The sequence below is a fragment of the Oncorhynchus tshawytscha genome, linkage group LG11 (assembly GCF_018296145.1).
Source record: "Oncorhynchus tshawytscha isolate Ot180627B linkage group LG11, Otsh_v2.0, whole genome shotgun sequence".
NCBI lineage: Eukaryota > Metazoa > Chordata > Actinopteri > Salmoniformes > Salmonidae > Oncorhynchus > Oncorhynchus tshawytscha.
This window is the reverse complement of record NC_056439.1, coordinates 29,116,493-29,186,455: the sequence shown is the minus strand read 5'-3', so window position 1 is coordinate 29,186,455 and position 69,963 is coordinate 29,116,493. Positions and strand designations below refer to the sequence as shown.

Genomic DNA, 69,963 nt, shown 5'->3' with positions numbered 1-69,963 from the left:
TTGTATCCAAATCTGGCTTTAAACTTCTTCACAACAGTATCTCGGACCTGCCTGGTGTGTTCCTTGTTCTTCATGATGCTCTCTGCGCTTTTAACGGACCTCTGAGACTATCACAGTGCAGGTGCATTTAAACGGAGACTTGATTACACACAGGTGGATTGTATTTATCATCATTAGTCATTTAGGTCGTTTGAAATATCCAATAAATGTCGTTCCACTTCATGATTGTGTCCCACTTGTTGTTGATTCTTCACAAAAAAATACAGTTTTATATCTTTATGTTTGAAGCCTGAAATGTGGCAAAAGGTTGCAAAGTTCAAGGGGGCCGAATACTTTCGCAAGGTACTGTACTTACAGTGCATTTGGAAAGTATTCAGACTACTGAATAAAAACAATCCTCATCAATCTACATACAATACCCCAACATGACAAAGCAAAAACAGGTTTTTAGGCATTTTTGCAAATGTATTAGAAATAAAAACGGAAATATCACATTTGCATAAGTATTCAGACCCTTTACTCAGTACTTTGTTGAAGCTATTTTGACAGCGATTATAGCCTTGAGTCTTCTTGGGTATGACGCTACAAGCTTGGCACACCTGTATTTATGGAGTTTCTCCCATTCTTCTGTGCAGATCCTCTCAAGCCCTGTCAGGTGGATGGGGAGTGCCGCTGCACTGGTATATTCAGGTTTCTCCAGAGATGTTAGATCGGGTTCACGTCTGAGCTCTGGCTGGGCCACTTAAGGACATTCAGAGACATGTCCCAAAGCCACTCCTGCATTGTCTTGACTGTGTGCTTGAGGTCATTGTCTTGTTGGAAGGTGAACATTTTCCCCAGTCTGAGGTCCTGAGCGCTCTGGAGAAATTTTTCATTAAGGATCTCTTTGTACTTTGCTCCGTTAATTTTCCTCGATCCTGACTAGTGTTCCAGTCGCTGCCGCTGAAAATCTTCCACACAGCATGTTGCTGCCACCACCATGCTTCACCGTAGGGATGGTGTCAGGTTTCCTTCAGAAGTGACTCTTGGCATTCAGACCAAAGAGTTCAATCTCGATTTCATCAGACCAGAGGATCTTGTTTCTCTTGGTCTGAGAGTCCTTTAGGTGCCTTTTGGAAAACTACAAGTGGGCTGTCATGTGCCTTTTACTGAGGAGTGGCTTCCGTCTGGCCACTCTACCATAAAGGCCTGATTGGTGGAGTGTTGCAGATATGGTTGTCCTCCTGGAAGGTTCTCCCATCTCCACAGAGGAACTCTGGAGCTCTGTCAGAGTGACCATCGGGTTCTTGGTCACCTCCTTGACCAAGGCCCTTCTCCCCCGATTGCTCAGTTTAGCTGGGCGACCAGATCTAGGTGGTTCCAAACTTCTTCCATTTAAAAATGATGGAGGCCTCTGTGTTCTTGGGGACTTTTAATGCTGCAGAAATGTTTTGGTACCCTTCCCCAGATCTGTGCCTCGACACAATCTTGTCTCAGAGCTCTACAGACAATTCCTTAGACCTCATGGCTTGGATTTTTCTCTGACATGCACTGTCAACTTTGGGACCTTATATAGACAGGTGTGTGCCTTTCCAAGTCATGTCCAATCAATGAGCTCAACTTCGAGTCTCATAGCAAAGGGGCTGAATACTTATGTAAATAAGGTATTTCTGTATTTATTTTTAATACATTTGCAAACATTTCTAAAAACCTCTTTTCGCTTTGTCATTATGGTATATTGTGTGTAGATTGATGAGGGAAGAACATGTATTTAATCAATTTCATAATAAGGCTGTAACATTACAAAATGTGGAAAAGGGGAAGGGGTCTGAATACTTTCCAAATGCACCGTACATAGCGAGAACAGAGATTAAACATAACTGTTCATTTACAATCCAGACCACTGATTTATTAGCCCATCTTTAAGTGCAGTCAACACTAAGTGATGTTTTACCGCAGAGTGAGCAGTGCATTAGACATGATGTTTTGGCCCAGGGCATTAGATCAATACTACACAAATGCAAGGCAGTATACTTTAAATGCAGGGCAATAATGTACATGTACAATATAGGGGACATCCAAGGGCTAGGTTCACTGTCCATAAGCCTTTCCTGCAATCTAGAGACATAATCATTATGCTTAATTCTATTTTTAAAATATATCTATTTTTCTGTATATCTAAGCGTACATTTTGAGTTGTGTGTATTAAATAAACTAAATATGCTTCTCTGCATCTCTGCTAAAAATCTGTGTAAAAGATTGAAAGGAATGTGAGTCTTAATCAGGACATTTAGTTATTGCTTGCTTTTCTAAAGTGTACCAATCTTGCCAGCAGGCGTACCAGATACACTATATACAGGGTTGGGGAGTAACGGGTTACAAAAAATGGTAACTGTAATCTGTTACATTACCAGCAAAAATATTGTAATCAGATTACAGACACCTTTGAAAAAGTAAATGATTACTTCAAGGTTTACTTTTCAATTAGGAAAGGATGTTTGCGGAAAAAATATTGGACACTTCTTTGTTTTCTCACCGACATTCAAATCAGCATTGAAAAAAGGCACAAGTTTAAGTTTGTTCCACGTGAGCGAGTCTGAACACAAGTCAGAGGCCACTATGATGACACACCAAATATGTTTGATGGATCACGAGAAAAGAGCAGGAATAGGCTTTTGTAGGCTACAGTCCAAGTTATATATTCAAATGGTGCGACTGCTGTGCCGATTTTATACACCAGTCAGCAACGGTTGTGGCTAAAATAGCCAAATTCACTAATGTGAAGGGGTGTCCACATATTTTTGTTTATATAGTCATTGTTGTACAAGTTACTTTTTAAATGTAATATGTTAAGTTACTAGTTACCGGTCCAAAATTGTAATCAGTAAAGTAATTTAAGGATTAACCCAAACTCATGAGTTTAGCTCAATCTAATTCATGCTGATAAAAGACAAAATCCATAGGTCTAATGGACAGGTGCTCAAACTTGCACACTTTTGATAGACTTAAAGGGACAATCTGTAGTTGCTACATCCCTTTTTGGACTTATACATTATATACTGTATACCAGAGGTGGGACCAAGTCACTGTTTTACAAGTCACAAGTAAGTCTCAAGTCTTAGCACTCAAGTCCCAAGTCAAGACAGGCAAGTCCGAGTCAAGCCTCAAGTCCTAAACTTTGAGTTTAGAGTCCTAAAACAAGTCATAATGTGCTCTTCACCAAATGTATTTGTAATGGGTCCTAGGTGTAGCTGGTGTAGAGAGTCAGGCGCAGGACAGTAGACATGAGTAATCAAACGTACTTTACTCAAAAATGAAAATATACAAAGTAACAAATACATGCACACCATGACAGACTGAAAATACAATAAACAATCACTCACAAAAAAACATGGGGGAACAGAGGGTTAAATAATGAACAAGTGATTGTGGGATTGAAAACAGATGTGTGAAACAAAGACAAAACAAATGGAAAATGAAAAGTGGATCAGCGGTAGCTAGAAAGCCGGTGACGTCGACCGCTGAACACCGCCCGAACAAGGAGAGGGACCGACTTCGGCGGAAGTCGTGATATATTACCATTTCATATTTTTAACAAGAGTAGTAGTTAGTATATTACATTTACGCAAATCATGAATGATTTTTAAAATATCTATATATTTATTACTTTCCTATAAATGTTATATTTCCATGGAAATACATGGGTAGCCATGAGAAAGACCCCCCCAAAAAGTGATCGACTATCGAGGATGGCTATGAGGCGCAATCGGCCGATGTAGGCTTGTACACAATCGCCCAACCTTAACATACACACACACACTCTCTCTGTGTGGTTACAGTAGGATAACATATGTCAATGGTTTTAGGAACAGCAGTAACATCAGGCAGGATTTAAGCTACCAAATGCCTAGCCAATTGTAGCTCAATCTTGGGTGCAATGATCACGTTCCAACACTGACTGACTGTGTGGAGGCTCATTGATTTAACGTTACGTTAGCCTACATGATACACTAGTAAAGTAATAAAATATATAGCTGTTGGCTATATTAACCCCGACTTACCGTTCTTTGTGCAGTTTCAAATGTCGAACAAAGTTGGAAATTGTTGCACCTCCGTCTGTAATTTTCTTCCCGCATGTTTTGCAAGTTGCAATCCATTTTGTGATGATACAGCGTCGTCTTTATGTCCGAAAATAATAATTTTGGTTATCATCCTTCCAAGGGCTCCATCTGAATTCACCTGCCGATGTTCATCTGCACTGCCACGCACAACTTTTTCTCAGTTGGCACAATTTGATTGGCTGCTGCAAAAATCTAACTGTAATCCGTTAAATGAAGAGTTGATGAACAGCACACTTGTTTTAATAGCATCATATTTTATATTTGGGCTTGGGGAGGGTATCAAGTCAGGCCGAGTCATAAGGCTCAAGTCCAAGTCAAGTCAGGAGTCATTGGTATTAAAGTCAAAGTCAAGTTGAAAGTCATCATATTTGTGACTCGAGTCTGACTCGAGTCCAAGTCATGTGACTCGAGTCCACACCTCTGCTGTATTCATATATACAGTTGAAGTCCAAAGTTTACATAAACCTTAGCCAAATACATTTAAACTCAGTTTTTCACAATTCCTGACGTTAAATCCTAATAAACATTCCCTGATTAGGTCAGTTAGGATCATCACTGTATTATAAGAATGTGAAATGTCAGAATAAGAGTAGAGAGAATTATTTATTTTAGCTTTTATTTCATTCATCACATTCCCAGTGGGTCAGAAGTTTACATACACTCAATTAGTATATGGTAGCATTGCCTTTAAATTGTTTAACTTGGGTCAAACATTTCGGGTAGCCTTCCACAAGCTTTCCACAATAAGTTGGGTGAATTTTGGCCCATTCCTCCTGACAGAGCTGGTGTAACAGAATCATGTTTGTAGGCCTCCTTGCTTGCACACACTTTTTCAGTTCTGCCCGCAAATGTTCTAGGATTGAGGTCAGGGCTTTGTGATGGCCACTCCAATACCTTGACTTTGTTGTCCTTAAGCCATTTTGCCACAACTTTGGAAGTATGCTTGGGGTCATTGTCCATTTGGACGACTCATTTGCGACCAAGCTTTAACTTCCTGACTGATGTCTTGAGATGTTGCTTCAATATATCCACATACTTTTCCTACCTCACGATGACATCTGTTTTGTGAAGTGCACCAGTCCCTTCTGCAGCAAAGCACCTCCACAACATGATGCTGCCACCCCCGTGCTTCACGGTTGGGATGGTGTTCTTTGGCTTGCAAGCCTCCCCATTTTTCCTCCAAACATAACGATGGTCAAACAGTTCTATTTTTGTTTCATCAGACCAGAGGACATTTCTCCTAAAGGTACGATCTTTGTCCCTATGTGCAGTTGCAAACTGTAGTCTGGCTTTTTTATGGCAGTTTTGGACCAGTGGCTTCTTCCTTGCTGAGCAGCCCTTCAAGTTATGTTGATATAGGACTCGTTTTACTGTGGATATAGATACTTTGTACCGGTTTCCACCAGCATCTTCACAAGGTCCTTTGCTGTTGTTCTGGGATTGATTTGCACTTTTTGCAAAAGTAAGTTAATCTCTAGGAGACAGAACACGTCTCCTTCCTGAGCGGTATGACGGCTGCATGGTCCCATGGTGTTTATACTTGCGTACTATTATTACCATTATTTGTACAGATTAACGTGGAGTTTGGAAATTGCTCCCAAGGATGAACTAGACTTGTGGAGGTCTTTGTCACATTCTGACCTTTATTTCCACTGGAATTGTGATACAGTGAATTATAAGTGACATAATCTGTCTGTAAACAATTGTTGGAAAAATTACTTGTGTCATGCACAAAGTAGATGTCCTGACCGACTTGCCAAAAATATAGTTTGCTAACAAGAAATTTGTGGAGTGGTTGAAAAACGAGTTTTAATGACTCCAACCTAAGTGTATGTAAACTTCTGACTTTGTATATATATATATTGATTCTTGAAGAATATAACTTATTAATGCCTCATGAGCTTAGTTCAACTGTCACACCATGAGAACCCAAATAATAAGCTATTTTTTCCCCCCAATGTTTGTAAACATTGTAAATGTAAACAAACACTGTATAGCCTCAGCACATGGTTAAAACAATCATTTTGATATCATGGATGGTCAGTCCTTGCATCTATAGTTCTGTCTATTAATCTGAAATTGGTTACATTTCTCCAGGCCATCCCTCAGCTTTTTACCAGAATAGAGGCTGGGTGAACGCTTTGTTATTGTTTCATCTGTGGATTTTCCCTTTAAACAGCTGCTTAATATCAAGATCTCAAAGTGTCACAAACAAAAGGGTAAACAATAGGCCTATAGCAAATGCAGCATATAGCATTCATTTTTCACATGTTAATAGCACTTTTCGGGAGTTCTCAAAGCATGCCATTCCATGAGCACAGCATTTATTTTTCAACTCAAATCAATGAGCCCAATTTGTCCTCCGAGCCCGACTTCATCAAATGTGGTTTTAGGTAGGGTGCATTTGTAAATTCGCTCTGGCTATCTACTCAGATTTCAGAGCACTCTCGTCTGAATGAGCATTAGTGCAAATGCAGCAGATGTGGCAAACCATGCCATTCTAATGGTCTATGTCCGACACCAACTCTGCAGAGCCTGTCTTTACTTGGGCTCCGTGGGACTGGCCTGGGTCGACTGGCAGCTGCCATTAAGGGAAAGCACTGTAGGTAACAGTTTAACTTTTGTCCGTCCCTCGCCGGGCTCGTACTATATATATATATATATACACACAAGAGTTACCCATCGGGGAACAACTACTTCAGGTCTCAGATCGAGTGACGTCACCGGTTGAAACGCTATTAGCGCGCAACACCGCTAACTAGCTAGCCATTTCACATCGGTTACAGTATTAAAGCGGATCCTTGGACAGAGCACCATTAGCAGCGAAGGACATGGTGCCTGAGCTCCACGCCACACTCCAGGATGTAATCAAGCGTGTCAACTATATAAAACATTTGTTGTTTCAGGCCTTACGGGGAGCGTGCACCAGCATGTGCTTTATCATGCAGAGGTCCGCTGCCCGAAAATGTCATTTTTTAATATATTTTTAACCTTTATTTAACCAGGCAAATCAGTTAAAAGAACTGCCTGTTCAGGGGCAGAAGGACAGATTTGTAACTTGTCAGCTCGGGGGTTTGAACTCGCAACCTTCCGGTTATTAGTCCAACGCTCTAACCACTAGGCTACGCTGCCGCCCCAATTGAGAGGAATGGTTCACGCAAATTGCCTACCTGGCGGATATTTTTGATCTGAATTCTCTCAATGTGTCAATGCAAGGGATGTGGCACAATCGATTTGAACAGAGGGACAATGTGGATGCCTTCAAGATGAAGCTTACCGTTTTGACAAATCATGTTTCTAACGGGAGGATTGACATGTTTCCTAATGCTGATTTCAAGATTGAGAACCTGATCTACAAAGCGCACAGCGACACACTGAAAAAAAAAAACGTTAAATAGCATCTTGTCAAGCTGCAGGGAAAGTTTTGCGACTACTTCCCGGAGCAGAACAGGAGGCAAGACGACTGGAAACGCAACCCCTTTCAAGTGGAGATGGGGAGCGTCACGTTGCCAAACAACGAAGAGACTCTAACGCTATCGTTAGATCGCGGACTGAGCATGCGCTTCCCGGAAATGGCACTGACAAAGTTCTGAAGCAGCGTAATGTGAGAGTATCCTACTCTCTATTATGAACACTACAAACAAGAGTACATAAACCTAACAGTATTACATATCGAGATACATTTTCAATTTGTCAAAAAGTTTTATGGTGCGTATTGCATTTTTGTTTTTACATTTACTGATCATTTCAAAATAATATTTAAATGATATCTTAAATAATGTGAAGAGGGGTTTGTTCTCTGCCCACTTCATTTTATGGATAAAGAATCTTCCATGAAAAATAAACAAATTAACAATGAAAGTTAAATCAGGGTACATATAATTTGGATCAAAATAAAACATAATATCAGAGTCTCTCAGATTAACATTAATAGTAATTTATTTTAAAATCAAATCTTCAAGTCACTCCAAAATATTCTGACATAAGAACAGTCGAGTATCCTGCTCTCGTCTGTCATGCAATCAAAATCATGCTACCGTTCAGAACTACAGATCTGTGTGAAAGTGTCTTCTCTGCTATAGCCGTGCTATAAAACTAAAAGCAGAAACAAACTGGGCAGCCAGCATGACCTTCGAGTTGCCCTGTCAACCAAACTTCAATAAACTTATCAAACTCAAGAAACACCCCCAGCTTTCCCACTGATATGCCACACACACACACTAAATAAATAAATAAACAGGTTAATGAGCTGTTGTTCCCTATGTTAATTATTATTGTTCACTCATTCTGACATTCATATTACACTTTTTTGAATGGGTTAAAATTGTACACCTTTAAAAACACTTTTCAAGGTTGTGAAACTATTGACATGATAATTGATGATTAAGAATTCCTAATGATTTGTTTTTTCAATTTTAAACAGGTATGTGTTACTGTTCATTAACATTATTGGACTTGTATGTGGTACTGTTCATTAACATATTGGACTGGGTTTGATGTCATGTTCTGAGTCTGATAATTTATTACACTCCTGAACTGGTCGTCTAATTAAATGGCTTATTCTCTGGAATTATTAATAAATCTTTTCAGTTAATATGGCTGTAATGACTTTCTTTAATACCCTAATCGAGACAGAGTCTACTTTGCAAGGGAACATAAAATGTAATCATTAACAGTCAATAATATTGGGTCGCGACTCAACTGTCATTGTCAAATTTGGGTCCCCAGGCAAAACCAGTTGAGAACCGTTGTTATAGGTGATTCTGTGTTTCCAACTTTATGACAACAGTTTCCTATTTCAGCATGACATTGCCATTGCCAACTCCATATTAATTCCCATGATTTTGGAATGATGTTCGATGAGCAGGTGTCCACATACTTTTGGTCATGTAGTATAGGTAGACAAGCTAGCTACTCTAACTTGATTGATAGCTGGAAATGGCTTCTTAGTAGGTTCCCAACTCCCAACCACACAAAGAGCTATCTGGGCTAGCTAAAGCCAACTAGTGGCTAGCAGTATTACATAGAAGAAAAAATCTGAGGGCGCACGTGCCCCTGTGCCCTCTATGAAGGGGTATGAAGCCTCTGGGGTATGGGGTATGAAGCCTCTGGGGGACATTATCCAATATCCTTATTGTGATGCACAGTAATGTGCTTTTTTTCCCACATACATACATTGCATATGTGTTCAATTAGATCAAGCCTCACAAATGCATCTGAATTAAATTGTGAGCTGCAAGATGATACTACGTTAGCTTTTGGCACAGGATCAAGCAACAACTCCAAACCAGAATCAATGCTAGTTCAAGAGAAACAAGAAAATGTTCTTCCCCCATCCTGTGCTCATCCAAAATATTCAGGCTATACCTCTTCTTTATGAATTTCATCCTTCTGAAAAGCACAGGAAGGAAAACATAAACTCATCTTGATCTAACAATAATTTATAATATCATAACCCATTTAATGTAAACCCAGTTTAAATTCCATAAAGCCATTGTCACTATGTAGTATGTGGAGAAAAAATACTGTGTGCAGCTATGCAAAGTGTATGTCTTTAGCTCCATAGAGCAGCATATGATGTTACCCAGATCAGTTCCAGAAAACCTGTAAAAAGGTTGAAGTGTGTGGGATCTTGTAAGAAGATGCTCATGGCTCAGAGAAAGGTCACACAGGAGGGTGAGGGGTTATATTTAGGCACACAGTAAACAAACCTGAGGTTCCCAGACATACTGGCATCACATTACATTTGTAGCCTACAAAACACTGAAAACACCACTTATGTACACAGATCGATACTGTACCTATACACTTGTACAAACAATTTCCATCCATGACTACCTCATTGGAATCTGGGCATCATGAGATCCTAAATCATGCATATTTCTGCTTTTTCCACCGGTATCATAGAGGACACCCTTTTGTCTGCTATTTAAGTATAAAAGCAATGCTATGCATCCCTTTCTGCATCTCTCTAGTCTCAACCTAACACACTGAAGAATCAGAAAGTCCTTCATGGACCATCATAACAATAATGCCCTCGGTCCACATAATACCCACATGAAAAAACACTACAGTTTACTATAGAATAATACAGTGCTTACTATAGAATTCTTCAGTAAGCTGTTGTATACTGTAATAAATACTATAATACTGTAACGAGTGCGCTGAGAGTCGGGAGGCAAGTTCAGGGAGTGAGTGTTTTAATAAAATAAATGAAACATAACACAAAACAAGAAACACTAACAGCACACAAACATGGAACAGACACAATAAAGCCTGGGGAATGAACAAACAACTATTAAAACATTCCCAAACCAGAAACCGTGGATCGATGGCAGCATTCACGTGAAACTGAAAGCACGAACCACTGCTTTTAACCAGGGCAAGGTGACCGGAAACATGACCAAATACAAACAGTGTAGCTATTCCCTCCGCAAGGCAATCAAACAAGCTAAGCGTCAGTATAGAGACAAAGTAGAGTCGCAATTCAATGGTTCAGACACGAGGTATGTGGCAGGGTCTACAGTCAATCACGGATTACAAAAAGAAAACCAGCCCCATCGCGGACCAGGATGTCTTGCTCCCAGACAGACTAAACAACTTCTTTGCTCACTTTGAGGACAATACAGTGCCACTGACACTGCCTGCTACCAAAACCTGCGGACTCTCCTTCACTACAGCCGACTTGAGTAAAACATTTAAACACATTTAAACGTGTTAACCCTCGCAAGGCTGCAGGCCAAGACGGCATCCCCAGCCGCTTCCTCAGAGCATGCGCAGACCAGCTGGCTGGTGTGTTTACGGACATATTCAATCAATCCTTATCCCAGTCTGCTGTTCCCACATGCTTCAAGAGGGCCACCATTGTTCCTGTTCCCAAGAAAGCTAAGATAACTGAGCTAAACGACTACCGCCCCGTAGCACTCACTTCCGTCATCATGAAGTGCTTTGAGAGACTAGTCAAGGACCATATCACCTCCAGCCTACCTGACACCCTAGACCAACTCCAATTTGCTTACCGCCCCAATAGGTCCACAGACGATGCAATCGCAACCACACTGCACACTGCCCTAACCCATCTGGACAAGAGGAAGACCTATGTGAGAATGCTGTTCATCGACTACAGCTCAGCATTTAACACTATAGTACCCTCCAAACTCGTCATCAAGCTCGAGACCCTGGGTCTCGACCCCGCCCTGTGCAACTGGGTCCTGGACTTCCAGACGGGCCGCCACCAGATGGTGAGGGTAGGTAACAACATCTCCACCACGCTGATCCTCAACACTGGGGCCCCACAAGGGTGCGTTCTGAGCCCTCTCCTGTACTCCCTGTTCACCCACGACTGCGTGGCCATGCACGCCTCCAACTCAATCATCAAGTTTGCGGACGACACTACAGTGGTAGGCTTGATTACCAACAACGACGAGACGGCCTACAGGGAGGAGGTGAGGGCCCTCGGAGTGTGGTGTCAGGAAAATAACCTCACACTCAACGTCACAAACAAAGAAGATGATCGTGGACTTCAGGAAACAGCAGAGGGATCACCCCCCTATCCACATCGACGGGACAGTAGTAGAGAAGGTGGAAAGTTTTAAGTTCCTCGACGTACACATCACGGACAAACTGTATTGGTCCACCCACACAAACAGCGTGGTGAAGAAGGCGCAGCAGCGCCTCTTCAACCTCAGGAGGCTGAAAAAATTTGGCTTATCACCAAACACACTCACAAACTTTCACAGATGCACAATCAAGAGCATCCTGTCGGGCTGTATCACCGCCTGGTACGGCAACTGCTCCGCCCACAACCATAAGGCTCTCCAAAGGGTAGTGAGGTCTGCACAACACATCACCGGGGGCAAACTACCTGCCCTCCAGGACACCTACACCACCCGAAGTCACAGGAAGGCCATAAAGATCATCAAGGACAACAACCATCCGAGCCACTGCCTGTTCACCTCGCTATCATCCAGAAGGCGAGGTCAGTACAGGTGCATCAAAGCGGAGACCAAGAGACTGAAAAACAGCTTCTATCTCAAGGCCATCAGACTGTTAAACAGCCACCACTAACATTGAGTGGCTGCTGCCAACATACAGTGCCTTGCGAAAGTATTCGGCCCCCTTGAACTTTGCGACCTTTTGCAACATTTCAGGCTTCAAACATAAAGATATAAAACTGTATTTTTTTGTGAAGAATCAACAACAAGTGGGACACAATCATGAAGTGGAATGACATTTATTGGATATTTCAAACTTTTTTAACAAATCAAAAACTGAAAAATTGGGCGTGCAAAATTATTCAGCCCCCTTAAGTTAATACTTTGTAGCGCCACCTTTTGCTGCGATTACAGCTGTAAGTCGCTTGGGGTATGTCTCTATCAGTTTTGCACATCGAGAGACTGAAATTTTTTCCCATTCCTCCTTGCAAAACAGCTCAAGCTCAGTGAGGTTGGATGGAGAGCATTTGTGAACAGCAGTTTTCAGTTCTTTCCACAGATTCTCGATTGGATTCAGGTCTGGACTTTGACTTGGCCATTCTAACACCTGGATATGTTTATTTTTGAACCATTCCATTGTAGATTTTGCTTTATGTTTTGGATCATTGTCTTGTTGGAAGACAATTCTCGGTCCCAGTCTCAGGTCTTTTGCAGACTCCATCAGGTTTTCTTCCAGAATGGTCCTGTATTTGACTCCATCCATCTTCCCATCAATTTTAACCATCTTCCCTGTCCCTGCTGAAGAAAAGCAGGCCCAAACCATGATGCTGCCACCACCATGTTTGACAGTTGGGATGGTGTGTTCAGGGTGATGAGCTGTGTTGCTTTTACGCCAAACATAACGTTTTGCATTGTTGCCAAAAAGTTCAATTTTGGTTTCATCTGACCAGAGCACCTTCTTCCACATGTTTGGTGTGTCTCCCAGGTGGCTTGTGGCAAACTTTAAACAACACTTTTTATGGATATCTTTAAGAAATGGCTTTCTTCTTGCCACTCTTCCATAAAGGCCAGATTTGTGCAATATACGACTGATTGTTGTCCTATGGACAGAGTCTCCCACCTCAGCTGTAGATCTCTGCAGTTCATCCAGAGTGATCATGGGCCTCTTGGCTGCATCTCTGATCAGTCTTCTCCTTGTATGAGCTGAAAGTTTAGAGGGACGGCCAGGTCTTGGTAGATTTGCAGTGGTCTGATACTCCTTCCATTTCAATATTATCGCTTGCACAGTGCTCCTTGGGATGTTTAAAGCTTGGGAAATCTTTTTGTATCCAAATCTGGCTTTAAACTTCTTCACAACAGTATCTCGGACCTGCCTGGTGTGTTCCTTGTTCTTCATGATGCTCTCTGCGCTTTTAACGGACCTCTGAGACTATCACAGTGCAGATGAATTTATACGGAGACTTGATTACACACAGGTGGATTGTATTTATCATCATTAGACATTTAGGTCAACATTGGATCATTCAGAGATCCTCACTGAACTTCTGGAGAGAGTTTGCTGCACTGAAAGTAAAGGGGCTGAATAATTTTGCACGCCCAATTTTTCCGTTTTTGATCTGTTAAAAAAGTTTGAAATATCCAATAAATGTCGTTCCACTTCATGATTGTGTCCAACTTGTTGTTGATTCTTCACAAAAAAATACAGTTTTATATCTTTATGTTTGAAGCCTGAAATGTGGCAAAAGGTCGCAAAGTTCAAGGGGGCCGAATACTTTCGCAAGGCACTGTATTGATACTGACTCTTTAGTAATGGAAAATTGATGTAAAAAAAATATCACTAGCCACTTTAAACAATGCCGCTTAATGAATGTTTATATACCCTACATTACTCATCTCATATGTATATACTGTACTCTATACCATCTAGTGCATCTTGCCATCTTTATGTAGTACATGTATCACCAGCCACTTTAAACAATGCCACTTTTATGTTTACATACCCTACATTTCTCATATGTATATACTGTACTCGATACCATCTACTGCATCTTGCCTATGCCGTTCTGTACCATCACTCATTCATATATCTTTATATACATATACAGTGGGGCAAAAAAGTATTTAGTCAGCCACCAATTGTGCAAGTTCTCCCACTTAAAAAGATGAGAGAGGCCTGTAATTTTCATCATAGGTACACTTCAACCATGACAGACAAAATGAGGAAAACAAATCCAGAAAATCACTTTGTAGGATTTTTTATTTATTTATTTTCAAATTATGGTGGTAAATAAGTATTTGGTCAATAACAAAAGTTTATCTCAATACATTGTTATATACCCTTTGTTGGCAATGACAGAGGTCAAATGTTTTCTGTAAGTCTTCACAAGGTTTTCACACACTGTTGCTGGTATTTTGGCCCATTTTGGCCAACCAAAATGACAATCCTGTGGACCAGGAGCGGACCGGTCACCTCTGCTGAGGCGCGTGAAATCTGTCAATGGCGACCTAGAGCGCCGGAGGAGAGAGCATACATGACAAATACTACACACTGAGGTATCCCTTGTGTCGTACTTACTGTAGAATGTTGTAGTATACTGTAAATACTACAGTTTTATCTGCAAAAAAACACTAGTAAATACTATAGTAATGCCCGCAAAAACACTAGTCTGCAAAAACACTACAGTAAATACTATATTATATACTACTGTTTTTTTTACTACAGAATTTAAACTACAGTAAACTATAAATAATACAGTTTACTACAGTCGTGTCAGCAAAAACCTGAACGTACAGTAAAGTTCGCAAAAACACTACTGTGAGGACTGGTTTTTCATGTGGGAAGACAGAGCTGCACAAAACGGTGTTACTCTAGGAAATTAGCTTTAATGGAACACCAGAAATACTGCATGCAATCCACATCGGAATCCTTGTCAATATAGAAAATCAACGACGTGGTTCTGTTTACTTTACTCAGGGTACATATGGTATAACTGTCCATGTCCTCGTCCTCACGGGAAATTATATATATCTGATGGTGCAGTAGTTGGATATTGTACATATGAGAAAGCTGAGGCAGAGAAAGGTCAAATGAATTCTATCTCATTCCTCCATTTCCATGCTTTGTCTCCACATCAAACTGATACAAATCTGAGATTTGCTCCCTCACTGACAACAAGTAACCCCTGTCCTGGGATATACAACAGAATTGCAAAAGGGATAAAGTGAAAACATGAATAAATCCACCATAGTATTTTTTTCTCTGCATTGAACTTTGGAAGGGCAAGGTTCCATTACATGGCCATGCCAAGTACTTTAAATTAAAGAGCGATAAAGCATTGTTTGTTGGTTTAGTGTAATGAAAAACATCTTAATCTTGTAATGCATCCAACTTTATATCAGTGAGTGAAGACCTATAATGGTAAAAGAGGTTGAAAAAACATTGTTTCACCTTAATTTGTCAATGTGGAATCTACGTGGAAAATGCATAGGATTTGAAAAAAGTAATCGAAGTAAACAGTTTTGAGTGACATTTCAACCACAGGATTATGTCATGGTAACCCGAATTTCAACATATTTTATACAAGGTTTGTCTATGTTGAATTTGTACCTTTTTAAAAACATCAGATCTTCAACGTTACATCCACTATCAGAAAATAAACTATAGACTGGGCAATTGATCTATCTACAGCTACCCTTCGGTCTCTCATCCAGAGTTTCACCAAGCCCAGCCCTGCTTAGCTTTATTTACTATTCCAATTACTGCTCTGAGTTCACATGGCATGCCTTACATAAGCTGGGGTCGAGGAATGCAAAAATATTGTTCTTCATACTGTCTATCAACAAAACCTGAAAAAAAAGCCTAATCATATCAGTCTTGTCAGCCTGTCTGTGAGCAACTGTGTGTACTGTTACTACTAATTGACCGTAGGGTTTTGATTTTAACCATGTGGATGGATATACATATTTCCTCCCAAGTAATTGTTCTCATTATGTCAAACCATAAGAGTAGAGTCAGGCTGTGTATTTCTTTCCCAATGTCTCAGGGCAAACGGAATTAAATGAAATAAAATATGTTTACTCACAGTAAATGTCCTTGATTGCTTTACCAACTTGAGGCCAACACATTAATCATCACCATTCATTTTAAATAATATACAGTATCTCCCTATAGAGGGTCAAATGTTAATGTTGTGCCTGTCTAGTCATGTCTTGACAATCAATTCTTACTTTGTCAAGTAGGCCAGTTACACAACTGTGGCTAAAACACACATCTTAGAATTTAGGGCGCCCTCTGTCGGTTTCAGTTGCGTCTAGATTTACGCTAGCAATGCACCTGCGTCAGGTAAGGTTAGCTCTGGGCTCCTACGCAATCTCTCCGTCATCGGGGCGGATCCAAAACAGTGGGAAGTAGTGCCGCGTTCAAAAGAACTGGGAACTCGGGAAAAAATACGATGTTAAATCATGACGTCATTGATCTTCAGGTCGGAAAAGTCGGAGTTGTATAGGCCGGAGTTCCATAGTTGGAATTTGGTTTGATGACCGTTCAAATCGTTTTTTTTCCAGTCGAGCTCGTTTTTTTTTCAGAGTTCCCAGTTGTTTGAAACCCACTGAAGTCGGAAGTCGAAGATTTCCGAGTTCCGAGCTCACAGTTCTTTTGAACGCGGCATAGACTATTGTTTATTATCACCTTCCGGATTCTTAGAAACTTCCCCTGTTACAGACGCGCCATCGGTAAGGAATATTTACCCTGTTTAGAGGTCTCTCAGCTAAAGACTTCGTAGGATCTAACGGTGTAGACCTCTCCGATACACTGTATCATGAGTGTAATGTAATCATAATGTACGTAATATGGTTATTTCAAATGAGTTCAGTCTAACAACGGGTTAGCATTTTGTGTAGGTTGTGTTTATTGTTTTATTAATCAGGTTTGTATAGTTCTCGTTTTAATTTGTACACATGTTTTTGTGGCTATCATTACACTAATTCACTTCATGTCGTGGTTCTATCCTCTTATTACATGTTGCACCGTATTATTTAAGTGTATGGGCTGCACAGGAAATCATAACAATAGAGAGAGGGAAGTCACTGATGGCCTACTTATCATCACAGCATTGCATGATCAGACCAGAAGTTGGGGGCGTCTGTGGATGTGGACGGACAGATAAATTGTAATTTCTTCCATTATCTGATCCTTGTCCTAAAACAGACTTATCAGTTCAATGGAGGAACCATTATTTTCTGTTTACGGGGATTTCGTCGACTGGTCTCTCCAAACTGCTTGGGAACAGAATGACGCCGAGGTGGACAGTGCGTTTGGAGACTGGAGTTCTGCCTGTAATGGCAACAAGTCGGATGCAGTTGAAAGATCTTCATCTCTGTCTTCACCCATGGACATGGACATCTCTAAACTCTCAACAAAGGTGAGAGTGCACCGATCTTTTTGATCATTCCAAGTTTACTTTACTTAAGAGGAAATTATTACCTGTGAATTGTGATCTATATAGGAGCTGTCTTAATTGCCATTTTCCTAATGTAGGCAAATAAATAAACAATGTACAAATATGATATATGTGATATATTTTTCTATACAGCTGGAGAATGGCAATGTGAAGAAATCATGTGTAGTTTTCCAGGAGTGCTTCCAGGTCTTGGGTGAATCTAAAGAGACCAACTGTACTGTACGATCTCTGTCCCAGCTGCTAGAAAACACACAGCCTTTTCAACCAACAGCTACAATATGGTGTCTAATTTATCCTTCTTTTTTTACTGTAACTAAAAACATGCCTTTGTATATGTATGAAGCTTCACTTCTGTCTTCCATGAGGTTGTATCTGACTCCTCTTCTCTCTTGCTTAGTGACTGTGGCAGCTTGTGGAGCCATCTGGTGGCTGAGCCCAGCAGGCTGAGGCTGTCAGAGCCAAAGCCCAGCTTACACTGCCACAGCCACAGCAGAATGGTTTCTGCCCTCAGAATCACACCCTCAAATTGCATCTCTGACCAGGTGAGATGGGTAGGTGGGGAATGGGGTCCTTTTAAAATGAATACACCCAGCCTAGTTGGATGAATGTTTTTACGTTTTGTGAAACATTTTGGGTTATTAATTGGAAATACAATAGTTAGGTCCAAAATAATTGGCACTGTTGATAAAAATTAGCAAACAAATCTGAGCTATATTGTATCTGTCCCAAAAATAGAAAATTATAGTATTTTATACGAATACAATTGCTGGGAGGAAGAGATTTTCTTTCCTTCTTTGCCTAAAATTACATACCCAAATCTAACTGCCTGTAGATCTGGGCCTGAAGCAAGGATATGCATATTCTTGGTACCATTTCAAAGGAAACACTTTGAAGTTTGTGGAAAAGTGAAAGGTATGTAGAAGAATATAACACATTAGATCTGGTAAAAGATAATACAATCTTTGAAATGCAAGAGAACGGCCATAATGTATTATTCCAGCCAAGGTGCGATTTAGATTTGTGTGTGTGCAAAGTTTCAGACTGATCCAATGAACATTTTAATTTCTGTAAAAATTATGTATCAACTGTGCCTAATTTGTCATTAATAACTTTTCATGTTCAAAACTTTGCACTCTCCTCAAACAATGGCATGGTATTATTTCACTGTAATAGCTACTGTGAATTGGACAGTGCAGTGAGATTAACAAGAATTTTAGTTTTCTGCCAATATCAGATATGTCTATGTCCTGGGAAATGTTCTTGTTACTTACAACCTCATGCTAATCGCATTAGTTTAGATCAACCGTCCCGCAGGGGACCCACTAATCCTGAAGAAGTTTTAACAAGTAATAAAAATAAAAACTCTCAAAGATAGGGGTAAATATTATTGGCATCCATGTTTTCAATACTCCAGGACCCTCCCCTTGTAAACTTAAATGGTAATCTCTATTCTATTATCTATATTTATATGATTTCAATTGGTTTCCTATGGAGGAGTGACTTAAAACAACAGATATTTCCATTCAAGTCAATATTATCTGAAGTGTGGGCCTCCAACCATCTTTGTGGTACCATTTGAAAGTTGAAATTTCAATTTCATTCCCATTTTATCAGCCAAACATTACACCCACCCTGTATTCAAGAGCATGTTGTTTCAACTGATGGCGGTATGTTCCCCAATGCTGGAAGGGAGGGGGGGCCTGAGTAATAAAGTTTGGAAACCCCTGCTCTAGATGATGCTCCAAGATTCCACACTGGAGGAAATATATTTGCCAAGTCGTCTGCCTTGTGTTCTGCATAGACAATGCAGTGCCTTCAGAAAGTAGTTCTACCCCTTGAGTTAGTCCACATTTTGTTGTATTACTGCCTGAATTCAAAATGTATTCAATGTATTTTTTTCTCTCACCCATCTACACACAATACCCCATAATGACAAAATGAAATGCAGAAACATGTCATTTACATAACTATTCACACCCCTGAGTCAATACATGTTAGAATCACATTTGGCAGCGATTACAGCTGTGAGTCTTTCTGGGTTTGTCTCTTGGAGCTTTGCACAATATTTGCAAAATATACATTTTTTTAATTCTTCAAGCTCTTTCAAGTTGGTTGTTGAACATTGCTAGACAGCCATTTTCAAGTCTTGCCATGGATTTTCAAGTTGATTTGAAGTCACAACTGTAACTAGGCCACTCAGGAACATTCAATGTCATCTTGGTAAGCAACTCCAGTGTATATTTGACCTTGTGTTTTAGGTTATTGTCCTGCTGAAAGGTGAATTTGTCTCCCAGTGTCTGTTGGAAAGCAGAGTGAACCAGGTTTTCCTCTAGGATTTTGACTGTGCTTAGCTCTATTCCATATATTTTTATCCTAAAAAAATCTCCATAGTTCTTGCCGATAACAAGCATACCCATAACATGATGCAGCCACCACCATGCTTGAAAATATGAACACTGGTACTCAGTGATATGTGTTTTTGGATTTAGCCCAAACATAATGCGTTGTATTTAGGACATAAAGTTAATTTCTTTGCCACATTTTTTGCAGTATTACTTTAGTGCCTTATTGCAAACAGGATGCATGTTTTTTAATATTTGTATTCTTTACAGGCTTTTTTCTTTTCACTATGTCATTTAGGTTAGTATTGTGGAGTAACTGCAATGTTGTTGATCCATCCTCAGTTTTCTCCTATCACAGCCATTAAACTGTAACTGTTTTAAAGTCACCATTGACCTCATGGTGAAATCCCTGAGCTGTTTCCTTCCTTTGTAGTGACTGATTGTATTGATACACCATCCAAAGTGTAATTAATAACTTCACCATGCTCAAAGGGATACCCTTCTTTGTGAGGCATTGGAAAACCTCCCTGGTCTTTGGTTGAATCTGTGTTAGAAATTCACTGCTTGACTGAGGTGCCTTAAAATTATATGTATGTGTGGAGTACAGAAATGACGTAGTCATTAAAACATCATGTTAAACACTATTGCACACAGAGTGAGCCCATGTAACTTTATTATGTGACTTGTTAAGCAAATCGTTACTCCTAAACTATTTTAAGCTTGTCATAGCAAAGGGGTTGAATAATTATTGACTCAAGACATTTCAGCTTTTATATTGTAATTCATTTGTAAACGTTTCTAAAAACATAATTCCGCTTTTACATTATGGGATATTGTTTGTACTACAGTGACACAATCTACATTTAATCCATTTTAAATTCCGGCTGTAACACAACAAAAATTGGAAAAAGTGAAGGAGTGTTAATACTTTCTGAAGACACTGGGTTCTATATCTGTGGTCTTTCCCTTCCATAGTGGGAGTCTGTCTTTTTGGAAGATCATGAAGAAACTACAGAGACCTCTTGCCCCCCTGCTGCTGCTCTCATCAAAACCAAGGTGTGTGCATCCATGTGTGTGTGTTGGGGGGGGGGCTTCTCCTTTTTAGGAAGTGGGCATCACTGGGCGTCTTTCTACTCTTATTGGCAGGGAGCACACCTGTAACCTTTGGCCTTACTCTCATCTCCACTCAGCTGCTGGCCCCCTCCTCCTGCCATGGTGACACCCCAGCTTTCCTCTACCAAATCTCCCAGCAGTGGCTGACTCAATGCAGCATCCAGCTGCAGCCTCAGCACCACAAGAAGCCTCCTGCACTGAACTATGGAGAAGGATAAGATGAAGATGCTGCTTAGCATAGCCCTACTGTACTGTTGTAGATGGATGAAACGGGTTGGGTTGATACCCGGGTGAGAACAAAGTATACACTTTTCGCAACATTTTATTTATACAGATTGTAAAGAAAGTACATTCTATGATATTGTGTATTTAGTTTGCAGGCGTTTTCCTGGTTTTATATATAATATTTTGATACGGAGTGCAGTTACAGTGATACTATAAAATGTTCTATAAATGTATTGAGTTATTTATTCAGTGTAACACCTGTTTTATACCACTATTGTCAAGAGCAGAGGGAACAATGCAAATCTTTGGAAGTCACAGCACTCCACTAGAGGGCATACTGGCTTCCTCATAAGTCCCAACCCCCATTTTGCAAACATACAGTGCATTCAGAAAGTATTCAGACCCCTTGACTTTTTCCACATCTTGTTACGTTACAGCCTTATTCTAGAATTGATTACACATTTTGTTTCTCATCAATCTACACACACTACCCCATAATGACAAAGCGGAAACAGGTTTTTAGAATTGTTGGCAAAGGTATTAAAAACAGAAATACCTTATTTACTTGTGCCGAATACAACATGTGTAAACCTTCAGACCATGCACCTCAACAATGAACACCTCAAGAAACAAGCTTTGTCCATATATTTTGTTTTGTAGAATACCCAACTCCAAGTCTCACTGTAGAAACCTGGCTTGCGATCTAGGGCAGTGCATGGACCCAGAAAAAAAGTAATTGGGTGTGTCTTCCCACTGTGGATACATTTTTATGGAAATTTGGATTGCTTGTGCTTTAACTATTTATGGCATCACATTATTGGTGTCCTCCACTTCTTAATATTTCCTTAGATTGGTCCTCTGTTTTTCTTAACCTGCCTTAATACTCAAAACCATAGACATGTGTCATGTCATTGGCCATTTTGTAAGTAAGACTGCAGGGCATCATGGAGCTAATCAGCACAAACCAGTATAACAGAGAGGTTATTACATGTGTACAACTGCATCTCAGACAGTTCTCTTACATTTCAACCACCAGGATTTGCTTTTCCAGACAGAGAAAACAAGAGGTTAGTGAAGGTGCACACTCCTCCCAAATGTCACTTGTTTGGCTGGCGGGTTGAGTCTGTGAATAGAATTGAAATACTGAGAGAAAAACCGTCACCTTTTTACAAGTAGGCCCCTCCTACATGACAAGTGATGTAGGCCCTACACTCCCCCCCCCCCTCTCTCTCTCTACTATCTCCTCTCAGCTAGTGCACTAGCGGGATGTCAGAGTGAATTTAGATTACATCTCGTTGCAGTGCAGTTGCGGGAAAAAGGCAAAGGGACGGAAGGAAGGATGATCTTGGGTTGTATTGTGCCTTATATGTCACACACACAGAGGAAGGCATTGGTGCATTGGACCATCTTTTTTTGGGGTGGGATGGTCAAAATAAATGAATAATAATACAAATAATTGACTTTTTTAAGGGAGATGGCCCTTGGGCCTGTTAAGATGATGATTTTTGTGCAATTTCTCTATTGTCATATTAATATATTTGAGCATTTGCCTGATCAGTGGACAACGTCCAGTCCCCCCTACCAAGATAGGCCTGCCCGGTTTTCTGATTGGCTGATGTGGCGCAAAATTCACGTTCAAAGTCAAACACACATCAGCAAAGAGACCTTGCTCTGACTCTCTTGTCATTAGTCAGACCAGATCACGGCTCGTAAAAAAAAAACAGAATGGTAGTACCGAAAAAAGTTAAGAGACCAAAATAAGGCTTGAGGCTACAGCTGCTTAATGTATGAAATTAACCAACTCATTTTCTAAAAGATCTGGTTCGGCTGGTCCAAGTGTTGTGACAGATGCTGCTACAGAAGACAGTGCAGTCGAGGTATGGAGAAAACCTACCTACTGTGTTACTCTTTCTCAGTCTTCATCCAAATTCCGACAGGTTTTAATGCGAATATTCAAAAATCAGCATAACAACTCCAAGGGGTTTCCATCAAATGGACTTGTTGCGGATAAAAGGCTGTGCGTGATGATGTAGTGCACAAAAATATACCTTTTCCATTTCATTTTCAATTTAACTGATGATTTTCTCACAAAAAAAGTAAATTATACAGCGAGTGTGCCCACTGGTATTGGCTCGTGCGCACTAACCAACAGCTTGCAGACACTGTGCAAGTAGGCCAATAGCCTATGGATGAGATTATTATGGACAAGATTATTTCTATTTGTCAAATGGCATCGATTATCATGTCACCAGAATAAGACCCTTTATGTTTATTGGAAAGGAGCACATCACCTTGCACTTTTCACCATCCTGTGAAGTTCATAATTTATACTGAACAAAAATATAAACCCAACATGTAAAGTGTTGGTCCCATGTTTCATGAGCTGAAATAAAAGATACCCGAAATGTTCCATTCACACTAAAAGTTTCTCTTATCTTTTGTGCACAAATTTGTTTACATCTGTTAGTGAGCATTTCTCCTTCTCATTCTCTCCAAGATAATCCATCTACTTGACAGGTGTGGCATATCAAGAAACTGATTAAACATAAAAGGCCACTATTATGTGCAGTTTTGCAACACAACACAATGCCACAGATGTCTCAAGTTTTGAGGGAGCGTTCAATTGGCATGCTGACTGCAGGAATATCCACCAGAACTGTTGCCAGAAAATGTAATGTTAATTTCTCTACCATACGGCGTTTTAGAGAATTTGGCAGTACGTCCAACCGACCTCACAACCACAGAACACGTGTATGGCATCATGTGGGTGAGCGGTTTGCTGATGTCAACATTGTGAACAGAGTGCCCCATGGTGGCGGTGGGGTTATGCTATGGGCAGGCATATGCTACAGACAACAAACACAATTGCACTTTATCGATAGCAATTTGAATGCACAGAGATACCGTGATGAAAATCTGAGGCCCATTTTTTTCAGTAATCTGTGACCAACATATCTGTATTCCCAGTCATGTGAAATCTATAGATTAGGGCCATATGCATTTATTTAAATTGTCTATGTTCCTTATGAACTGTAACTCAGTAAAATCATTGAAATTGTTGCATGTTGCATTTATATTTTTGTTCAGCATAATAGCTATTAATACTTTAGGAGTGACAGGCAGACAGACAGGCAGACAGAGTGATAGAGGAGAACAAGAAGAAGCACAGACAGACAGAGTGAGAGCAGAGATGATGCAGAGGAAAATTGCACAACAGGGAGGCAAAAAAGGCACTGCATATATGGTGTCAGCGGTGATGTGGGCTGTTGAGTCTCAAATGCCAGGGCCTAATTTTTGTCCCAGTCCGCCACTGGAGGAAGCCTCTCACTGCTCAGCTGGATAGATATATTTGCTAACTTTCCTTATTGTAACTCAAATTCTACAGAACTATTTTAAGTCTTTAAGGCATTATTTTTTAAAGGGAAAAGTGGTTGATATGAGAACAAGGAACTTCCTTTGATTATACAGAATAACTCAATATTATCACGTCTCAGGATAAGACCCAGATGCAGACAGTTCAAATAAGACATTTATTATAAAACGGGGCAGGCAAACGACAGGTCTTGGGCAGGCAGAGGTCGGTAGTCCAAGGCAGAGTCCGTAAGATACAGAGTGGCAGACAGGGTCAGGGCAGGCAGAGGTCGGTAGTCCAAGGCAGAGTCCGTAAGATACAGAGTGGCAGACAGGGTCAGGGCAGACAGAGGTCAGTAATCCAGGGCAGGCGGAGGGCAGGCAGAATGATCAAAACCAGCATAACTAGAAAACGGGCTCAAGAAAACAGGAGTACAAAATACACACTGGTAGGCTTGACAAGACAAGACGAACTGGCAACAGGGAAACAGAGAACACAGATATAAATGCACAGGGGATAATGGGGAATATGGGCAACACCTGGAGGAGGGTGGAGACAAGCACAAAGACAGGTGACAGATCAGGGTGCGACAGACTTTACAAGTACAGTGCTGATCAAGAGAAGTAGAATTGGAATAATTAGATTAAATGAAAAGATAATGTACAATTTCAAGAAGAGGTATTATATAACAAGACAAGCTCTACAAGTAGTGCATATTTTTCTTGCATTCTACTAACTGCCTCACAAAGGGAATATTCTGTTCACAGTAGATACACAAGTCTCCGTCACCTGAATAAAACCATTGTAGTATGACAAAAATACTATCCACATTGTAAAAAATATATATTGTCATTTACAATTCTTAACCGGACCAAGCCAGGTTATCCTGATGATGTTCAGATCCTTAACAAGCAGGTCATGACCCCTGATGTGACCCCCATGAATCACGACCTGACCAGGATCTCCATAATGTGGTCCAGATCATTGAGGTCGGTCAGACACGGCTGTAATGTGCTGACCGAGATAACTGGAGCACATCTTTAGTCCCTCGTTCCCCCAGGAGGCCATCCCACTGGCCCATCAGGACAGGTAGCCGGCCCAGGCAGAGGGGAGATCAGAGGAGTAATACATGCAGGTGTCCTTGTCCTCAAAGATGCCATCCGGGGAAAGGTCTGTGGGGCAGCACAGGGAGTTTGGTGTTTGGCTCTTAGAAGAGCAAAGGGGTGCCAAGGGGCTTTGGATCTGGGGTGTCCAGAAGAGCTGTCCTGAGAGGGAGATGTAGGCAATATGGTGCGGCGAGGAGACACCCAGGCCGTTTCCTTCAGCACACCCTGGGTAGGTGAGTGGCCCGTCCTCCTCCCAAATACTGTCACAGAGCAGGGAATCATGGTGGACATCATTAAAAGGCAGAGAGGCCAGGTATGTGGGCAGGTGCATCAGGGGAGAGTGACTGGGTGACTGGGACTACCTACAGACTACCTGGCCTTCCCTCTGCATGTCCTGTTGAATCTGCCTCAAGGTATTCACCAGCAGCACTGAGTGGTGCAGGCTGAGTTCCACTCCTGTTTAACTGCACTGTGGCTTGTCCAGGCACAGGCTGAGCACTAGCTGGCACTGCTGCAGGTGAGGCAGGTAAGAAGACCCACCCTGAACCTGGACCTCAGCCTTCTCTGGCCCATAGACCGTAAGCCCATCTGCCTCATTACAGCTCTGCTTCCACCTCACGCCACGACCCAACATGAATCTAGACAGGAAGGATATCTATCACTTTCATTGATCAACATTTAAGTATGAAATGTACATCTATACATAATTTGAGTCCTGTCTTCATACAGTTTTAAATATAGTTTGTGATAGAAGGCTCTTTCTTGTTCAGTGAGTTGATATACTATATTAGCACTCGCTGTTTACAGTGATCTACTTAACCACTGTATTTATGGATTTGTTCATGTGTAAGAACTACTAAATATGAGCTTGAGTTTAGATTGAATGATGCATCTAGATTTTTTTTTTCATCATTTACAAAGACAATTTATTCAGTGTTGACACTACCCTGGTAAGCAAGTTAGGCCGCAAAAACGAATTTCACCAAGTCAAATGAATTTATTTTGTTAGAGGTTTCATGATGCTTGTATCGAAAGGAAAGAGATCATTTTAAGATTGGTCTATACATAAGTTGGGCTTCAATATGAGGTCCTAAACCTAGCATGAAAGTGCATCCTTGTAGCTGTGTCTTCGGATATGTTTAGCCAATGGCCATTGGGTAAGTTGAGCCAGTGGCAAGTTGAGCAAATTGAAGTGTTTTCTTTCCAGGCGTAATGCAAAGCATTATTACTCAGATATGAGGTAACAACAGTGCCTATGTTAAAAGTAAAAAATTACAAAGTGTTTGTTAGGTGTTAAACCTCTGTAAGAAGATGCTTACAATTATTAAAATACAAAAATGCGATTTTGATTGTGTTGAATTGTGTTTGGGAAGTAAAGATATGGTAGTGGGGCAGTGGTAATATTTAATTCAGTACAGAAATTTGTAGGCTGCTTAACCTGTTCCGCAGCTCAACTTACCCCATACCCGGTAAGTTGTGCCAAGAGACCACTTTTTGTTGGACAACCTATGTTTTCAAAACTGAAACGTTTAAATTAATTCTGATTATTTCCAAGAATACACAACATCCTGAAATATATGTAGATATCTTTGTTAGAAAGAATACTATACTTCCCTTGACAGAGTGATGCTGAATGTAAAAACAATGGCTCAACTTACCCCACTCTCCCCTAGGCTACTGGACCTGTATTATGGAGCTACTGCATTTGATAGCACGGTGCACTTAATCGAACTCCCTCAATATTATAATCGTCAGTGGGCGGTCTTAACCACTCACAGGGCTGGGAAATGTGCAACACATTCTCTAAGGTTGGAACTTTTTACATGCGTTGAAATACACTGTATCTAGTCTACTACGTAGTGGTTCTCTGAGTGCAAACCAGACTTGTGCTACTGTTATAACGGTGGTTGGATCAGGAAGCAAGGTAAGACCCAGATGCAGAAACGCCAAATTGACAATGGTTTAATATTCCAATAGGGGCAGGCAATAAGACAAGTCAAGGCAGGAAGAGGTCAGTTAACCAGAGGTGGGGCAAAGGTACCTGACGGCAGGCAGGCTCAGAGTAGGCAGAGGTCAACAATCCAGAGGTGGGGCAAAGGTACAGGTTAGCAGGCAGGCTCAAGGTCAGGGGAAGGCAGAGTGGTCAGTCAGGCAAGAGTTAAAAACCAGGAGGGTGAGAAAAAGAGAGACTGGAAAAAGCTGGAGCTGAGAACAAAAATGCTGGTTGACCTGACAAACTGGCAACAGAGATCACAGGTATAAATACACAGGGGATAATGGGGAAGATGGGCAACACCTGGAGGGGGTTGGCGACAATCACAAGGACAGGTGAAATAGATCAGGGTGTGACAGGTTGTAACAACCATCCAAACACGGTTACTGAAAGTATTCACACCCCTTGACTTGTTCCACATTTTGTTGTGTTACAACCTGAATTAAAAATGTATTAAAATTAGATTTAGTTTCACTGGCCTAAACAGAATACCCCATAATGTCAAAGTGAAATTTTAGTTTTTAGTATTCAACACCTTTGTTACGGCGATCCTAAATAATTACAGGAGTAGAAATTTGCTTAACAAGTCACATAAATTGCATGCACTCACTATTGTGTGCAATAATAGTGGTGAACATGATTTTTGAATGACTACCGTGTTACTGTCCCACACACATTCTGTAAGGTCCCTCAGTCGAGAAGTGAAATTCAAGCACAGATTCAACCACAAAGACCAGGGACATTTTACAATGCCTCGCAAAGAAGGGCACCTATTGGTGGATAAGTTTTAAAAAATGACACTGAATATCCGTTTGAGCATGGTGAAGTTATCAATTACATTTTGGATGGTGTATCAATACACCCAGTCACACCACAGAAACAGATGTCCTTCCTAACTCAATTGCTGGAGAGGAAGGAAATCGCTTAGGGATTTCACTATGAGACCAATGGTGATTTTAAAATAGTTACCTGGCTGTGATAGGAGAAAACTGGATCAACATTGTAGTTCCTCCGCAATACTAACCTAAATGACAGAATGAAAAGAAAGAAGCTTGTACAGAATAAAAAATGTTCAAAAACATGCATCCTGTTTGCAATAAGGCACTATAGTAATACTACAAAAAATGTGGCAAAGAAATTAACATTTTGTCCTAAATACAAAGCATTACGTTTGGGGAACATCCAACATAACAAATCACTGAGTAGTACCACTTCATATTTTCACGCATGCTAAGCACAGACAAAATCCAAGAGGAAAAACTGGTTCAGTCTGCTTTCCAACAGACGCAGGCGGACAAATTCACCTTTCAGCAGGACAACAAGGTAAAACACAAGGCCAAATATACACTGGAGTTGCTTACCAAGATGACATTGAATGTTCCTGAGTGGTCTGGTTACAGTTGTGACTTAAATTGGCTTGAATATCTATGGCAAAACTTGAAAATGTCTGTCTAGCAATTATCATCAACCAACTTGACAGAGCTTGAAGAATAATGGGCAAATATTGTACAATCCAGGTATGCAAAGCTCTTAAGAGACTTATCCAAAAACACTCACAGCTGACAAAGTTAATTCTAACATGTATTGACTCGGGGATTGAATACTTAACGAATCAAGATATATTAGTGTTCTATTTTTCATAAAAATGTTAAATAAATCATCAATTTTCTTACACTTTGACATTTAAAAAAAAACTTTATTTAACTAGGCATGTTAGTTAAGAACAAATTCTTATTTTCAATGATGGCCTAGGAACAGTGGGTTAACTGCCTTGTTCAGGGGCAGAATGAGAGATTTTTACCTTGTCAGCTCGGGGATTCGATCTTGCAAACTTTCGGTTACTAGTCCAACACATTAACCAGTAGGCTACCTGCCACCCCAATTACAGAGTATTGTGTGTGGATCGTTGACAAAAAAAGGACAATTAAATACATTTTTCTCCCACTTGAACATAACAAAATGTGTAAAAGTCAAGGGGTGGAAATACTTTCTGAAGGCACTCATACAATGTAACATAAATGTTGCTTATGAGCAATGAGCAAATAACTATTGTGGTCGAAGGGACCATGAACAGCCATGTAAGGACAAAGGCCTATTGTAATTGTGAAGGTGAAATGTACATGATAACCGTGAAGGAGAGGAATTAATAGGAACATACTTTGAGATCAATGTGTTTTTGTATATTTCATGTATATGATTTAGTCATTTCAATGACTTTTTGTAAGAATATGCCATCATTAACTAAAATCTAAGGAGGACCCAGTGTTGATATTTTTATCGTCATTAATTTACTGTAGAAATTATGTAGTTTCACATAATTTGTAAAGAAGTGTAATGTTGTTCTCATGAAAAATAATTTCTTGAGCACTACAGATACGGTGCATTCACAAAGTATTCAGACCCCTTCCCTTTTTCCACAATTTATTATGTTACAGCCTTATTCTAAAATTGATTGAATAAAATAAAAACACTATGACACAGCAAAAACAGGTTTAGACATTTCAAAAAACAGAAATACCACATTTACATAAGTATTCAGAACCTTTGCTATGAGACTCAAAATTGAGCTCAGGTGCATCTGTTTCCATTGATCATCCTTGAGATGTTTCTACAGCTTGATTAAAGTCCACCTGTGGTAAATTCAATTCATTGGACATGATTGGAAAGGCACACACCTGTCTATATAAGGTCCCACAATTGACAGTGCATGTCAGAGCAAAAACAAAGCCAGGTCGAAGGAATTGTCTGTAGAGCTCCGAGACAGGATAGTGTCGAGGCACAAATCTGGGGAAGGGTACCAAATAATGTCTGCAGCAATGAAGGTCCCCAAGAACACAGTGGCCTCCATCATTCTTAAATGGAAGAAGTTTGGAACTACCAAGACACTTCCTAGAGCTGGCCACCTGGCCAAACTGAGCAATCGGGGGAGAAAGGCCTTGGTCAGGGAGGGCAACAAGAACCCGATGGCACTGACAGGGCTCCAGAGTTCCTCTGTGGAGATGGGAGATCCTTCCAGAAGGACAACCATCTCCGCTGCACTCCACCAATCAGGCCTTTATGGTAGTGGCCAGACGAAAGCCACTCCTCAGTAAAAGGCACGACAGCCCGCTTGGAGTTTGTTAATAGGCAACTAAAGGACTCAGACCATGAGAAACAAGATTCTCTGGTCTGATAAAACCAATTTAGAACTCTTTGGCCTGAAGGCCAAGTGTCATGTCTGGAGGAAACCTGGCACCATCCCTAAGGTGAAGCATGGTGGTGGCAGCATCATGCTGTGGGGATGTTTTTAAGCAGCAGGGACTGGGATTTAGGGCAGATGAATAGAGGGAAAGATGAACGGAGCAGAGTAAAGAGAGATCCTTGATGAAGATCTGCTCCAGAGCACTCTGGACCTGACTGGGGCAAAGGTTCCCCTTCCAACAGGGCAACAACCATAAGCACACAAACAAGACAACGCAGGAGTGGCTTCGGGACAAGTCTCTGAATGTCCTCAAGTGGCCCAGCCAGAGCCCAGACTTGAACCCGATCGAACATCTCTGGAGACCTGAAAATAGCTGTACAGCAACACTCCCCATCCAACCTGACAGCGCTTTAGAGGGTCTGCAGAGAAGAATGGGAGAAGCTCCCCAAATACAGGTGTGCCAAGCTTGTAGCGTCATACCCAATAAGACTCCAGGCTGTAATCGCTGCCAAATGTGCTTTAACAAAGTACCGAGTAAAGGTTCTGAATATTTATGTCAATGTGATATTTCCACAGTTTTTACAAACATTTCTAAAAACCTGTTTTTGCTTTGTCATTATGGGGTATTGTGTGTAGATTTAATCCATTTTAGAATAAGGCTGTAAGGTAACAACATGTAGAAAAAGTCAAGGGGTCTGAATACTTTCCGAAAGCACTGTATGCCATAGAAATCAAGTGGTATTTGCATGTGAAAATATTATGGTGTGCATTTTCTCTATTGTTTACATTTTGTTGTTTGTCCACTGATTGGTATACACATTGGACATCTTAGTGTCTTTCACCAACTTCACATCAAACACAATACCTTGAACTTAGTTTACCTTTAATAACCTCTATGGGATTGGTGTCCCCCCATGGGAAGGTTGAGCTAACATAGGCTAATGTGATTAGCATGAGGTTGTAAGTAACAAACAAAAAAATCCCAGGACATAGCTTTCTGCCCATATCAGATAAACAAGAATTTTAGACATAACTACACTGTCCAATTTACAGTAGCTATTACAGTGAAAGAATACCATGCTATTGTTTGAGCGCGCACAATTATGAACTTGAAAATGTATCAATAAACCAATTAGGCACATTTGGGCTGTCTTGATACAACATTTTGAACATGTTCATTGGATCAGTCTAAAACTTTGCTCATACACTACTGCCTTCTAGTGGCCAAATTCTATATTGCGCATGTGCTGCAATAATACATTATGACCTTTCTCTTCCATTTCAAAGATGGTACAAAAAAATAAAAACGCATGTTATATTCTCCTACATTCATTTCATATTTCCACAAACTTCAAAGTGTTTCCTTTCAAATGGTATCAAGAAAATGCATATCCTTACTTCAGGTCCTGAGCTACAGGCAGTTAGATATGGGCATGTCATTTTAGGCAAAAATTGAAGAAAAAAAGGGTTGATCCTTAAACTAACAGATACATTTTATCTAGTTAAAAAATAAAAGTGACAATTAACTTTGCACCTTTTATTATAAAAAATATTTACAAAGATGCTACATTTTTTATTAATATAAAAATGCATATACTTTACAATTGTTGAAATTCTAGCTCCTGTTTGAAGCAGAGTGACATCATTCAGAGGAGTGTTGTGGTAGTAATGACCGGAGTAATACTGTCGGATTTAACTGATACGGTTTGCCTGAGTAATCTCTTAATCATGATAAGACATTTTGAAAAATCTTTAGAATGGCAGTTGCTTGTACATCCCAAAAAAATGGAAAAAGAAAAAAACCATTGACATTTCTATGGATGAATTCTGTACAAAATATCATTTCACAAATGAACTGCATAGTGAATAGTAAACCCAGGCCCATAGTTATTTTTGAGGGGGAAAAAATGGGGGGGGTTGGGTAGACCCTTGTGATATATAAAATATATCACATGGGTCTACACGATTCAGTTAAAAGCAACTTGGCATGTTTGTGTCTATTTAATAAATTAAATAAATTAAAAAGTAATAACTTAATGGGTCAACCCATTATTCTCAATTTGTAATAACACAAATATCAGAAAATATGGCTTCTTAATGCTGATATCAAGCAAGAGTTTCTGTTAATACTTGAACAAATCTAGTCTAGGTCGTAAGAGATGGATTCAAATCAAGCGGGGGGAAAAAAAATGTGCCTGAAAAAGCAGGACGGTCCCTGTCTTGAAACTTGATTCCAAACCATAGGAAGACTGGTCAAATCGGGCTACATTAACATTTCAAAATCTCTGTCAGATTAAAAATAGGAGGGGGGATTAGATGTAGTCATACTGGTACATTTCCCAAACTGTATGTTGCAAAAAATATATTTCAATATACATATATACGTACAATATACATCTATTTCACTAATATTTGTTTTAGTCTTTAGGAAAATATACATTGCTTCAAAGGTTTGGATGTTCCGGTCTCTATTCTTGTGTAGTGTAATGACATTGTTCTTCAGTCCATACATAACAATAAATTAAAACAAAACTGGAAAAATAGATTGTATGATAAAAGGAAACATAGAAAAGTATGTAAATAAGAAAAATCATAATGGTATATGCTGTAATCTCTGCCCACTAACAGATGCACACCTGCATGTGGTAACACTGAATAAGTTATTGATTTCATAAACCCTCAACGTCTGAATGTATAATAATAACACGATATCCATGTATGCACCATGTGCATTGTCTGTAAAGAGTCTACCAAGTCTGTAAGAATGGAAATGTGTTGTTTCTCAGGAGCCCACTATGATCTCCATGATGTGGTCCAGTTCATTGAGGTCTGATCGGCAGCTGGTGCTAGAGCTGAGGGGTGAGGGCCCATGGGAAGACAGGCTCTCCAGGAGGTCGTAGGGCCCCATCTTAGGCGCACTCTGCATGCCTGTCAGCACCGTGTCAAGGTCGTAGTAGGACGCATCCACATCTGAAAACAGTTCCTCCAGGGCAGGGTCAGGGCTGGGCGCAGGGTTTTTGATCTCGAACGTGCCAAAGACCTGCTCTGCTGTCCTGGAGTCCTCCACAAGCCTGTCACTGTCTCCCTCCTCCGAACCAGACCCACACTCCTCACTGTCCTCATCTTCCTCCTCATCTTCACCATTTTCCTCTTCCCAACAGGGGTCCATGCCAAAGGTGCCTGGCAGGTAGGAGGTTGGGGCTTGGGGGGAAACCGTGGACATGGTCACCCCCCCCTCGCCCTCCTCCTCCACTACCACCTCCTCCTCTGCAGGGCAACCCTCTGACCCCACCGCTGGGAAGGGCTTGAGTACCTGCTCCCCCTGGGTTGCCTCGGTCTGCCGACAAAGCACCTCGGTGGCCACCAGGCGGTCTGCAGAGCACTGGGCAGCAGCGTTGGCAGCACTCAGGGCCTGGGTCATGATCTGCCAGGTGCCGTCCTGGGTCATCTCCTCCTGAATCTGCCTCACCGTGTTGGCAATCAGCACTGAACGGCACAGGTTGGGCTCCACCAGCATGTGGCACAGCTGCAGCTTGATTAGGGACATGTCCAGCAAGGACTGCCGCTGCAGGCTGTAGGATGACAGCATCCTTACGGCCACCGAACTCGGCTGGTTTACATCCTCACCGCCTGCCGCAGGTTCATCCCCGGAGTCAGAAAACTTGCGCTTCGTGCCCTTCGGGAACATTTTGGCTCTCTGGGGTGAGGGGAGACGGAGAGTGTTATTGATGAAAAATCTGTCACAAAAACGTTACCATTCTGACACAAACACACATGGTATCATGAAAGACTGTTGTTTTGCAAAAATTTACTTATCAAAAGTACATTCTAAAAATGAATGAACTTATGTGTGGTGTTATGTTTGAAGTGTGTGGCATAAGGACAAACTATTAAGGTGATAAGCTAAATTTCAATTGGTAAGAGAATTCTGTGATGAAGAATCTCTAGGTTAGCTAAATATTCATGTAGTGGCCTACAGTATAAATGGCTTGTTGTTTTTCTGAAAGTTTGCTATACCTTTCCTGTTGAGAGGCACAGGCATTAGCATAGCAGCTTGGTCCCGGCTGCAGCGCTTCAGTACTTTTGTACAAGCAACAAGCAGCTTTTGTTCTGCACCCTTTCTGCCCATTTTAGGCCAGTCTGAAGCAAGGCTCCTGCTGGGCGGAACAACCACACTTTTAACAGACCCACTGAACCACCGAAAATACAGCATGTTACCAACCACCTGCCATCACTGCGGTCAAAGTCAGGACAGGTCAGATTTTTCTCAAAAAAACACAATCAGCTCATGTACACACACCATCCCACCCCACTGCCACCTGTCGTCAGACATCTCCTAATTATGGGCAAAAGTGAGTTAACAACTTCACTCCGGTAGTACAAAAGAGAACAGGACACATACTGGGTAAGAAAAGTCAAATGAAACCACACAGGTTTAATGTGATATTGTGTTTGAGATATGCACACACCATGCTCCAAAAACTAGAACTGCTAGAATGTCATTACAGGGAAAGGAGGAAAAGTTAACATTAACCTTCCCGATGCTGTATCTCTGCCTGAATGAGAAGATATCAGAAGACTTGCCTCAAAACAACAGGGTCGGCTGCTGGCTCCAAGGGACAAACAAGCCGGGGAGAGCAGAGTAGGGAGAGAACACAGGACATGAGCCTGGTGTGACTACATTTCCCATAAGACTAAAACAAAGGAACTCCTGTAGGGGTATGCGTCCCCTCAGAGAGAGCTCTGGGTAGGGCATTGATTGGCGTTACTACTCTGCTACATGGATCAACCATCCACGAAGCAACAAAGGATATAAAAACAGGAGGTAAGTATGCAATAAAGAAAACTAAAACTAAAACAGACAAGTGACAGTTTCAAAACAACAAACATTTGTAGTCAATATACTGATCAAAAAATATAAACGCAACATGCAAAAAAGATTCTGAGTTACAGTTCATATAATGAAATCAGTCAATAGAAAAAAATGAATTTGTCCCTAATCTATGGATTTCACATGACTGGACAGGGGTGCATCCTGGCAGCCAATCAGAATGAGTTTTTCCCAAAAAAAAGGGCTTTATTACAGAAACTATCCTGTTTTATCAGCTGTCCGGGTGGCTGGTCTCAGACGATCCCGCAGCCGGATGTGGAGGTCCTGGGCTGGCGTGGTTACACATGGTCTGCGGTTGGGCATACTGCCAAATTCTCTACAACAAGGCGGCTTATTGAGGCGGCTTATGGTAGAGAAATTAACATTACATTCTCTGGCAACAGCTCTGGTGGACATGACTGCATTCAGAATGCCAATTGCACGCTCCCTCAAAAATCTGAGACATCTGTGGCATTGTGTTGTGTGACAAAACTGCACATTTTAGAGTGGCCTTTTATTGTCCCCAGCACAAGGTGCACCTGTGTAATGACCATGCTGTTTAATCAGCTTATTGATACTCCACACCTGTCAGGAGAAATAACAGGGATGTAAAGAAATGCATGCACAAAATTGGAGATAAATAAGCTTTTTGTGCATAAGGAAAATTTCTGGGATCTTTTATTACAGCTCATGAAAACTGGGACAAACACTTTACATGTTGCGTTTATATTTTTGTTCAGTATAGATTATTTTAACACTATACTTGCTGATAGCAAAAAAGCACACAGTTGATAATAGCAACTTATGCAGCGTTCCTAATTAGCAATGTATTGTATCTATTCTAGAGCTGTAGGGGTACACTGTGGACATCACAGGGGCACAATCAGTCAGTCTGGCCAGGGGAGAACATTTAGCTTCGGTCCTACCCTAGTGGACATCTTACCACTGGAGCAACAAATGCTATCACAAGGTGACACTTGCATTTACTGTATATTTTTACCATTGGAAGTAACCAGGAGAGTGCTTTGACTGTGTTAATGAACCTAACTTGAATGCAGACTTTATCCATAAATAAACTATGATGAAATACTCTGTCACACAATTGGACTGGTGCACTTACTGAAAAGTAAGATTATTTTAACTGCAACAACTGAACACTGCAAAGGGACCTGCATCAGACCACAGATAAAATGTATGAACAGTAGGTTTTTGACACAAACCTCTGAAGTACAAGAAAACATGCAAACGTTTGTGTGTTCCAAGAACCCAAATGGTATTTACATAGCTGCAAATGTTCTAGTCCAATTCATGAGGGGAGTTGCCAGGTACCCTATTAAAAATTAAAAAAATGTGAGGCAGACATATGAATGTACTCTCTCTGTTTTTTGTTGTTGTTTTTTTACCTTAGTGAAGCCTGTCAAAAACAAAGGATGAATTCTAACTAAGAAGCAAAATACTACACAAGTAACAACACTGTGTTCATGTTAATTCACCAATCCCCACAAACAACGGGTTTCTACTAAGGAAGTCTAGCTGATTGGATATCTGAAAACAAGGAAAAAGAGGTGCAATCATTATGATGTGACAAGAATGAGTTACTGGTGCGAGGATGGGGCCTTATTGCTCCTTATAAAACACTGCAAACCTAAAAAGGACTGTTCAATACAAATCTGTTAGGCCGATATCCATGGAAAAAAGGATCAAATAGGTTAATGTGGCTATAAAAACAAAACATAGGTCAAGACAACATACAACACTTCAAGGTTGTCCTTTGCTGATTACTCCAATCAATTAGTCTGTCAGTGCCACATGTAAGGAGGGAACCTCCAGCCTGTGCTCGTTGCAAGTACCCTGTGTTATGTCTCAGTTTACACCACTAAACTTCAAAGAGCAACAGCTCCACCCGAGATCCTCCTCCTCGTCTATGGCTCCACCTAGGAATGGCTCCCCTCCCCCACAGTACTGACGTCGATATTTCCACGGCCGCTTATGGTTATTTGAATGGAGAAATTATCTGACTACCCAACAGTGCGAGGGTGCATCCTGCAATTCATAATAGGTTAATAAAAATATAAATGTACAAAATTAAATCAGATATTTACATTGCACCCATTGCAATCGCTAGTGGCCTTCTCTGGTAGCTGCACCGCATGCTTTGTCTAGTTCGAGCAAAAGGGAAGCTGGGGCGACAATGGAGATGAGGCCATTTTGAAATAACTAGCTAGCTAGCCAATTCCTACTCATCGAGATAAAATGGGGATACATTATGACACCGTTTTCAAATTACAAAACTTCATTTTTCCAACTACATAATTTCGTACCCTTCTCAAACTGGAGTGTATACTTCTGCTTTACAAAATGGTTTAACTACCTAGCTAAATGTGTAGCTAACATAGCTAGCCCCCCGCCTCACCAGACTAACATTTGATAAGAGTTTCAGGAATAAATATTTCGTATCAATCCTGACAAATAAATACATTCAACGTACCGTCGTTTATTTTACTTTATCCCTGTGTTGGTCATAAGATCCTCTGTAGGATGCGGAGATCAGGCTGAGATGAGATCATAAATGCCACGGCTTCAAAACTACCTCGTCTTCACTGCTGCTTGCTACGGCCAGGGAGCAGGGAGGGTGGCGGAATGGGGGGAAGGATGAAGGGGGCGGGCTCCATGCATCTTGATCGACATGCTGTCACTTGAATTAGAGCACCAGAACAAAAGGTATACTCTCAAAAGGCACAAAAACAACAACAACGCAACATGTAAATCAAAGCTCACGTGCGTTTCTTAAAAACTGCACAGACTGTAATCACTGCGGACCTCAGTACATATGGGAGGAAATTGTAAATTCACAGAAGGAAAAAATCCCACTGTGAAAAATGGTCAACATTAAATGCAATTCAACTATGACGAGTTATACAGAATGTAATGACATTGAGATTTTTATTTTATTTTAATGTATTTTATTGTTGAAAATGTCCAAGGCTGTGGTTTACCAAGGAATCATAAAAAACATATTTTTTTCAAATTACTCTGAGTTTGCAGTTAGTGGATGTGCCTGTCCAAAAACTCAGTGGTGGCACCATACGGTGGCACAACACTGTTATTGCCAATATTGACTGATTTGTCAAGCGTCTATCCAGCCGGAAGAGCTGTCGATTTTATATGGTTTTGTATGGCTGTTAAAATAAACTTATGTCAGTGTTTTCAATATAACATTTTTGCATTTGTGGGTACAAGTTAGATTGTGTGAATGTATGCTTTTAACAAAAGAAAATACACACATCTCATTTCAGAATAAATATTTTAGTCATAAATGTGGTTCAAGTAATCACAAAAACAAGGGGCAAATCATTACTGAGAGCTAAGGCTCTATACAAGTGAGAACTTTTAAAGTTAAACATATCAACAAATAATTCTTACTAGTAACATACTTACTAGTAACACCCAACATATTTTACTTATCTTATCATTATTGAATATAGTACCACAATCAAACAAATGCAACTATATACAAATACACCCAATACAATTATATACATCAGAAATATTAATATAATTACCTGAAACCTGTATTCAAAAAGAGACTTAAACCCAGTTTGTAATTCCATAACATGTTGAGAAATGTAGGTTTTCATAGGGATTCATGTCATTTTATTGATCCAGACTTAATACAACTTCATTTTTTGTAATTACTACAGTATACTAGGCCTATAGTTGTTTTATCAAAACATACATCCAACCCCAGAAAAATAGTCAAACATATTTTATGATGCTTAAAGTGCAATATTTAAAATAAGGGGTTTCACAAATTCTGGGCAAAGCACATACACAGGACAAATGCCCTCACCTTAACACAGGCACAAAGTCCCCTAACATTAACAGTATTCAAGATAATGTCATAAAAGTAAAACAAATACAAATAAATAACCAAACAAAAACATACTTAGCCTGTTGCAACACATTGTTGGTCCCCTGTGAAACCGCTTCTTCAATATTTGTTGGATCTGACATTTTATTTGGTTATTTTACACTACATCAGGAGTAAGACATGAGTTAGGGGAGGAAATGGTTTGGGATATAATTGTATTAAATATAATTTAACATAAACTAAAATTAAACTAAGTCATTAATTATGATTGAACCAGTACATCCGTGTTAATAACCATATAATAGTACATTTGAAACATTCAATAAAAATACTGCATAAAGTCATGCATCCCTGAAACTGTAAGGAACCACAACAATCAACAGCTCATTATTTTTAATGTCATTAGCAAAATTTCTGTATATAAAACTCTCTAAAAGCATTAATATCAAGTAGAAAACAATTAAACAAACCTTTTTCAGCAGCAACGTCTTTCAAGAGAAAAGCACAGACAGCCAGGAGTTTTGCAAAGAGAAGCAAATAGTCTACATTTCAGTGCAAATAGAAATTCAGCAAAAAGCCTCTCCCTTGTCCACTGACTACCACAACCCCATGACCAGATAAGAATCACATGCAGTCAGAACAACAGGACCGTGTCTGAGGTCAAGATGTGGTCAGTAGAATAATAACGTGCTTTGCTTGGCCTCATGCAACACACTCTGCCCGGCCACTAGGCCTACTTATGAGTCCTCTAAGGCAGGAGAGCACAATGTAGCAGTGTTAGTATATTGTATATCAAATCTCAACTATCAAAAAGTTATGATTAATATACCGCAGATAACATGACAATACACATTGTCCTGACTACCTGTAGAGTGCATCACTAAACCAGCATTCATTAAGAAGAAAAGCTCTCTCTCTGGCAGAACCTCAATTGGTTTTGCTTGATTGACTCCTCATGTCCTCTCCTCCATCCACTGCTTGCCTGCTTTTGAAAAAGATCAAAGGTAATCGAGGAGCAGAGGCGAGGAGAGGAAATGTGGAAACAAATCCACTTGTATGAAATGAGACTCTCCTTCTCCACTTTCGCATTATCAGGCAAATTATATTTACAGGGGTGGAATTCCAAAATAAATGTGATAAAAACAAAATGTAGCTTGTTGTGCAACACATTTTATAGATAAAATATGTTCATGCTTTTCTCCTTTGAGAAAACAACAGCTGATTCAAAGGGGGTGTGGCACATTTTTAAACACTTCTGCGCTAGCCGTCAGGAGGATACTCTTGTGCATCCTCTGCCAAAGTAGGTAATTGAGGAGGTGAGCATACTTCTCCGTTCGCCTACTAACGAATTGACACTCTCCTTGACCATGCAACCACTCATTGTTTTCCTGGTTACAGAGTAGGAGTATGAAAAGGATGGACTTTTTCCCATTCTCTCTCACTCCCTTCGGTCCTCATCTAGTTCCTCCTCAGAGAGCGTGTCATGAGGGGTGGAGGGGCGGGGCACGACATGACCTTTTACCCCTCCTTTTCTGTTCTGCAAGAAGTCCTGGATCTCTCCCGGCAACAGGCGGAACTTCTCCTGGTACTCCGCCTCCACCGCACCCTGTAGCTGGGGTCAGAGGTCAGGGGTTAGAGTTAGGCGTTTGAGGTTTATGGTAATCCAAGGTGGCGCAGCAGTAAGACGTGTTTATTTTCGTCCCATGTAAATATTGTCTTTTGCGGGGGTTTTTGTATACATTTCAATCTCTTTTTTCAATTTTCGAAATAAATATACATTCCTGCAACCCGCCTCTCCCAATGTGGTACGGTTCAGCTATTTTTTTTATAGACGTTATAACTGGAACCTCCATCATTAGTTAGTCAGCTAATTAGCTACTAGCTATTTAGTCATTGTTAGCCTCTGCTAGCGGTCTTTACCTTTAGCTCGGACTCCTGCAGCTTTAGTCTGGATAGCCCGGATAATACCTGCCAGTCTGCACAGCACGAAACCAGCCCTGAGCATATCGTTACTGCTTTTTTCCACTACATCACCGGATTCCTGCCGCAAGCTCTGGACCATTACAATGGATCTTCGCAGCTAGCTAGTGGCTACCGAGGAGCTATTGTGGCTAACTCCCTTGTCCAGAAGCATGCACCATTTAGCCCTGAGCTAATCCCATCACCCGGCTAGTAAACAAAGTACACCAACTACAACACTTCTCTTGCCAATTGGTCTGGACTCTTTGTCGACACGGAGCCCCGCCGATCCATCACTACTGGTCTGCTTGTCTGCTGACGTAACTCGGCCGATGTGCTCTCAACCGGCCTCTGCGTCGTGGATGTTTGGTGATGATCCATCTGCTAGCCCCGGCCTGCTAGCTCCCTGAACGCCTTGTCTCCCACTCGCTCAACGTGGTAATCAACTACTGAACGGTTCCCTGTTTCATGTCGTGCTGCTCATTGGACCCTATGATCACTCGGCTATACAGCCAATGCCTGCTAGACTGTCCATTAACACGGTACTTCATTTTGTTTATCTGTCTGCCCCAGCCTCAAACTCAGGCCCTATGTGTAGCTAACTGACCCTCTCTGCCCATTCATCGCTATATACCCGTTGTTGTTGTCCTAGCTGTTTACCCGTTGTTGTCTCACCCGTTGTTGTCTTAGCTCTCCCAATCAACACCTGTGATTGCTTATGCCTTTCTCTAATGTCAATATGCCTTGTATACTGTTGTTTAAGGCAGCTCTCATTGTTTTATTTTACTGTGGAGCCCCTAGTCCTGCTCAACATGCCTTAGATAGCTCCTTTGTCCCCCCCTGCACCCAGCTTAACTGGTGCCTCCAGAGATGTAACCTCTCTCATCGACACTCAATGCCTAGGTTTACCCCCACTGTACTCATGCCCTACCTTACCCTTGTCTGTACACTATGCCCTGAATCTATCCTACCACGCCCAGAAATCTGCTCCTTTTATTCTCTGTTCCCAACGCACTAGACGACCAGTTCTTATAGCCTTTAGCCGTACCCTCATCCTACTCCTCCTCTGTTCCTGTAGAGGTTAACCCAGGCCCTGTGTGTCCCCAGGCGCTCTCATTTGTTGACTTCTGCAACCGTAAAAGCCTTGGGTTCATGCATGTTAACATCAGAAGCCTCCTCCCTAAATTTGCTTTATTCACTGCTTTAGCACACTCCGCCAACCCTGATATGCTAGCCATGTCTGAATCCTGGCTTAGGAAGGCCACTAAAAACTCTGAAATTTCCATCCCCAATTACAATATTTTCCATCAAGACAGAACTGCTAAAGGTGGCGGAATTGCAATCTACTGTAGAGATAGCCTGCAGAGTTCTGTCATACTATCCAGGTCTATACCCAAACAGTTCGAGCTTCTACTTTTAAAGATCCATATCTCCTGAAATAAGTCCCTCACTGTTGTCACCTGTTATAGAACCCCCTCAGCTCCTAGCTGTGCCCTGGACACCATATGTGAAATGATTTCCCCCCTCTATCGTCAGAGTTCGTCCTGCTAGGTGACCTAAATTGGGATATGCTTAGCACCCCGGCCGTCCTACAATCTAAGCTAGATGCCCTCAATCTCACACAAATTATCAAGAAACCTACAAGGTACAACCCCAAATCCGTAAACATGGGCACCCTCATAGATATCATCCTGACCAACTTTCCCTCTAAATACACCTCTGCTGTTTTCAACCAGGATCTCAGCGATCACAGCCTCATTACCTGCATCCATTATCGGTCCGCGGTCAAACGACCACCCCTCATCACTGTCAAACACTCCTTAAAACACTTCAATGAGCAGGCCTTTCTAATCAACCTGGCCCGGGTATCCTGGAAGGATATTGACCTCATCCCGTCAGTAGAGGATGCCTGGTTGTTCTTTAAAAGTGCTTTCCTCACCATCTTAAATAAGCATGCCCCTTTCAAAAAATGTAGAACTAAGTACAGATACAGCGCTTGGTTCACGCCAGACTTGACTGCCCTTGACCAGCACAAAAACACCCTGTGGCGGACTGCACTAGCTTTAAATAGTCCCTGCAATATGCAACTGTTCAGGGAAGTCAGGAACCAATACACACAGTCAGTTAGGAAAGCAAAGTCTAGCTTTTTCAAACAGAAATTTGCATCCTGCAGCATTAATTCCAAAAAGTTTTGGGACACAGTAAAGTCCATGGAGAATACGAGCATCTCCTACCCAGCTGCCCACTGCACTGAGACTAGAAAACGTTGTCACCACTGATAAATCCACAATAATTGAGAATTTCAATAAGCATTTCTCTACGTCTGGCCACGCTTTCCATCTGGCTACCCCAACCCCGGCCAACAGCTCTGCACCCCCCCGCAGCAACTGGCCCAAGCCCCCCCCTGCTTGTCCTTCACCCAAATCCAGACAGCTGATGTTCTGAAAGAGCTGCAAAATCTGGATCCCTACAAATCAGCTGGGCTAGACAATCTGGACCCTCTCTTCCTAAAATTATCTGCCGCAATTGTTGCAACCCCTATTACTCGTATCATCTGAGATTCCTAAAGTTTGGAAAGCGGCCGTGGTCATCCCCTTCTTCAAAGGGGGAGACACTCTGTTACAGACCTATATCCATCCTGCCCTGCCTTTCTAAAGTCTTCGAAAGCCAAGTGAACAAACAGATCACCGACCATTTAGAATCCCACCGTAACTTCTCCGCTATGCAATCTGGTTTCCGAGCTGGTCACGGGTGCACCTCAGCCATGCTCATGTTCCTAAACGATATCATAACCACCATCTATAAAAGACAGTACTGTGCAGCCGTCTTCATTGACCTGGCCAAGGCTTTCGACTCTGTCAATCACCGCATTCTTATCGGCAGACTCAACAGCCTTGGTTTCTCTAATGACTTCCTCGCCTGGTTCACTAACTACTTCTCAGATAGAGTTCAGTGTGTCAAATCGGAGGGCCTGTTGTCCAGACCTCTGGCAGTCCCTATGGGGGTGCCATAGGGTTCAATTCTTGGGCCGACTCTTTTCTCTGTATATATCAATGATGTCGCTCTTGCTGCGGGTGATTCTTTGATCCACCTCTATGCAGACGACACCATTCTGTATACATCTGGCCCTTCTTTGGACACGAGCTTCAACGCCATACAACACTCCTTCCGTGGCCTCCAACTGCTCTTAAATGCTAGTAAAATGAAATGCATGCTCTTCAACCGATCGCTGCCCGCACCTGCCCACCCGACTAGCATCAATACTCTGGATGGTTCCGACTTAGAATATGTGGACAACTATAAATACCTAGGTATCTGGCTAGACTGTAAACTCTCCTTCCAGACTCACATTAAGCATCTCCAATCCAAAGTTAAATCTAGACTCAGCTTCCTATTTCACAACAAAGCCTCCTTCACTCATGCTGCCGAACATACCCTTGTAAAACTGACCATCCTACCGATCCTTGACTTTGGCGATGTCATTTACAAAATAGCCTCCAACACTCTACTCAGCAAATTGGATGCAGTCTATCACAGTGTCATCCGTTTTGTCACCAAAGCCCCATATACTACCCACCACTGTGACCTGTATGCTCTCGTTGGCTGGTCCTCGCTACATATTCGTCGCCAAACCCACTGGCTCCAGGTCATCTATAAATCTTTGCTAGGTAAAGCTCCGCCTTATCTCAGCTCACTGGTCACCATATCAACAGCCACCCGTAGCACACGTTCCAGCAGGTATATCTCACTGGTCACCCCCAAAGCCAACACCTCTTTTGGCCGCCTTTCCTTTCAGTTCTCTGCTGCCAATGACTGGAACAAATTGCAAAAATCACTGAAGTTGGAGACTTCTATCTCCCTCACTAACTCTAAGCATCAGCTGTCAGAGCAGCTTACCAAGCACTGCAGCTGTACACAGCCCATCTGTAAATAGCCCATCCAACCAGCCAACTACCTACCTCATCCCCATATTTGTTTTTGTTTTTCTGCTTTTTTTGCACACCAGTATTTTTACTTGCATATCCTCATCTGCACATCTATCACTCCAGTGTAAATTGCTAAATTGTAATTACTTCGCCACTATTGGCCTATTTATTGCCTTACCTCCTTACTTAATTTGCACACACTGTATAAAGATTTTTCTATTGTGTTATTGACTGTCCGATTGTTTATCCCATGTGTAACTCTGTGTTGTTTTTGTCACACTGCTTTGCTTTATCTTGGCCAGGTCGCAGTTGTAAATGAGAACTTGTTCTCAACTGGCCTACCTGGTTAAATAAAGGTTAAATAAATACATAAATAAACAAAGGCTACGGGGTTAAAGGTTAGAGATCATGGGTTAGTTGGGCTGTCACCTTTGGTTTTTCATCCAGAATCTGCTGCTGGATACCTTTGTGCTGCTCCACCAGTCTCTCTTGACGTTTTGACTGGGCGTCCTCCAGCTAGAGCAGAGAGCAGAGAGGTTACCTTCAGTGATTGGACCACTCGATCCTGGAATCGCTATCACTTCTCAGGAAAATAACAGTACTTGACGTCACGCAGATGATTCACCAACAAGAGTTTTGAGTGATGTCTGTCCCCAAACCCTTTCATCCTCACCCTCTTGATGTTCTGTACCACTTCATTCACATATGATTTGTTGATCTCCAACTTCTCCCTGACAACAGAAGAAGAAATACAATCATACACATAGGCTGTATTTCTATCTCTCTGTCACACACACACACACACACACACACACACACACACACACACACACACACACACACACACACACACACACACACACACACACACACACACACACACACACACACACACACACACACACACACACACACACAGAGTTCCCTCTTACTCTTCAGCCAAGTGCTTCTCTTTCGTCATTGCTTCTTTGATTTTCTCTGTTCTCCTCTTTTCCATTTTCTTTTTCAGGTCTTTCTTTTCTCTACAACGGTGGAGCATCACAAATGAGATATTTTATAGAATTGTTTACAATTATATCTTTATAATACACTCACTTTACGTCTCTGTTAAACTGACGTCATGTCACAGTCATGTCAAACTCACTTGTCACAGATGTCTTTTAATTTCTTCATCTGGTTGTTCTGGCTTTCCTCAGTCACCGTAGTCAGTTTCTCCATCAGCTGCAATAGTGGTGAGTATTAGAATGTACAGTTATATAATGTATTAATGTGTGTGTGTGTTACCTGTTTGATATGTTCTCTTTTGAGGTATTTCTCGCTGTAGTATTGTTCCTGCCTCAGCTCCAGTAGCTGTTGCTGTTGTTGCTCTCTCAGCTCCCCCAGTTGGTCCTCTCCCTCCTCATCAAACTGCTTCAGTTCAGCCTCCCCTCCAGGCGTCAAACTTCTACAACACACATATGCATGCACACGCGCGCACGCGCACACACACACACACACACACACACACACACACACACACACACACACACACACACACACACACACACACACACACACACACACACACACACAGACACACACACACACACACACACACACACACACACACACACACACACACACACAAGAGGGACATGAGTCAGGGTTAGGGACAACGCACACATACACACACAATGCAACACTCTACCTTACTCCCCCAACCCCCCTCCACCCTACCTACCTTGTCTTACCATGTTGCTTAGTCTTCAGTAGAGCGCTGTGTCTGCGTGTGTGTTGGTTCTTAGCCTGGTTGTATTTGGTGGTATGTTCCTTCACCATCTCCAAAGTCTTCTTCTGGTGTCTCTTCACCACATCCTTCATCTCCCTGTAGTGTCTTTTCTGCTCCCGCATGATCAGCTTCTGTTGCCTGAGCTCCTCTAGTGTGGCCGCCTCCATATCTGAACCGGCAGAGACCACACAGTCGAGCACATAGACTACACACCACAGCCACACTGTCTTATACTGACTACACACAATCCCGCCCCCTGATCCCTCTGACCTATCAGAACGCTCTGCACCATGTCTTCAGTCTTCAATGCTGGTTTGGCTGGTTCTGAAAAGACAACAAAAACACTATTATTGGTTGGCGGCACACCAGTTAAATGGGAAAATTAATTAATGTCAATATATCTGCGGTGACATTGTAGCAGTCTTGGGTGTGACTTTGGCAGATAGAAGTTGGTTGGTCAGGAGTCAGAAGTCCAGGGTTACCTGTGGCTGCAGGCTGAGGTGTGTTAGTAGGAGTCCTGGGTGTGACGGTAGGGCTGGGGCTGAGACCGTTCTCCAGAGGAGCAATTCGTAGGTTTGCTTTTGGCTCAGCGGGCCCTGGCTGATCAGCATTAGCCTCAACCTTTATAACACAAAAGCATCAACAACATTTAACATTACAATCAACACCAGCAATGTAACAGTATTTCTAAATGCATGTGTATCAAGGAGAGCCTGTTTTTACTGTCCATAACCCTCTTTTGACCACAAAACCCTAGTTTGACCACAAACCTCTTTGCTGGTCTCCTCCTCCCCTTCCTCTAGGGTGAGAGCAGCCAGCTGCTGGGACCGCTGCTCCAGGAGATTCACATACCGGATGGGGTTAGACAGCGCCTCGATCACATCTACACACACAAACACACACACACACACACACATTAGGGATTAGCCTTGATGCAATGTGGGCAAGCTGAAGAAAAAGACTACTTCTCTGAGGCCAGATATTCCTGCCACACATGCACGTGTTCCTTACCACTGATGACTAAGCTGGTACTAAGCTTATACAGAGACCTCCAGGTTTAATAGGCATTGTCGTACACCAGACCTACCTGCAAAGGTGTCTGGGACATAATCCTTCACTTCAATGTAGACAAACACAGCAGGCAGAATCAAAGACTGGTTCTTCTCATTCCTCAAGCCAATGTAGCGATAACCTGAGACAGACAGAACATAGTTAATAACCTGAGGACAGGAGAGGAAAACCGAGGAAAATAAGGAATACAGAGAGAAAGAAACACAAAACTATTTGCAGAAACAGTGTTTACTGTTTACAGGTAAATATAGTGTTGTTCCTGTTCCCAAGAAAGCTAAGGTAACTGAGCTAAACGACTATCGTCCCGTAGCACTCACTTCCGTCATCATGAAGTGCTTTGAGAGACTAGTCAAGGACTATATCACCTCCACCCTACCTGACACGCTAGACCCACTCCAATTTGCTTACCACCCCAAAAGGTCCACAGACGATGCAATCGCAATCCCACTGCACACTGCCCTAACCCATCTGGACAAGAGGAATACCTATGTAAGAATGCTGTTCATCGACTACAACTCAGCATTTAACATCATAGTACCCTCCAAACTCATCATTAAGCTTAAGACCCTGGGTCTCGACCCCGCCCTGTGCAACTGGGTCCTGGACTTCCTGACGGGCCGCCCCCAGGTGGTGAGCATAGGAAACAACATCTCCACCCCGCTGATCCTCAACACTGGGGCCCCACAGGGGTGCGTTCTCAGCCCTCTCCTGTACCCCTTGTTCACCCATGACTGCGTGGCCATGCATGCCTCCAACTCAATCATCAAGTTTGCAGACGACACTACAGTGGTAGGCTTGATTACCAATGTTGGGTTCTTATTTTTCAGAGTAAATAACTCAGCTGTAACCAAGTTGAATCATTCCCAAAGGTTATGTACAGCTGTAATCAGACAGCAAACATTTCAGACATCACAGTTATATACATCCTACTTAAGACACTCCCTCTCTCCATCCTTAGTTTATACCCAAGAGAAAGAAGGTAACCAGATACTAACCCTGATTACTCCCTTAAGGGGAACTGACCTCACACCTCACCTCCTGACCTCAACCCCTCCTTCACCTAATCCACAGATATCTATCTGTCTTCCCTATATCAACACATCCCTCTCCTCCATCAAACACATTCCAAAGCCTTCTGGGTCGCTACAGATTATTTTTATTCAAGGCTTCGTCTCTATCATTTATTTAATATCTCAATGTTCAAAGTTTAGCCGATTCCAACACCAACAACGACCTACAGGGAGGACGGCCAGGAAAATAACCTCAGGATATGAGGGAGGACACAGCAGGGCCCCCACTATCCACATCGGGGACAGTAGTAGAGTGGAAAGTCAGGAAAACGAACAAACTGATGTCACAGGAAGGCCAAAAAGAATTTCGATAATCAAGGACAACAACCACCTCAGGAGGCTGAAGAATTTCACTCAAACTTTTACAGATGCCGAGCCACTGCCTGTTCACCCCGCTATCATCCAGAAGGCGAGGTCAGTACGGGTGCATCAAAGCGGGGACTGAGAGACTAAAAAACAGCTTCTATCTCAAGGCCATCAGACTGTTAAACAGCCATCACTAACATTGAGTGGCTGCTGCTAACACACTGACTCATCTCTAGCCACTTTAATAATGGAAAATTGGATGTAATAAATGTGTCACTAGCCACTTTAAACAATGCCACTTTATATAATGTTTACGTACCCTAAATTACTCATCTCATATGTATATACTGTACTCTATACCATCTACTGCATCTTGCCTATGCTGTTCGCCCATCGCTCATCCATATATTTTTATGTACATATTCTTATTCATTCCTTTACACTTGTGTGTATAAGGTAGTTCCTTCCTATCCTTCCTGTTTGTCCCTGTCCGGGGGTGTCATCGGATGGGGCCACAGTGTCTCCTGACTCCTGTCTCAGCCTCCAGTATTTATGCTGCAGTAGTTTATGTGTCGGGGGGCTAGGGACAGTTTGTTATATCTGGAGTACTTCTCCTGTCCTATCCGGTGTCCTGTGTGAATTTAAGTATGCTCTCTCTAATTCTCTCTTTCTCTCTCTCTCTCTCGGAGGACCTGAGCCCTAGGACCATGCCTCTGAACTACCTGTCACGATCGTCGTGAGAAGCGGACCAAAGCGCAGCGTGGTATGTGTTCATGATGATTTTTTAATTAAAGAAAGCACTGAACACTGAATACAAACTACACAAAACAATAAACGAATAACGACCGTGAAGCTATAATGAGAACTGTGCTGACACAAGCAACTAACATAGACAATCACCCACAAACAAACAGTGAAACCCAGGCTACCTAAGTATGATTCTCAAACAGAGACAACTAATGACACCTGCCTCTGATTGAGAACCATACTAGGCCGAAACATAGAAATCCCAAAATCATAGAAAAACAAACATAGACTGCCCACCCCAACTCACGCCCTGACCATACTAAATAACGACAAAACAAAGGAAATAAAGGTCAGAACGTGACACTACCTGACATGATGACTCCTTGCTGTCCCCAGTCCACCTGGCCGTGCTGCTGCTCCAGTTTCAACTGTTCTGCCTGTGATTATTATTATTTGACCATGCTGGTCATTTACGAACATTTGAACATCTTGGCCATGTTCTGTTATAATCTCCACCCGGCACAGCCAGAAAAGGACTGGCCACCCCACATAGCCTGGTTCCTCTCTAGGTTTCTTCCTAGGTTTTGGCCTTTCTAGGGAGTTTTTCCTAGCCACCGTGCTTCTACACCTGCATTGCTTGCTGTTTGGGGTTTTAGGCTGGGTTTCTGTACAGCACTTTGACATATCAGCGGATGTACGAAGGGCTATATAAATACATTAGATTTGATTTGATTTAGTTGTTGTGAAATTGTTAGATTACTTGTTCGATATTACTGCATGGTCGGAACTAGAAGCACAAGCATTTCGCTACACTCGCATTAACATCTGCTAACCATGTGTATGTGACAAATAAAATTGGACTTGATTTGATTTACCGGGCCGTATGGCTGGCACAGGGATAATACGGTGACCTATGAACTTTCCTCCTTCCTCAAATGCAGCAATCCTCAGAGAGGCCAATGTCGGGAGAACTACCTACAAAAACACAATTAGACACAGTCATACATTGATATACTTTAATATTATACACAGTTATACAGTTAAAATAATACAGTTTTACACAGTTAAACTGTTACACTTCGATATTATATGCTACCTATGATTACACAGTTTGCCTGAATCCTGAAGATTTGAGTTAGCTCTCTGAGCTAATGCCTAGGCTTTAGCTCAGAGGGCTAACACAGTCCAGTCTTATGACATTTAGGGGACCTGGGTTCAAACCCAGTCGGTCATACTGTTGTCTCACCTTCTTGAAGATGATTGGGTCCTCGTCCCAGACAGGGTTGATAGCGTTGCTTTGGGATGTTTTGGTCTTCAGGGCTTTTCTCCTGGTGTCCACAGGAAGACCAAACATGTCGAGCTCTACGTACACACCTACCTTCTTGTCGCTCAGAAACTGGCCTGATATTATCTGTAGGAAAGAGACGCTCAGATTAAATAGGCTAATCTCATATCCACACTTTAGTCTAAACTACAGTAACTGGTTAACCTTGACAGACAGTGTGTTGGTTGGGTTATGGTTATGGTTAGAGTATTCTGTAACTTCTACCTTGACCTTGACTGTGTTAGCCACAATGCCGTCCACAGTGCTCTCAGCGAACGGGTCAAAGTGTTTGTCTGGTCGTCTCATGAACTCTGGTTTCAGTCTGTAGCCACTCTTCCCATTGTACTCATACATGCCCAGGTTCAACTGCATAGACAGATCTGAGAGAGAGAGGGATGAAGAAAGAGAGAGAGACAGAGGTCATGGGGAGGTCAGAGGTTACGAGAGGTCAGGGGTCACAGGTCAAGTAGGCAGGCCTCACCTATAGTTTGGAAGTTGAGCGCCACCAGCTGGCAGCCAGCGTTCCAGAAGAGTTGTGGCATGTAGTTGGAAGAGTCCACCCTAGTGCCTTTAGGGTAGATACGACTCAACTGCTGCTTGTTATATCTGAGAGGACATGTTAAAGACATGACATTACATTATAGTAAGAACACTCTTCCTAGAACACTCCACCCGGCACAGCCAGAAGAGGACTGGCCACCGCTCAGAGCCTGGTTCCTCTCTAGGTTTATTCCTAGATTCCTGCCTTTCTAGGGAGTTTTTCCTAGCCACTGTGCTTCTACGTCTGAATTGCTTGCTGTTTGCGGTTTTAGGGTGGGGTTCTGTATAGCACTTTGTGACATCGGCAGATGTAAAAAGGGCTTTATAGATACATTTGATTGATTGATTGATCTTAGAACCAACAAGGGTTCTTTGACTGTCCCCTAGAAGAACACTTTGAAGAACCCATTTTGGTTCCAGATAGGACCTTTTTGGTTCCCATGTAGAAGCCTTTCCAAATAAGGGTTCTACATGGAACCCAAAAGGGGTCCTCCTATGGGAACAGCCACAGAACCCTTTTGGAACCCTTTTTCTAAGAGTGTAGAGTAGGGCCTGTATATTAGTCAACTGCATTGATGAGACTTAACTGCTGCTAATCTTCAATGGAATTAGCTACAATAGAGAGCAAAGCAAACCCTTAGGAGGGAAGTAATCAACCACACTACAAACTAATACTGAAGAAGAGTTAGGGTTCCGGGTTATTGTTGGGGTTATTTAGAGGGTAGCTGAATCTTAAGGATACTCCACAAACTCCACGGGCGACTTCGTGAGGTGCTCCAGAGCTTTAGTCTCCACAAATGATGACATTTGATAGCTACGATTAACCTCTGGGGAAAGAACATAATGGTTTATTATGCATTTGTGTGTCTATGCGCTCATATGTGTGTTTACACTGAGTATACAAAACATTAAGAACACCTGCTCTTTCCATGACATAGACTGACCAATTGAATCCAGGTGAAAGCTATGTTCCCTTACTGATGTCACTTGTTAAATCCTCTTCAAATCAGTGTAGATGGAGTGGAGGAGACAGGTTAAAGAAGGATTTTTAAGCCTTTTGACAATTGAGGGTGAGTGGGCAAAACAACACATTTAAGTGCATTTGAATAGGGTATGATAGTAGATGCCAGGCGCACTGGTTTGTGTCAAGAACTGCAACGATGCTGTTTTTTTTACACTCAACAGTTTCCCGTGTGTATCAAGAATGGTCCACCACCCAAAGGACATCCAGCCAACTTGACACAACATTGGGAAGCATTGGAATCAACATGGGCCAACATGTGTTCCATGTGAATGTGTTCCTAATGTTTGGTATACTCAGTGTATATGCAGTGAGCCAGCATACTTTTGGATGCCTCGAAGGAGTTAAACTTGGTGGGCTGGACGTAGTTGACCAGAGTGGACATCTCCTCTGTGGCTACAGCCTCCCGCTCCTCTGCTGTCCCCTGGAGACAAAGTCATCACATAACAGGCAGCCATGTTACCCTAACCCTGACACTCCCCTCTAATATACATCAGCAGTGTTAAAGGGTAACCAAGTAACCATGGTAGGAGAGTACAAGCTACTGAACTCACCTCATCTGATGTCTTCTTACAGTCATCGTCATCATCATCATCGTCATCGTCATCGTCTTCAGCCTCTATTTCTCCTGAAAGAATGTTTACATTTTCATATACTCTAAAAGTGTTTTTGTTGTTGTTGTCATCTCTCATAAAAAGCTTCTAGAGAGCCTCACCAGCTGTGATAGTGATGAAGACGATGAACATGATTATTATTATTATCATAATGTTTATGCATTAGAGCACACTTGCAGACAGCCTCACCTTCTGTAATGTTGCTAGGAGACGAGGGTTCATCTGTTGCCTGTTCTGCTGCTACGCTCTGGTTGGTTGGGTGCTCTGCCATTCTCTTGTTGCCATGGGCAGCCGAGGGCTTGTGGGATTTCTTGTTCTTAATGAGGATCTTACCTATCAGCTCCTGAGGACTTGGCAGGGGTACCCCAGACTCCAGCTAACACACACACAAACAAACAGACACACACGCACAGGCAGCGCACACACATATCAGTTTACATGCAAGCAAGTGTGTGTGTGTGTGTGTGTGTGTGTGTGTGTGGGGGGGGGGAGCGCATGTGTCCTAGAAACTTACAGGATATTTCTCCAATGGGTCAATCAGTAGTGCATCTCCAAAAATCGACCTACAATATTCTGCCTGCACACCTATTTTTCATTCCCCAATCAATTCATATGTATTTATTCCTCTGTTCCCCATCATGTCTTTGTGTAGGTTTGTTTGTGTTACATGTATTTTGATATTGTGGATATTGTTACGCGCATTACTTTTTGTCTATGTTCCGTGTTTTGAGCACATTTTATGTATTTTGTGCTGTCATTTTTGACCGGAATAAAAAGTGTGCCTGTTCACTACACTCTGCTCTCCTGCACCTGACTTCGCCTCCAATACACACTCCCAACACCTGCTAAGCATTCAAAATGTAACGAGTACTTTTGGGTGTCAGGGAAAATGTATGGAGTAAAAGTACATTATTTTCTTTAGGAATGTAGTGAAGTAAAAGTAAAAGTTGTCAAAAATAGAAATAGTAAAGTACAGATACCCCAAAAAACTACTTAAGTAGTACTTTAAAGTATTTTTACACTACTGCATCTATCACGCACCGTGTCAACATTGAAGGCAGGTTGTGGTGGTGTCAAGGTGTGGGGTGTGTTTTCAAGGCACACATTGGCCCCTTGATAAAAGTAGAGCAATGTTTGAATGCCACAGGATATCATTGCCATTTTTACAACATTTAGCAGACGCTTTTCTCCAGAGCAACTTACAGTAGTGAGTACATACATTTTAATTATTTTTCACACTGGTCCCCCGTGGGTATCAAACCCACAACCCTGGTGTTGCAAGCACCATGCCCAACTAACTGAGCCACACATTGCCAATCAGGTGCATCCCTTCATGGCAGCACTGTATCCATCTGTGAAAATATTTTTCCAGCAGGATAATGCCCAATGACACAAAGCTAGGATTGTCCAGGAATGGTTCCACAAACATGACAGTATTCAAGTTACTGCAGTGGCCTGCCACGTCCGATATAGACTATATCAGAATAAAATGATCCGTTTTAGAAGCAGAGACAAGGCGGAGACTAATGTAGCCTTGACACAGACGAATGGAGTTAGCCTTGATGCAGGAGATTTCAGAGCATGTGTGTGTTTGTGTGTGTGCGTGTGGGTGGGTGGGGGGAGCGCATGTGTCCTAGAAACTTACAGGATATTTCTCCAATGGGTCAATCAGTAGTGCATCTCCAAAAATCGACCTACAATATTCTGCCATCTTGGCTTGTTGCTTCGGGCTGTTAGGATTAGAGGTCAGGGGTCAGGATTAAAGAGCAGTTGACCAAATATTTTCTAATATATTCTCCTATTAATATATATATTATATATATATATATATATATATATATATATATATATATGTGTGTTCACTCACGAGTCCACATGGTTTTCGAAGGACAGGATGACAGGAAAAGGAGAGGTTTTGAAAGCACATTCAGCGATGGCCTCAATCACCTCCTGTAGAGTAAAAGGAGAAGTTATAATAGTTGGTTATTTTATTACACATATATACACTGAGTGTACAAAACATTAGGTGTGTCAAGAACTGCAACGCTCAAGTGTGTCAAGAACTGCAACGCAGCTGGGTTTTTCACGCTCAACAGTTTCCTGTGTTTCAAGAATAGTCCACCACCCAATGGACATCCAGCCAATGGCAGGCCAGTGGTCAAAAAAGGGGTAATTGATGAAAGAAGAAAAAGGAGGCTGACATGAATTGTGCAGAGCAACAGATGAGCAACAGTTTGTCAACTGACAGTACAACATTCGTGCCCAAAGAACCAGAAAAGAATGCACAACTCATCGTACATTGACACACATGGGAGTATGGCAGCCAACGACCTTATAGAGTTCCACTTCTTTTAGCAAAAAAACAAGCTGCTATTGCAGTGGGCTAAGGAACGAAAACACTTGGCACTGGAGAATTTGAAAAACATTGTCTGGTCTGGTGAATCCTGGTTCCTGCTGTTTCACGCTGATGGGAGGACGAGGGTATAAAGAAAACCACATGAGTACATGCATCTATCCAGTGGTGGAAAAAGTACCCACTTATCACACTTGAGTAAAAGTAAAGATACCTTAATATAAAATGACTCAAGTAAAAGTCAAAGTCACTCAGTAAAATACTACTTGAGTAAAAGTCTAAAAGTATTTGGTTTCAAATATACTTAAGTATCAAAAGTAAATGTAATTGCTACAATATACCTAAGTATGAAAAGTAAAAGTAAAAATATAAATAATTTCATATTCCTTATATTAAGCAAACCGTACAGCATAATTGTCTTGTTTATTTTACTTTACAAATAGCCAGGGCATGCTCCAACACTAACACATCATTTACAAATTAAGCATATGTTTAGTAAGTCCGTCAGATCAGAGGAGGTAGGGATGACATGGGATGTTCTCTTGATAAGTGTGTGAATTTGGCAATTTTCCTGTCCTGCTGTCATGACTTCCGCCGAAGTCGGCTCCTTTTTCGGTCAACGTCACCGGCTTTCTAGCCATCGCCGCTCCATTTTTCATGTATCCATTTGTTTTGTCTTGTTCCCTGCACACCTATTTTTCATTCCCCAATCAATTCATATGTATTTATTCCTCTGTTCCCCATCATGTCTTTGTGTAGGTTTGTTTGTGTTACGTGTATTTTGATATTGTGGATATTGTTACGCGCATTACTTTTTGTCTATGTTCCGTGTTTTGAGCACATTTTATGTATTTTGTGCTGTCATTTTTAACCGGAATAAAAAGTGTGCCTGTTCACTACACTCTGCTCTCCTGCACCTGACTTCGCCTCCAATACACACTCCCAACACCTGCTAAGCATTCAAAATGTAACGAGTACTTTTGGGTGTCAGGGAAAATGTATGGAGTAAAAAGTACATTATTTTCTTTAGGAATGTAGTGAAGTAAAAGTAAAAGTTGTCAAAAATAGAAATAGTAAAGTACAGATACCCCAAAAAACTATTTAAGTAGTACTTTAAAGTATTTTTACACGACTGCATCTATCACGCACCGTGTCAACATTGAAGGCAGGTTGTGGTGGTGTCAAGGTGTGGGGTGTGTTTTCAAGGCACACATTGGCCCCTTGATAAAAGTGGAGCAATGTTTGAATGCCACAGGATATCATTGCCATTTTTACAACATTTAGCAGATGCTTTTCTCCAGAGCAACTTACAGTAGTGAGTACATACATTTTAATTATTTTTCACACTGGTCCCCCGTGGGTATCAAACCCACAACCCTGGTGTTGCAAGCACCATGCCCAACTAACTGAGCCACACATTGCCAATCAGGTGCATCCCTTCATGGCAGCACTGTATCCATCTGTGAAAATATTTTTCCAGCAGGATAATGCCCAATGACACAAAGCTAGGATTGTCCAGGAATGGTTCCACAAACATGACAGTATTCAAGTTACTGCAGTGGCCTGCCACGTCCGATATAGACTATATCAGAATAAAATGATCCGTTTTAGAAGCAGAGACAAGGCGGAGACTAATGTAGCCTTGACACAGACGAATGGAGTTAGCCTTGATGCAGGAGATTTCAGAGCATGTGTGTGTTTGTGTGTGTGTGCGAGCGAGCGAGAGAGCGGTGTGCGACATGCGTGTACCTTAAAGCAGATCTCCGAGGTCATGGTGAAGCCGTGTGTGATGACTGGTTCCTCCTCTGTGGTCCGTCCTTTCCAACAGTCTAACTCCACACACCGACAGCCTGCCAACATCACTTGACGGTACATCTCCACTGACGAACTACCTGCCAGCTGCCCCGCTACACACACACACATACACGTACACACACATATTTATAAATATATATAGGCCTACACACAGATTAGATTTGTGTGAGTCAACAAATAATAGGTGTGTGTGTGTGTGTTTGTGTGTGTGTGTGTGTGTGTGTGTGTGTTAGTGATGCCAGGTTCAGCTGTTTGTTCAATGGAAGAAGTTTGGAACTATCAAGACTCTTCCTAGAGCTGGCCGCCTGGCCAAACTGAGCAATCGGTGGAGAAGGGCCTTGGTCAGGGAGGTGACCAAGAGCCCTATGGTCACTCTGACAGAGCTCCAGAGTTCCTCTGTCAAGATGGGAGAACCTTCCAGAAGGACAACAATCTCTGCAGCACTCCACCAATCAGGACTTTAAGGTAGAGTGGCCAGACGGAAGCCACTTCTCAGTAAAAGCACATGACAGCCCACTTGGAGTTTGCCAAAAGGCACCTAAAGGACTCATAGACCATGAGAAACAAGATTCTCTGGTCCGATGAAACCAACATTGAACTTCTTTGGCCTGAATGCCAGCGTCACATCTGGAGGAAACCAGGCACCGCTCATCACCTGGCCAATACCATCCCTACAGTGAAGCATGGTGGTGGCAGCATCATGCTGTGTAGATGTTGTTCAGCTGCAGGGACTGGGAGACTAGTCAGGATCGAATTAAAGATGAACGGAGGAAAGTACAGAGAGATCCTTGATGAAAACCTGCTCCAGAGAGCTCAGACTGGGGCGAAGGTTCACCTTCTAACAGAACAACGACCCTAAACACACAGCCAAGACAACGCAGGAGTGGCTTCTGAATGTCATTGAGTGGCACTGCCAGAGCCCGGACTTGAACCTGATCAAATATCTCTGGAGAGACCTGAAAATGGGGTATTGTGGGGTATGGGGTATGGGGTATTGTGTGTACTGTAGATTGATGATTTAAAAAAATGATTTAATCAATTTTAGAATAAGGCTGTCAGATAACAAAATACTTTCTGATTGCACTGAAGATATGGTTCCAGTTATAATTTCTATTTGTTCGTCAACTTATCATTACATACATGCACCTTCTCTTCTGTCATTATGTTTCCCTAGAAGACTAAAGAAACCCTTGCTCACCAGAATAATGTCTAAAATCAATAGAATGAATGTTTCATTCTAGTTGACATCGGTAAAGTTTTCTCTGTCATCTCTGCTTCTTTGCAGAGCAAAGACATTTGGGGACCTGGGAGAAAATTCAATAACTCGACAACAACAAAAACCAGGAAAGATTTTCTATGCAAAATGTCTAAACCGGTTGTAAGGAAATAGAAAGCTATGAAAACGACCCAAGATGTTTCTGATAAGATTTCAGTTTGGCTTGGATGTGTCACGTATACTCTTTGGCCTCTAGGTCACCAGACTGCTGATTATACACACCTGTCACCATCGTCACACCCACCAGCACTTATTGACACCCACCTGGACTCCATTACCTCCTTGATTACCTGCCCTATTTATGTCACTCCCTTTGGTTCCTTCCCCAGGCATTATTGTTTCTGTTTCATGTCTATGTGCTGTTCTTGTTGTGTATAATGTACCGTTTATTTATTAAATATTCACTCCCTGTACTTGCTTCCCGACTCTCAGCATACATCGTTACAGGATGCATATGAGCTTTTAAGATGCTGATTAAAAATAGCTATACAGACAGTATCTAACTTCGCATTCTCTCAGGATGCAGAAATAAATCACCCAGGTCACCTGTGATACAAGTCAGTATTTGACATCCATTCATGTCTGAGGAAGTCGGGAGATGACTTGGAAACCAGCCACTAGGGGAAACAGTAAGCACTGTTACCTTCAAGTAGATTTTGGTTTTGCTAGGGTGATGTGGACGGGAATGGCGGATGGGCGTAAGCATCTGTCTCTGATTCCAAAGGCTGCAAGTTGGAATCCAGCAATAAGAAGTTGTTTTTGACATTTTTTTCCAAGCCTATCCCATACTTTAACTCTTACCTTAAACATTCTGAGTTAATGCCTAAACTTAACCTTAAACACTTGATGTTTGGAAGAACTTCAACATTTGACATTTGAGAAACATAGGTGAACATCTAATTCTGACTGTGAGAGCTGGTAGCAGCCAGCAAATAACATTTCTCCACTTCTGTTCCCGACTTGTTACTCTCTATTTGTATAGCGCCTCACAATCATAACACTTTTTTAAATAACAATTTTTTTACCTTTATTTTACTAGTCCGAACGCTCTAACCACTAGGCTACCCTGCCGCCCCAAAGGCTAACAGAACCCGGCACTGCTTTCATCCTCTTACCACTTCAAATCTTTCCCAAACATTACTTTTCTTGCCCTCCGTTCTCTTTATTTTTAACTCTCCATTTCACAGCCTTTCTTTTATTGAATTACACTCGAGATTGTCCTTTTTTCCTCTGTGGATCTACATGAACTTGTTCTGCCCGTTCCCAAAAGCATTTCGTGATTGGTATAAAGCAGGGGTGTCAAACTCAAATACCCAGTGGGCCAAAATGTAAAACCTGAACAAAGTCACGGGCCAACATTGAACAAATTAACCTTTTAATATGGACCCAAACAAGTTTTGCTTTAACATTGAATATGGAACAAGCATCGCTTATTACCATTACTTATTACCATTACGCTTAATACAATATATAATTTAATAGTGGAGACATGCAAAATCGAATTTCAAATGAAAAAACACATCAATGGCATTCATTTATTAAATAAATAAAATTTAAATAAAAATTGTATGCCTCTTTTCTATTTGCAGCCTTCTGATTTAAATACCAAAATAAACTTTTTCCACTGGCTAATAATTTTACAAATAAAATGATAATAAATCAATCAACCATTCAAGCCCATGCCTTGTAGCAAGAAAAAGTGCATAAAGAAAACGTTAATTATTGCACACTGGTCTAATCTGATGTGCCCAAGCCAGATACCTGGCATCTCTTCTTGGATGCTAGTTCATCAATGTCTGGGCTCAAGCTCTGAGCTGAAGAAATCCTCAGTATCGAGCGAAGATGTTCATCAGTCAGACGTCTCCTGTGAGTTGTTTTGGTCATCTTCATCGAGGAGAAAAGTTGCTCGCATAGATAAGTGCTGCCGAACATGGAGAGCATCTGAGCAGCTTGGGTGCGGAGCTGAGGCATTGTGTCAGGGATGAACCGTGGAAACTGTTCGGCGCCCACAGCATCATACTTTGACTTCAGCGTGTCGTTGCACTGGAGTTCAATCAGCTCCATTTGGATGTTGGTTGGTGCATTTTCCACATCAACTGCGAAGGGATTACTAAGCAGTTCAAACTTGCATTTCTGGGCATCGAAGTCAGAAAATCGCCGGCTAAACTCAGCAGCGAGAACACTGAGTTTTTCAGCAAACTGTGCGCATGGGAACACGGCGGTAGAGATCTGCGCTTTTATGGATTGGCAGCAGGGAAAATGGCAAGGGTTTCCTTGCAGCATCTGATTCTCCCACAGGCACAGTTTAGTTTTGAAGGCCCTCACTGCAGCGTACATGTCTGTGATGATGCGCCCCCGCCCCTGAAGCTGCAGGTTCAGCGCATCGAGATGGCTCGAGATGTCACAGAGAAAGGCCAGCTCACACAGGAACTTTTGCTCCCGGAGCTCTGCTGTATCCTTCCCTTTGGTTTCCAGGAATTGACATATTTCCTCACGCAGCTCGAAACATCTGTTCAGTACTTTTCCTCTGCTTAGCCATCTCACCTCTGTGTGATACGGCACGTCTGCGTATTCCGAACCACACTCCTCCAGAAAAGATTTAAACTGGCGGTGATTTAGACCTTTGGCTCTTATAAAGTTAACTACCTGCGTTTCTGTGGTCATAACATGTTCCATCTTTAGGGCTTTGGCACACAGTGCTTCCTGATGTATGATGCAGTGGTAAACAGTTAGCTCACCTGCACAGTTCTCTTCCCGCATCTTCTCCCGAACCATGCCCACCAGTCCACTCTTTTTACCGCACATCGCTGGCGCACCATCTGTCGTTAATCCAACGAGTTTATCCCACGGCAGCTTTATTTCAGTTACACATTTGGAAACCTCCTCAAAGATTTCCTTTCCTGTGGTTGTGCCATGCATTGATTTGAATCCTAATAGCTCCTCCGTAACACACAGATTTGAGTCCACTCCACGGATGAAGACTGACAGCTGAGCAGTATCAGATGCGTCGCAGCTCTCATCCACAGCGAGGGAGAACGCAACAAAATCTTTTCCCTTTTCCATCAGCTGGTCATACAGATTGGTGGCAAGATCACATGTGCGATCAGCTACTGTGTTCCTGCTCAGGCTCACGTTTGAAAATGCTTGTTTTTTCTCTGGGCATACGAGGTCACAAACCTTCATCATGCACTTTTTCATGAACTCTCCCTCATTAAAGGGCCGGGCTGATTTTGCAATCTCTGCTGCCACTATATAACTAGCCTTTACAGCAGCCTCGCTTTGTGATGTGGCTTTTTTAAACATATTCTGTTGTGAAACCAAACTTCTTTTCATCTCCTCTACTTTCTGGCTCCTTTGAGTCATGTCCAGGTCCTTGTATTTGTCATGGTGTTTCGTTTCATAGTGTCGTCTAATGTTGTACTCCTTACTTACAGCCACGTTGACTCCACAAACAAGACAAACAGGTTTGTCTTTTACATATGTAAACAGATATTCTGCCTCCCACTTGTCCAGAAAGCTCCTGTTTTCTGCCTTTCTTTTCGCCATTTTTGGGAAGGGTTAGCTCGCTGACAGTTGTAGCGTCTATGTTGCTATGACTACTGTCACAGAGGAGAGAGCGTTTCTGGGTCCTGTCCTGATTGGCGCGCGAAAACAGCAGAGCATTATGGGATTCGTAGTATTAGTGGTGAATGCGCTGTATAATACCGGCGGGCCAGCTCTAGTAGTAATTTGGTATTGTCTCGCGGGCCAAATATAATTACCCCGCGGGCCAAATTTGGCCCACGGGCCAGAGTTTGACACCCATGGTATAAAGGCTATTTGGCGTGCATAGGCTACAGTTAGGCCCTAAAGCGTAGGCTTACGCACGAATGCCAGATAACCTAAAATAAGGAGAGAAAAACCTCAAAGTAGCCTATAAATATAAATGGCACAATAATTATAAATGTATGACACAGTACATTATGGATTTAAGGTATTGTGTTCTCTTTATTCAACCCACCCACCCCTCAACCACACAATATTTCATGACCCTAAATCACTAATGTGTGTGTACCTGTGAGGTAGGTGTTATGTGAGGAGTTGATGAAGTAGTGAGACAGAGGGAAGGTCATGTCTTCGGACTGGTCCAGCTTCTCAGGAGGAATCACTCCGTTCTCATCAGACACTAGGTACTTGCTGAGCCCCTCCAACGTGATCAGGCCTACAGAACACACAGGCACAAAGTATTCAGACCCCTTTACTTTTTCCACATTTTGTTACTTTACAGCCTTATTCTAAAATGGATTAAATAAAATAAAAAAAAACATCAGCAATCTACACACAATACCCCATAATGACAAAGCGAAAAGAGGTTTTTAGAAACTTGCTAATTTATTACAAATTAAAAACTGAAACACCTTATTTACATAAGTATTCAGACTCTTTACTATGAGACTTGAAATTGAACTCAGGTGTATTCTGTTTCCATTGATCATCCTTGAGATGTTTCTACAACTTGATTGGAGTCCACCTGTGGTGAATTCAATTGATTGGACATGATTTGGAAAGGCACAGACCTGTCTATATATGGTCCCACAGTTGACAGTGCATGTCAGAGCAAAAACCAAGCCACGGGGTCGAAGGAATTGTCCGTAGAGCTCCGAGATGGGTTTGTGTTTGAGGCACAGATCTAGGAAGGGCACCAAAACATTTCCGCGCATTGAAGGTCCCCAAAACCACAGTGGCCTCCATCATTCTTAAATGGAAGAAGTTTTGAACCACCAAGAGCTGGCCGACGGCCAAACTGAGCAATCATGGGAGAAGGGCCTTGGTCAAGGAGGTGACCAAGAACCCGATGGTCACTCTGACAGAGCTCCAGAGTTCCTCTGTGGAGATGGGAGAACCTTCCAGAAGGACAACAATCTCTGCAACACTCCACCAATCAGGACTTTATGGTAGGAGTGGCCAGACGGAAGCCACTCCTCAGTAAAAAACACATGACAGCCTGCTTGGTGTTTGCCAAAAGGCACCTAAAGGACTCTCAGACCATGAGAAACAAGATTCTCTTGTCTGATGAAACTAAGATTCAACTCATTGGCCTGAATGCCAAGTGTCACATCTGGAGGAAACCTGGCACCATCCCAACGGTGAAGCATGTTGGTGGCAGCATCATGCTGTGGGGATGTTTTTCAGCGGCAGGGACTGGGAGACTAGTCAGGATCGAGGGACAGAGAGATTCTTGATGAAAACCTGCTCAAGACCTCAGACTGGGGTGAAGGTTCACCTTCCAACAGGACTATGACCCTAAGCACACAGCCAAGACAACGCGGTAGTAGATTCAGGACAAGTCTCTGAATGTCCTTGAGTGGCCCAGCCAGAGCCTGGACTTGAACCTGATCGAACATCTCTGGAAAGACCTGAAAATAGCTGTGCAGCGGCGCTCCATATCCAAGCTGACTGAGTTTGAGGTGATCTGCAGAGAAGAATGGGCGAAACTCCCCAAATGCAGGTGTGCCAAACTTGTAGCGTCATACCCAAGACTCAAGGTTGTAATCGCTGCCAAAGGTGCTTCAAAGTAATGAGTAAATGGTCTGAATACTTATGTACATGTGATATTTCCATTATTTGTTTTTTTACACTTGCAAAAATTTTAAAAATCCTATTTTTGCTTTGTCATTATGGGGTATTGTGTTGAGATTGATGAGGGGAAAAAAATGTAACGGTAAGACTGTAACGTAACAAATGTTGAAAAAGTAAAGGGGTCTGAATAACTTCCGAATGCACTGTATATACACAAAGACACTCATATCTCACACACACAAGAATGCATACATGCATGCACGCAAGCTTACACGTAGTCACAAACGCATGCACACAAAACACACACTCACACACACCTTGTTTGAGCAGGCTGTGGTTGAGTTCATATTTCTCCATCAGGGTCTGGGTCTGAGAGGGTCTGAGAGGAGGATACAGAATCTCATTCAGACGAGGATCTCTCTGCCTCTCATTAATGAACTCTGTCATCTGATCCACCGACAGGTAAGCACCCTTAGCACCTCTACAGAAAGAGAGAGAGAAATAGTCAGGAATTAGTGACTGTACATAGTGCTGAGAGAAGACTGAGCTGAGTTCTGGCTGAACAGCAGAGGATCGGAGAGGAAGGATCAGAAAGGGTCAGGGTTTAATGCTGGGTACCAGGAGGTAGTATCAGTACTTACTGCTGAGAGAAAACTGAGCTGAGTTCTGGCCGAGGACAGAGGTGGGAGAGGAAAGATCTGTAAAGGTCAGGGGTGAAGTCCTCAAGGGGAATAGAGTCACTCTGCAGAGGAACACAAATACCACTGAGATGATTCAGGTTTCAAGAAGTGGTCATTTCAATAGTTGGCTTGAGTGTGAGAGGAAATAACTACCAGTTAAAATACCACCACTACCAGCTTTTATGTTGTATAGTTTGTTATATTATATAGTATTCCATGGTTATAATCTATACCCGTCCAAATGGTAGGTTGCAGTGTTCCAAAGCCGTCTCCACCCTCTTTTTGTCCGCTGAGAACATGCGGACGATGCTGGATAAAAGGGGCAGGACATGCACAATATAAACCAATCACATCCCAAAGGATTCACAGGGAGTTAATCAGCAGACACGGGAGTGACAATTTGTGTCCGAAGGGATGGGCCCTGAGAAAAGCGCTGCACAGATTCACTAATCTTGACCCCATAATGAGTAGTTATTTGGGATACCAGGTAATTTATATAGATCAGTGGTTCTGCACAACACCTTGCTCAGGACAATCCCCTAAAATGATTGAGGAACCAATGGGATTCACTCACTTCTTCACTGGGATCCGCCCCTCTGAGTTTGGCTGCAGGGTCAGTCTGACATACCTGTTAGAGAAAGATTAGGAAAAAGGGAGACAGGAATAAACACACCTCTGTCACACCAACATTCCCAGTGATCTCCATTGCTATCACAGATCTGTCTGGCACCCGCCTTTCCTTTTTAAATGCCGTAAAGATTTAATCAATTTTCCTGATAGACTCACGCTTTCTCCAGACTTGTTTCTCTGTTCATGTTGTGACTCAACAGGTTGGAGGCCAGAGAGAACAGCTCCTCAGCCCACTCCTATACAACACAGAGACAAAGAGAGGAACAGTGTGTGAGTGTGTGTGTGTGTGTGTGTGTGTGTGTGTGTGTGTGTGTGTGTGTGTGTGTGTGTGTGTGTGTGTGTGTGTGTGTGTGTGTGTGTGTGTGTGTGTGTGTGTGTGTGTGTGTGTGTGTGTGTGTGCATACCGTGGCCTCCTCCTCTTGCAAGGCCATGAAGTTGAGGTATGTGATGTTGACCATGTCCGGTCCTGTGACTATGGTCAACAAACGATTCTCTATCCGGCCAACTAGGTTCCCCACATCAAGCAGCTCACGCAGCTTCGCCTCCTAGAGAGGACAAAGGGTCAGAGTTTAGAGGTTAGAGGTCAAGGTCACAGGTTAGACCAGGGGTGTCAGCTCCAGTCCTCAAAATGTGTTTTCATTTCAACATGGTACATCATTGATCAGTGTTACTGATTAGTATTGCTGATTGGCTAGGGAATCAGACTATGAATCAAAGGCAGTGATGAAAACCAACAGGAGCCTGGTTTGACATGCTTGGGTCAAGATTCAGAGGTCCTGGGGGTTAAGTACCTTTGGTGTTTTGGTGCTCTTCCCTGTTCTGGCATCCTTTATATGGGTGATGTCTAACAACTCTGTCTCCTGCAGGAGAGATAGAAGGGAGAAAGACAGAGAGAAAAAAGGATAGAGAGATAATGAGGGAGGGAGTAAAGACATGAGAGAAGGAGTGCGAGGGGTGTTAAAATATTCATCACTCACTCACTCACTCAAAAACATACACACACACACACACACACACACACACACACACACACACACACACACACACACACACACACACACACACACACACACACACACACACACACACACACACACACACACAGGGGACTAAGCCCCAGCGGGAAGCAGAATACACAGTGGGAGTCCCAAAGTGAGAGACAGCATGGCGTTTCCTCCACTTAGCTCCTGTGTGTGTGTGTGTGTGTGTACCTTGTTCTGGTCAGTCCAGTGAAGGAAGTATCCATGTGGATCCACAGTCAGGGTGATGGGAGTCACTGTTGAGAGATCCTGACCACATGGAGACAGAGATTAGCACACACACACACACACACTTGACATTGTTGGTTGTGATTATGCATGTAATGTGGTTGTGAATATGTTGTATTGTGTGTGTGTGTGTGTGTGTGTGTGTGTGTGTGTGTGCGTGTGTGTGTGTGTGTGTGTGTGTGTGTGTGTGTGTGTGTGTGTGCGTGCGTGCGTGTGTGTGCGTGTGTGTGTGTGTGCGAATGTTAGAAGCTGAGTCGGGTTTGACTAAGGCGTTGCATAAGCATGAATCACTTCGGTCCCAAATTACCTCTTTACTTAGAAATATATACTGACACACACACGTACGCACCAATGCACACACACACTCTCTCTCCCTCTATCTATCTCTCTCTTTTATGTGGTGGAACATTTCAGCTAACCGAGGAGGGATTTTAACCATGGCAGTTACCATAGCAACATGCCAGCACATTTCTCTGTATCCTTGCTCTGTGCTTAAAACCTTCAACATACCAACACACATTCTTGCAAACACGTGCACGTACACACACGTACACACACGTACACACACACGTACATATACACACACACACACACACACACACACACTCACGCACACGCACGCGCACGCGCACACAGACACACACACGTTAGAACATATATGCAACCACATTACATGTGTAATCACAACCACAAACATCAAGTGTGTGCACATTTTCATCTTAAATGTCTAGCACTTATCATTCCTAAAAGGAGTGTTAACAACACACTCACACACTGATACTCACATCGTCCCATTTCATGAAGCGGCTGCCATTCTGCAGAGTATCGGGGACGGTCGGGGGTTTAAGCTTCAGAGCATGTGTCCCTGGCTGAGCCCCTGCCATGGTACACACACACCTTCAACCAGGAGCGCGGGAAGTCCTCTTTCCCTTTCCGTTTATACTCTTTCTCCTCTCCTGTCTTGCTCTCCTCTTCTCTCCTCTTTAGTCAGTAGACTGAGAGGGTTGGATGATAATGATCTGGTATTTACATCACTGAAACAAGCTGCATATCCATCTACAATCAACGGTGTCTTTTGCCCTGTCTAGTCAGTTCTGTAGAATCAACAGTATACTCCTCTTTAGTATAATGCGTCCTACTGTACTAGCTGACTGTCTTAGGGTTACTCTTCTAGTATCAGTGTCCTCTTGTATACCTAGTGTAAAACAGGATAATATAGTACTAGCTGTCCTGTTCTATCTGTCAGCTCGCTCTGTGAGACATAACTGCTACTGCCTCCACACACTGACTCACTCTGACATGCGTATGGAGCCTGCACGCCCACACTCACACAGACACACACACACACACACAGACACACACACACACAGACACACACACAGACAGACAAAGAGAGAGAGAGAGAGAGATAATATGAAACCAATGTAGCTTATTGGATCCATAATAAATTGTATCTATTTTTTAAATCAAATATTTATCAAAGACAATACAGAGGGTATGGGCTCCCACGTGCAGCACCATACCATAGGACCATACATACCTGTATAGGTTTTCCATCATGGTTGGTTGCAAGGGTTTGAATCCTAAAAAGCTTGACCTGTGGTCGGTGCACGTGCGTGTGTGTACAGAACTACTGCAGGAGCTATTTCAGCTCCTACTCTCCCACTCCATCCTCAAGTGGTGAAGAGTCCTGAGTGTGTGGGTGAGCTACAGAATTTATGTAGTTGATATGGTGTATGTGTGTGTGGTTAATATAGTGTGTGTGTGTGTGTGTGTGTGTGTGTGTGTGTGTGTGTGTGTGTGTGTGTGTGTGTGTGTGTGTGTGTGTGTGTGTGTGTGTGTGTGTGTGTGTGTGTGCATACAGTGCATACAGTACCCTCTACACTCATCCAGTACTAAATAAAGAATAGTGTTGTTACAATGTGATTGCGATGATGACTGGAGAAGAAAGGAGAAGACATACAAACAGGCAGACAGCGTACCCTTTACATTTCTGCAGTACAATATACACACAATCAGTGTTTTGTTTCCCTGTGCCATGATTCTGGCATTGGACAAATCATCATCATTTATTATCTATTTATTTATTTAACCTATAGTTAACTAGTTAAGTCAGTTAAGAACAAGTTCAGAGCCAGTTTCAGTGCTGTGGTACACAAAAAAAACATATTAAAAGATAGGAAACATGTGATGGGCCATAGAATCCATGGATTCTATCTCTATGTGATGGGCCCTGTTAAGTAACATGTGATGCATTGTGTGACCAAATGATAATTGTGATGTTTCATGTAACCATTCATTTATCAGTAGTGAACCACCCCAATGGCAACCCTCAGAGCCAAACTGGCAGCCAGCCAGTGGCTGAGCCTAAGACCCCTGCTGTCTTAAAAGTGGTGGCTGGCTCAGACTAAAGGTGAGGTATTCACTTTAATTCATGTCAATTTAAAGTAGTGGACAGTTGTATTTTAACTGTGAGAATGTTACTAATAT

At 42.1% G+C, this 69,963-nt stretch overlaps 3 protein-coding genes across 11 annotated transcripts; 1 reads left to right on the top strand and 2 right to left on the bottom strand.

Annotated features, from left to right (window-relative positions):
- The first annotated feature begins 16,336 nt into the window (after nt 1–16,336).
- si:dkey-229e3.2 lies at nt 16,337–22,923 on the top strand. 6 transcript variants are annotated; one of them, XM_024437198.2, is made up of 6 exons: nt 16,339–16,376; nt 17,241–17,454; nt 17,626–17,774; nt 17,891–18,035; nt 20,811–20,891; nt 21,026–22,923. In XM_024437198.2, the coding sequence occupies exons 2-6, from the start codon at nt 17,254–17,256 to the stop codon at nt 21,164–21,166; spliced, it is 717 nt and encodes a 238-aa protein (XP_024292966.1). In that variant the 5' UTR covers nt 16,339–16,376; nt 17,241–17,253; the 3' UTR covers nt 21,167–22,923. The 6 variants fall into 6 exon arrangements, with proteins under 6 accessions (XP_042185930.1, XP_024292966.1, XP_042185929.1 ...); XM_024437197.2 differs by lacking the exon at nt 16,339–16,376 and adding an exon at nt 16,409–16,873; XM_024437196.2 differs by lacking the exon at nt 16,339–16,376 and adding an exon at nt 16,410–16,765.
- Nucleotides 22,924–32,327: 9,404 nt separating this feature from the next.
- On the bottom strand, nt 32,328–38,333 carry LOC112261676 (cell division cycle-associated protein 4). 3 transcript variants are annotated; one of them, XM_024437195.2, is made up of 3 exons: nt 38,164–38,333; nt 34,823–34,959; nt 32,328–34,502 (listed from the first exon to the last, which is right to left on the bottom strand). In XM_024437195.2, exon 3 carries the CDS (start codon nt 34,491–34,493, stop codon nt 33,588–33,590), a length of 906 nt encoding a protein of 301 aa, XP_024292963.1. In that variant the 5' UTR covers nt 34,494–34,502; nt 34,823–34,959; nt 38,164–38,333; the 3' UTR covers nt 32,328–33,587. The 3 variants fall into 3 exon arrangements, with proteins under 3 accessions (XP_024292963.1, XP_024292962.1, XP_042185927.1); XM_024437194.2 differs by lacking the exon at nt 34,823–34,959 and having other exon boundaries at nt 38,164–38,332; XM_042329993.1 differs by lacking the exon at nt 38,164–38,333 and having other exon boundaries at nt 34,823–35,786.
- Nucleotides 38,334–38,962: 629 nt separating this feature from the next.
- On the bottom strand, nt 38,963–68,765 carry LOC112262454 (1-phosphatidylinositol 4,5-bisphosphate phosphodiesterase beta-1). 2 transcript variants are annotated; one of them, XM_042329991.1, is made up of 32 exons: nt 68,259–68,764; nt 67,417–67,494; nt 66,997–67,065; nt 66,610–66,750; nt 66,362–66,441; nt 66,150–66,203; nt 65,809–65,884; nt 65,537–65,637; nt 65,213–65,376; nt 63,391–63,537; nt 57,995–58,152; nt 55,760–55,842; nt 55,538–55,622; nt 54,082–54,268; nt 53,833–53,906; nt 53,603–53,702; nt 53,000–53,084; nt 52,199–52,323; nt 51,943–52,097; nt 51,640–51,804; nt 51,269–51,368; nt 48,287–48,391; nt 47,970–48,082; nt 47,682–47,820; nt 47,470–47,523; nt 47,152–47,368; nt 46,716–46,875; nt 46,576–46,652; nt 46,364–46,453; nt 46,105–46,162; nt 45,861–45,947; nt 38,963–41,158 (listed from the first exon to the last, which is right to left on the bottom strand). In XM_042329991.1, the coding sequence occupies exons 1-32, from the start codon at nt 68,355–68,357 to the stop codon at nt 40,985–40,987; spliced, it is 3,600 nt and encodes a 1,199-aa protein (XP_042185925.1). In that variant the 5' UTR covers nt 68,358–68,764; the 3' UTR covers nt 38,963–40,984. The 2 variants fall into 2 exon arrangements, with proteins under 2 accessions (XP_042185925.1, XP_042185926.1); XM_042329992.1 differs by lacking the exons at nt 38,963–41,158; nt 45,861–45,947; nt 46,105–46,162; nt 46,364–46,453; nt 46,576–46,652 and having other exon boundaries at nt 46,761–46,875; nt 47,162–47,368; nt 68,259–68,765.
- Between the last annotated feature and the right edge of the window lie 1,198 nt (nt 68,766–69,963).

Excerpts from the sequence above, each read along its gene's own strand:
- si:dkey-229e3.2 (XM_024437198.2), top strand. The coding sequence starts at position 17,254 with ATGGAGGAACCATTATTTTCTGTTTACGGGGATTTCGTCGACTGGTCT. Across the intron at positions 18,036-20,810 it reads CAAATTGCATCTCTGACCAG|TGGGAGTCTGTCTTTTTGGA; the intron begins GTGAGATGGGTA and ends TCCCTTCCATAG. Across the intron at positions 20,892-21,025 it reads CTGCTCTCATCAAAACCAAG|CTGCTGGCCCCCTCCTCCTG; the intron begins GTGTGTGCATCC and ends ATCTCCACTCAG.
- LOC112261676 (XM_024437195.2), bottom strand. The coding sequence starts at position 34,493 with ATGTTCCCGAAGGGCACGAAGCGCAAGTTTTCTGACTCCGGGGATGAA.
- LOC112262454 (XM_042329991.1), bottom strand. The coding sequence starts at position 68,357 with ATGGCAGGGGCTCAGCCAGGGACACATGCTCTGAAGCTTAAACCCCCG. Across the intron at positions 51,805-51,942 it reads CTAACACAGTCAAGGTCAAG|ATAATATCAGGCCAGTTTCT; the intron begins GTAGAAGTTACA and ends TCTTTCCTACAG. Across the intron at positions 47,821-47,969 it reads AGGAGGAGACCAGCAAAGAG|GTTGAGGCTAATGCTGATCA; the intron begins GTTTGTGGTCAA and ends TGTGTTATAAAG.